Source organism: Epargyreus clarus, unplaced genomic scaffold, assembly GCF_041222505.1.
Source record: "Epargyreus clarus isolate Ecla_fem2 unplaced genomic scaffold, WU_Ecla_fem_2.2 ptg000033l, whole genome shotgun sequence".
Lineage (NCBI taxonomy): Eukaryota > Metazoa > Arthropoda > Insecta > Lepidoptera > Hesperiidae > Epargyreus > Epargyreus clarus.
The window spans coordinates 2,888,393-2,949,340 of record NW_027332238.1 but is presented as its reverse complement, the minus strand read 5'-3'; the positions used below and the strand labels follow the sequence as shown (position 1 = coordinate 2,949,340).

General features: G+C 37.6%; 3 protein-coding genes and 1 non-coding gene across 5 annotated transcripts in view; 3 read left to right on the top strand and 1 right to left on the bottom strand.

Annotated features, from left to right (window-relative positions):
- The first annotated feature begins 779 nt into the window (after positions 1–779).
- Positions 780–7,168, top strand: LOC140755672 (uncharacterized). 2 transcript variants are annotated; one of them, XM_073090986.1, is made up of 4 exons: positions 780–918; positions 1,182–1,225; positions 2,549–2,597; positions 5,273–7,168. In XM_073090986.1, the coding sequence occupies exon 4, from the start codon at positions 5,306–5,308 to the stop codon at positions 6,533–6,535; it is 1,230 nt and encodes a 409-aa protein (XP_072947087.1). In that variant the 5' UTR covers positions 780–918; positions 1,182–1,225; positions 2,549–2,597; positions 5,273–5,305; the 3' UTR covers positions 6,536–7,168. The 2 variants fall into 2 exon arrangements, with proteins under 2 accessions (XP_072947087.1, XP_072947088.1); XM_073090987.1 differs by lacking the exon at positions 2,549–2,597.
- Positions 7,169–13,500: 6,332 nt separating this feature from the next.
- Positions 13,501–30,973, top strand: Uba4 (Ubiquitin-like activating enzyme 4). Its single transcript, XM_073090979.1, has 11 exons — positions 13,501–13,831; positions 15,103–15,206; positions 16,576–16,709; positions 17,149–17,269; positions 17,931–18,081; positions 19,193–19,279; positions 19,659–19,773; positions 20,724–20,834; positions 21,805–21,911; positions 28,948–29,215; positions 30,669–30,973. Exons 1-11 carry the CDS (start codon positions 13,730–13,732, stop codon positions 30,821–30,823), a joined length of 1,455 nt encoding a protein of 484 aa, XP_072947080.1. The 5' UTR covers positions 13,501–13,729; the 3' UTR covers positions 30,824–30,973.
- On the bottom strand, positions 26,953–27,024 carry TRNAE-CUC (transfer RNA glutamic acid (anticodon CUC)). The gene has a single exon. It is a non-coding gene; the product is annotated as a tRNA-Glu (tRNA).
- Positions 30,974–48,044: 17,071 nt separating the features above from the next.
- The window catches only part of LOC140755675 (transmembrane protein 26), a 15,228-nt gene continuing 2,324 nt past the window's right edge, over positions 48,045–60,948 (top strand). Inside the window, exons 1-7 of the mRNA XM_073090990.1 lie at positions 48,045–48,337; positions 52,522–52,636; positions 53,573–53,732; positions 54,903–55,080; positions 57,435–57,594; positions 58,508–58,641; positions 59,753–59,860. Coding sequence (XP_072947091.1) covers positions 48,135–48,337; positions 52,522–52,636; positions 53,573–53,732; positions 54,903–55,080; positions 57,435–57,594; positions 58,508–58,641; positions 59,753–59,860 — 1,058 coding nt within the window. The 5' untranslated portion in view covers positions 48,045–48,134. The remainder of the gene's footprint in view (positions 48,338–52,521; positions 52,637–53,572; positions 53,733–54,902; positions 55,081–57,434; positions 57,595–58,507; positions 58,642–59,752; positions 59,861–60,948) is intronic.

Genomic DNA, 60,948 nt, shown 5'->3' with positions numbered 1-60,948 from the left:
ATCACTCAGCCAACCCTGTATCATGTATGTGCGTTTTACTGCTCGATTTTCTTACACTCTTTCGAGATGGCCGAGGTAATGTAGTCTGCAAGCTTACTTTGCTGATGATGTCCGGCTAAGCTATCAAGTCTTTAATTTCTTGGTTCATTCTCTACCACCACATTCCCTCCTCAGTCTGTATTGGTTCTAAAATATTTTAAATTTAATTTTAACAATATTTTTGAATTTAGTAACATTTATTAAAGAAGATTTACAGCCATTATTAATAACAGATCTATCCACTTTTTACCTACAAAAGATAGAAAATTGACATTGTCTAGTATGAAATCTGTCAAATTTCTATCTTAGTTGGCAAAACATTGGATAGATTGATTATTAATAACGAGCATTAAGGCATTATTTTATTAAAATCAGTAATCTAGACCCTTAAATCCTGCTAGACTTCTGAACCACGTAATCTCATACTTCAAATATGTATGCTTATTTCAAAAACCATTGAACAAATTTTAATTCAGTTTTTACTTATAGGATAGTTTGTATTTAAAACTATGATTTAAAGTTATTAAAAATGTAAAAAAATAGTTTTTAAATACATATAAATTAAGTGAAAAAAATATTATTCATGGGGCAAATACTTTAGCGAACCTGCTATAATAAATGTTTTATGTTTTGCTAATACCACAAAATATAGACTACAGATAGTAAGTCCATGCCATAAACTTTACCCATGTGTAATACGTGGTATTTAGGTAGGTACCTTGTCTTGTCTGTACTCTGTGTGTTTCTGTTGCTCTGTATGACTTGGTCGATTCTGATTTGTTGATTTCCAATTAGATTTTGGTAGCTATAAACAAATATTGTTTATTTTCATAACATTAGGCCTAATAGCATAGCACCTAATGTTTGAAACAGCAAATAGTGCGTAAACTTTACGTCTTATTCATACCGATAGTTCTCGAAATACCATTTCAAAAAGATAAGTTAAGGATTTTTTTTATTTGATTCCTCTAATGATGTGGGGCATACCCGAAGTATATCTTTAAAGCCCCTGCCGGGTTATTAAGTGAAGAAAGATAATTGGTCTCACCAGCTAGTCTTTCGCAGTTAGTGATGTGCATGTGACCGTATATAGACTAAATTTCGATACGCTATATATAAAGGAAAATCTGTGTTTATTGTAGTCGTATCACTGCTTCACAGCAGTGTAGTGTTACTGTCGAGACTGGTAAGGCATTTAATTCTTTATATAAGGTAGTGAATGAGCATGCAGTCCACCTGAAGGTAATTGGTCACTGCAGCCCGTGGATATTTTAAATCAATCTCAGATATACAGATCCGATAATTTTTCTGCGTGTCAGAGGTGCCACTGGCCATCATAATGTAGCTAGTTTGTCAAAACTACCTGGAAGTTATTTTTTTATGATTCTATACATTTATTTATCAATATTTAACATTTATTACAAATTCTAATAAGAATGTGTTGTTTTTTCGTTTTATTGACAAATAACATAAGTTCTAGTTTTTAAGATCGTAATTTTATTACATAGATAAAACTCCTTTGTTTTGGGAAAATTGAAAAATGACTCGTGTAGCTGACAACATATGACTGTTTCCAAAACATACCACACGCACAGAAAAGTTTGCCAAACTATAGTATGATTGTGCTAAAGTTGGCCATATGTGTTACTACCCCTGAGGCCTTAGTTGAGACACCTCATATAAGTGTCTCCCTTACCACACGTCAAACCAGAACACAGCAGCGCTACACTGTTGTTATAACAGAAATAGGTGACACTGGTGCCTTCAGAGTCGAAACACAATGAGGTATAGCACCTTTACTATATTAGGAACAAATTATTGTCCCACTGCTGAGCATAGCTCTCTGAATGTAGTAAAGGCACACGACATTGGCCAAATATTGGCAGACATACATACTTACATACATACATACTTTTGCATAGTTTTTTTTTCAAAAAACTCTTGCATTTCAGCCTTTTTATAATGTAATAAATTAAATTACTGAAATTCATTTTTATCAAACAACAATTTACCAGGATGAAGTTGTAACGAATAAAATTAAATCAAATTAATCAGGTTTTATTAAATAAAAAAATAATATTATTGGTGCCTAAAATAAATATAATATATTAGAACTCTTAATGGGAAAATATCATATTAGTTTCTACTACAATTTATTTGGATTTTTTTTATAATATAGGAGTTGCAGATGAGCATGCACTCCACCTGATGGTAAGTGGCTACTGCCGCCCATGGACATGTGTAATCAACCCCAGATAGGATTAGACATTCCTACCTGAGGGTGGCCACAGAGGCACAGCTACCCCTGAGGACTAAGCTGGAACGCCTCGAAAGAGTATGTCTCCCTTACCACACCCTTCAAACCAGAACACAGCAGCACTTAACACCACTGTTGTAGGCAGAAATAGATGTGGTGTTGATACCACTGGAGTTGAACCAGAAAGTGTTCTATCACCTTCAAGTGCTAGTTTCTACTATGATTTATATGGATATTTATTTTATTTTTCAGTGTCTGGGAAGGAAGTTTTCACACAGAAAAGCCTGGATTTCCATTAAAGGTAAGGTTGCACAACAAACATGATTTAGTCTTTTAATTTGTACTAGTCGTGAGAGCCTAGTGGTTAACAAACTCGGCCTCTCGATCGAGGGGTCCGAGGTTCAAATCCCAGGCATTCACCTCTAAGCTTTCAATAATTATGTACATATTAGAAATTAATTAGAATTAATTAGAACTCAAAGGTATGTGAAGTCTTCCAATATGCACTTGGAGCGCGGTGGACAATGGCCTAAATCTTCTCATTATGAGAGGAGACCCGTGCCCAGCAGTGGGACAATAATGTGTTGATGAACATGATGAATTTGTACTACAGATTAATTACAAGCTTTTTAACTTGTCTTGTTAGTTCATCAATATCATTGTTAACTGATTACTGTTCCACTGCTAGGCACGGGTATCCTCTTAAAGTGTAAGGGGCCGTTCAAGTATTACGTAACGCAATTTTTGAAGATTTTTGACCACCCCTCCCCCCCTTGTAACGCACCGTAACGTTTTTCTATACCCCCCCCCTCCCCCTCTAAACGTTACGTAACACTCAAATGTCAATTTTTACCCTAAACTCGCTAAAAAGTTATGTTAGTATGTTAGTTTTTATCCTTGGGCGTGTTCAGCCGAACTGGGTCTCCTGAGTATTCTAAGTTAGTTTAAGTATAGTCAAAGCATATATACTACTATACTGTACTATACTTAGTCTAACTCAGAATACTCAGGACTTAGTTCGGCTGAACCCACTCATTCAAGGGATTCCCCGTAAAACGTAAATGAAAAAGGTTGCCAATTAGGAGTTTTAATGGAGTAGGAGTTTTAATTCTCTATTTTTTTATTAAAAAATGTTACGTAACGTGTATTAAGAAAGACCCCCTCCCGCCCCTGTACCGCATCGTAACGTTTTACAAGACCCCCCCTCCCCCCAAATTGCGTTACGTAATACTTGAACGCCCTTGCTTGGTGTCGGAACGGGCTTGGGTGGTGTTTGGTCGAGTGTGATTTCCTAGACTTGAAATAGGTTTCCTCACAATATTTCCTTCAGTATACCAAGTGATTATTATTAATTGGTACGATGTATATACTTTTGAAAAATCAGAGGTGCATATCTCAGATTCTAACCTTGGAATCCCTCATCTCAGAGGCTCAGTTTCCACCATTAGATTGTCTTACTTGAAGGTGGTAGAACCCTTTGTGGCACGACTCCGGCGGCACCACCGCCACACCTATTTCTGTTATAACAGCAGTGTTAGCGCTGCTGTGTGCAGGGTGTGGTAAGGGAGACATACTTTTCTGAGGTGTTCCAGCTTAGTCCTCAGGGGTAGCGGCGCATCTGTGGCCGACCTCTGGTACGAATATCTAATCCTATCTGGAGTTGATTACATGTCTATGGCGGCAGTAGCCACTTACCATCAGGTGGACTGCATGCTCGTCTGCTACTCAATATTATAAAAAAAAGTTATTCTCTCTTTAATTTTAATAGAGAATATTTTTAATAAGAAAGAAATAATAAATATGCATGCACCTGATGGTAAGTCACTGTATGTACATCTGTACAACTCCATATAGAGCAGGTTCTACCTGAAGCCGATCACATGCTTTGCCACATAAGCACTAAGATGGTCGCCTTATAACTATGTAAGCTAATATAAATTTCTTACAATCCATTCAAACAATCTATATATAGAAGTAAAATTGGGGTGTTTGTTTTTAATATTGAAATAACCGCTTTTTACTACATGCATATGAATATACATAGGGTACATACACCAAAATAACAATTTTTGTCTGTCTGTCTGTTTGTTCTGGCTAATCTCTAAAATGGCTGGACCGATTTTGACGGGACTTTTATTGCCAGGTAGCTGATGTAATAAGGAGTAACTTAGGCTACTTATATTTTAGAACTAGCTGTGCCCCCGTTTCTTTTTAACGCGGGTGAAACCGCGGGGCACAGCTAGTATAAAATATGTATGTAGTGCTTTGAAATGAGTAATGGTGATAATGTTTAAGTGGTGTTGAAGTATATGAAGTGATAGGTTTATCAAAGTGAAACCTTATTCCTTATTATTGAATAGAGCTTGTTATTATGTTCATTATGTTGACTTTTTAAATAATATGGATTACCATACATAAACCAGTAATTAATAATTGTTAATTAAGTATTAATTAATTACTATTAATAATTAATTATTATTTATTATAAATTATTTATATATTTATAATAATAAATAAGAATTAATTAATTAATAGTTAATTAAATGGTGGGAACATTTAATTATTAATTAATTATTAATAATTATTAATTACTAGTTTATGTACATTAAAAAATCATTAACTGAAAAGGGAAGTAATGATTTATGTCACTCCCACAATTTACAAATCCAACGACACTTCATATGTTAATCCGTCAAGTCGTTTGTGCGGTAGCGTGACAAAGAATGACATACATTCGCTGCAAAAATATTACCCTCTGCTGTCAGATAAAAAAAACAAAATCAGTAGAAAACAGTATAGTCCGCGTAAAACTGCTAGTTCGCTATGAATATAGAAATTAATCGTGTCTCCATAGCAAATTGTATGACTACACCTGCTCGCAACAACTTCAGAGCAGATTAGCAGTTTGGCGCGGACTGTACTGTGTTTATTTTTTGCTCATTTATGTAATAAAAGAAGATTTTATTCTCTTTTCAGGTAAACTAATTCAAGAGTAACTTGAACAGCACCATGGCGAAAAGTCCGATAAATTTCAACATTTATGAGGTACTTGAACCTTTAAAATGTTGTCCCAATACCCCAAAAGACAAAAACGTGGGCATCTTAATCGATATAAGCGATGACAGTGGGTTAAGTCAAGATCTAAGTGGTTCCGATCTGGATAGTATAAAAAAATCTGAATTTGATTTAGTTGACCTCTTCCAGAATATATATGTGACACCCTCGCTCGTTAAGAAACCGAAAGATACTACTGTTGATATTGACTACAAAGATAGAAAAGACAAAAAGATAGATAGCACATACCAAAATGGTTTAAAACCGCTTAAGGAGGAAGATATAAATGAGTTACTTAACAAATTTGATAAAAATGAAACGGATTTAAAGAAATCTAACGATACTATGTTTCATGATTATTCTCTCTATAAATATGATATTCCAAAGGTTTTGGAAGTACCTACTTTTTATGACTTGGATGAAATTGATGAGAATAAATGTACAAGTGTTTTTGAAAAGAATATAACAGAAAAATTCAGTGAAATTACTACTGATTTTCATAATGATGTATTTGTAAAGGCAACTACAGATACTGTAGCTAACAAAAGATTAGAATCGGCTGTTATTCAAACGAATTGTCCTAATAATAATAATACATCAGTGACTGATTCTAAAGATCATACGGATATCCTTAAGAAAGTCGTTATGGAGTTTAAAAAAAACACAGAATTGTCACTTCAAAATCACACTACATTTCAAAGTATTGTATCTCCAACCTTAACTTTGAAGCTGCCAAAAATTGAAAATTTCGATTTACAAACAGCGAAACTAGATAAGAAACTTTACACAAAACAGCTTTTACAAAGGACCCAAAAAGATAAAGTTCTATACACAAAAGGGCCTGATCTTTACGAGAAGTCAGTTGTCCTGCCGCTGATTATGAAGCGACTGGCTTCGAGAAAGGATGAAGTACAACTGACACGACGACTTATACTCGATTCGGGTAAAAGCAAGATTGCGTTGAATTCTAAAGACATTACGTCGAGAGAAACTTTGAACAGCAAATCTAAAATTGTAAATAAAGATTTTAGAACTATTACTGAACAGAAGACAGCTAATCTATCTCCCGATGCAGTAAAGCTGAATCCAATCGTCGCTATGGAAGATTGTAACAAAGAAAGACTTCTCGCCCATCGAACGAGGAGTGCATTCGAGAGATTCGTACACACCGGTTCATATTTTTGAACTCAAATTGATGTCGCTGCTTTATATGAATAACCACAACTCCAAAAGGTAATTTTCCACGAGAACCGATTGAAAACTAAACACTTGTTTTTGTGTCGAGATCTTTTTTATAAATGAAGTTTAATAATGATAACATAATTATAGTTTAAAAACTAAAAACCACGCTAAAATCGCACAAGGAAATTCGTTAATTCAGACGATCCTGTGGAGAAAGGGACAAAATTATTAAAATCGTTTATAGTCATCGGTCCATGATAATTGTTCAAAATTTTAAATTAATTAGGCCATTCAAAGTGGGTAAAAATCGAGTTCAAAGATTCCGTTACATACATACATACATACAGGTCAAGCTAATAAAAGCGTGGTAAAATATGAAATATTTTGGGGTTAAGCTGTACTTTTAACAGAAAAATGAATTTTGAGTTGTACGGTTATTCATGCAAAGCAGGGATATGGTCGTGTATTCTTTATTATGTGGTAGAAGCCTCCGTGGTTAGTACCACCGCCACACCTATTTCTGGTAACAGTAATACTGCTGTGTGAATTTGAAAAGCACAGCAGTGGAGGACTGCAATATAGTCCTCAGGGGTAACAAGGCATCTATAGTCACCTTCAGGTAGATTCAATCGACAAAAAGTTTGAACTACCCGCGTGGCAGAGCGTCATACGGTCTGACGCGCAAAGGGTTCCGGGCTTGATCCCGGCCAGACAGACATCTGAAATAATTTGGATATCTGTTCTGTTTGCGTGTTTGTGTATTCGTCTTTTTGTGTGTTATGGCACCCATGAGACAGGGAATCCTAGTGGGGGTATGTGGAAAACGTTTTTAAGCTTATTTGCAACGAGTTGTGTCTGCTATTTTGTTCGCATCGGTTCACAATATAACGTAGATTTACAACGCCATCTATCAAACGAAAAGTTACTTCTGACTTTAAATTGTAATTACTTTTGATAGAGTGGATCGATTTGAATGTAATAAAGACTAAATGTTAAGTCAGGATACGGACTATGAATATTGAGTTAATCCATTTAATTTGATAAAGTTATATTGGTTTAAAACGCTTGGAAACACACAGACAAACAGGCAGACAAAAGTTCTGAAAATGATAGAAATTGCTATTATTTCTTTTTCTCAGTCCTTTTATCTACTTTTGTTGTAAATATATTCGATATACAGACACGCGAAGCCTACATTTTTATATATATGTGTATAGATTGATTCTTCCTGAATTATATTGACTGCATGCTTGTCTACTTCAAGTTTTTAACAAAAAAATATAATTATATTTTTTACTTTGAAAATCACTTTATTCGGGTGTTACTCATGTTATTTATGGCTATATATTAGCTTTTTGAGATATTATCTTGGTATAACTAGATATAGGCGCTAAATGGTGCTTGTTGCCTCTATCAACCCGTTATTTATAATCAATCTGTGCATTTTTGACCTAATTTGACAATATCTCGTATTGATTTGTCAAATGTCTGTTTTAGTCATTGGATAGATCGATTATTAATAACGTGTGTATGTGGTCTCCTGTTGTCTATATAGTTGAGAGACTACTTTTGCACAGATAAGGTCAGTAGGACTAAATATTTTTAATCCAGTTATATTTTGCCTTTTGAACGATATATTTACAAGATTCTTATTAACTTTGGAAGTATATCACTGGTTTTTAGGGCATGGATTGCCAAATAAATGTGCTTTAAGTAGTTACAGGCCTGATTTTGAAAAAAACTTTAAAATAATTTTTTTCACGTCATCAGATATTGTTGCTTATAAGCATCAAATTCTGGAAAATAATGATAAATGACAAACTAAAGGACAGGGCTCATTTTGAAGAAAATATGATTTCTTTATATTCTCTTATATTAAGCCTTAAGTAACAAATTTTTCGTAGCTTTTATTGGTTTAAATTATATATTTACAGTATATTGTACTATGTAACCTTTATAAAGAAACTTTGTTATATTGGTGTACGCAATGATATTATGTAATTACTAGCTGACCCGGCAAACGTTATTTTGCCATATAAATAAAAAAATGTTAAGGGTGAACAACCCTTATCACTTAGGGGTATGAAAAATAGATAGTAGCCGATTCTCAGACCTACTGAATATGCATATACAATTTGGGGAAAATCGGTAAAGCCGTTTCGAAGGAGTACGGTAACTAACATTGTGACACGAGAATTTTATATTACAATATTATATTGTACTATGTAACTTTTATAAAGAAACTTTGTAATATTGGTGAAGTCAATGATAGTATACATATCATTGGTTAATCAAAGAAAATCTTATATATGTTAAAGATTTAAATAGTGTTTAAAAATTATAAATGCTTGCTACTTTAATATAAAGTAGCCATGAGGCCATTTTGATGTGAAATACACAGCATGATGACAGTGCAAAGACGTTTGAAGAACTAAGTTCTGCACCGATGTTTTCTTGCAGCATGAAGAATACTTTAGTTATCAATATATGATATGTCTCATGCTGCATTCACGTGGCACTTGCAGCAAACTCCAAACCTCTACAAATAAATATGTGGACGCGTCGCAAGCTTGCGGCAAATACCTTTATTTGCTGAAAAACCAACACACAATTGTATTGGCTATAAATGCTTGCAACACAAATCTTGTCAAACGATCTATCCACATATTTGAATTTGTAACGGTTTGTTGAAGTTTGGCAAGTGTGCAGTCGCATAAGTATGTATGTATAGTCCGCGCCAAACTGCTTGTCCGCTCTGAAGTTGTTGCGAGCAGTAGTCATATAATGTGCTATGGCGACGCGATTCATTTCTATATTCAGAGCGGACTAGCAGTTTTACGCGGACTAAACACTATATTTTTGGTTACTATAACTGAAATAATTTCGGCTCTCTATTGGGTACGGAAATATACATTACTGAAGTATATTTTTACATAAAATTATGTTGTATACAAAAATATTTTTATCGATTATAACAATGTTAAAATACAAAATGTATAAGTAAGTAATTTCAAGAAAAAAATGTTATGAAAATAAATGGAATAGTGGATTTAAAGTTTTAAAAAATAGCAAATAATTATATACTGCCTTAAATGATATATATTTTTTTTTATTATATAAAAGTAGCAAACGGGTATGCAGTCCACCTGATGGTAAGTGGCTTCTGCCGCCCATGGACATCTGTAATCAACCAGATAGGATTAGATATTCCTACCTGAGGTCGGCCACAGATGCGCCGCTACCCCTGAGGACTAAGTTGGAACGCCTCGGAAAAGTCTGTCTCCCTTACCACACCCTTCAAACCGGAACACAACAGCGCCTAACGCTGCTGTTATTAGGTAGAAATAGGTGTGGCGGTGGTGCCGCCAGAGTCGAACCACAAAGGGTTCTACCACCTTCCATTTGTTTTAGTATTTGAAATTATGATTCAATTTAAATATTTTGATGATTATTTTAAAATAACTTAAGTTAATCTTAAACTTAAGTAATAAGCTTATGTAAGTAATGTTTAAAAATTACTTTAGTAAATTTTATACTTAATTAATACATTACTTATACTCTTATTACTTAAGGATACGATAAAATGACTTAATTATATTACATTTTGTCATATAAAAAAACTGACATGTAATTATAATTCTGACAATGTTAATTATTGTATTGTTTGAAGATTTTGAGATATATACAGGGTGAATATTTCAAATGGGTCTTTAGGGCCAAATCCGAATCTATAAGGATTAGCGAAAAATGCTGAAAGGAGTTACGAGGCCGATTTTGATAAAAACTAAAAATGCATCATTAGATTTCTAAACATATAAAGTTTACACACACAGAAAGCTATTATAGGAAACAGTCTGTTAAAATTGTAATCTTAATTTTTGTTTTATTGGATGTTTTTAGGTAATATCGACGCTGGAGTAAAACTGAAATGCCTCGAAAGAAAAATGCATGCACAGTGTAAAAGAAAGTGTATCAAAGTGGGCAAAATAACCCGAAAATTGCAAATATATAGAATATTAGCTGACGGGGCAAACGTTGTGTTGCCATATAAATAAAAAAAATGTTAAGGATGAACAACCCTTATCACTTAGGGGTATGAAATATAGATAGTAGCCGATTCTCAGACCTACTGAATATGCATATAAAATTTGGTGAAAATCGGTAAAGCTGTTTCGGAGGAGTACGGTAACTAACATTGTGACATAGAATTGTATATATGAGATGTATGCACATGCATAGTTCCATGCAAATGCATAGTTTATTCCATGCTTCGATATTACCCCGAATAATCTTGTGAAGGTGGTAGAACCCGTTATGCTTCGACTCCGGCGGCACCACCGTCACACCTATTTCTATTATAACAGCAGTGTAGCGTTGCTGTGTGTTGTATTAGTTTGAAGCGTGGTAAGGGAGAAATACTTTTCTGAGGCGTTCCAGTTTGTCCTTAGGGGTATCGACCAATCTGTGGCCGACCTCAGGTAGGAACTATGAGGATCTTATCTGGGGTTGGTTACAGACTTCCATAAGCAGCAGTACCCACTTACCAACAGGTGGACTGCATGCTCGTTTGTTACATTTTTAATACAAAAAAATCCTGTTAAAATGTATCATTTTCAATAAATATTTTGTATATTATAGTGAGTAATACCTATGTAATCACGTAAATTTTTATTTAAATCTATAATTACATGTTGTGATTATTGCATTGTTTAATATAAACTTTGTTTTTTATTGTTTATTAATAAACGATTATAAAATGATGGTGTTTTTGATTGCTATAATAATAACTTAATAATAACTTTCTGTAATAAATAGACATTCTGATATTGTTTACTCCGATCATCAATTAGTATAGATATCTCACCGCCTTGTAATTGAAGGAAGTCACAAATGGCTGACTGTTCTCCCATTACGTCTCTGACTGTAATAGTGTAATTTATGCGGAATAATGCCGACCTGTGCAGTTAAGTGGTGCAAAAACAACACGAAATCGAAGAAAAAGTACGGAGAAATATCGTTCCATTCGTAAATGCTCTAAAAACTACATTTTGATAGTAATTACAGCTTTTTAGCACAAAATAAGTGTTTTTACTGACCTTAAAGAACGCCATTTGTCGACCTCAATGATATTTGTTGACCTCGTAGGAAAAATGACAAGTAAAATACGTTTTTATAAATGCTAATAATATTATAACACTTTCTTAAGGTAGCACAATATAATTTAAGAAAATTAAATACTAATCCGTTTTGGAAGGCGCATATTAGCATTAAATAAATAAATAATTAAAAATTTGGTCTCGATACACATTTTATTACACCGCTAAATTAATGTTATTAAAATATTATTTTTATTAATCTTGATCTCATTTATTACTTGCGACACATTTCATACCAAATTTTCACTTTATATATTAAGTTTTTTCTGTTAACTTACATAATAAATAGGTAGTTCATAGTTTACTTCACGATTGGAAAATATTAACTGTTTGTTCAATTACCACGCATTTGACGGGGGATCCCCCTGACATCAACAATTTTGAACATTTATTTCATGATAATGTGATTTTTGAAATAGTGCCAGATCTGAATGCGTGAACTATATTTATGAAAATGATGCGTGTTTTCTTTTTACTTTTTAACAGAAGATGTATCGAAACAGGAATCTGTGCTAGGATCGTAAAATTTAAAAGTGCAGTTCAGAAATAATTTTGTAAAGTATCTATTTTCAAAAGATTGTGTTACTTTGCAGATATCCACGTTATAAACATAGTATAAAACTACTTCGCTGCCAATATGTATGGCGGTTCATATATATATATTTTTATCTCTGTGGTTAGACTCTAGCGGCACTACCGTCACACCTATTTCTGCCTAACAACCGTAACAGCAGTGTTACGCGCTGCTGTGTTCTAGTTAGAATTCATTCATTTATTCAAAACATTCCAGCTTAGTTTTCAAGGGTAGCGGCGCATCTGTGACGTAACTCAGGTAGGAAATTAATCTCTGGGGTTGTATAGATGTCCATGGGCGGCAGTAGCCACTTACCATCAGGTGGACTGCATGATTGCCTGCAGAAGTAGTAGTATTTTAAATAATTATAGTTTAAAAACTAAAAACCACGCTAAAATCGTTAATCCTGACAAGGTAAATCGTTAATCCTGATTCCTGACGATCCTGATGAGGAGAATGGGATAAAATTATTAAAAACGTGTATTGTCATCGGTTCTTGATAATTGTTCAAAACTTTAAATTAAGCAGACCGTTTAAAGTGGGTAAAAATCGAGTTCAAAGATTCTGTTACATACATACAGGTCAAGCTAGTAAGAGCGTGGTAAAAAATGTTGGTTGACATACATTATGAGGCGACCATCTACAGGTACCGATCACAGATCCCGGACCCAGTGGGGCCTGGTACTATATCAAGTTGGTTACACGTGTTCGTGGGCGGCAGTGACCACTTACCAGCTGGTGGACTGAATGCTTGTGTGCTAAATCAGTCTTATAAAAAGACGAACATAAAAAAAACGAAATTATATAACATATATTCTAGCTCTTACCCGCAGGTTCGTTCGCGATGAGAGGTTTTTGTCAATCCCTCGAATACTCTTTTTCGGAATAACTGGTACCTACTCTATGTCCTTTTCTGAATTTCTTACAACGTATGTACAACTTGATAATCGGTTATGTAGTTTAGGCGTGCAAGTGTAGCAAATAAACAAACAAACTCGCATTAGTATTTATAATATTAATTCTAAAAAAAGTACCTTAACATTCGGTGTTGCTTACATATGTATGTATTCTTTAATTAAGTACCATAAAATATTTACTTTGTAACACGACATATATTTTAAAATAAATGCGGAATATTTAAACAATGAAAGGAAAAAAAATGATATTTTTTTATCGACATACAAATTATTTCTCTATCGATTATTTATAATCTGTGTCTATCATATGGCAATAATTTAATGATGTCAAAAAGCAGTATTGATCGACGGTGCCATGCGAGTGTTTGTGAAAATTCATAATAAAATAAAAACAAGTTTTATTCCGGGGTTTTTGGTACATTACGCGTAAAACACGTTCAATAATATTCTTACGTGGCTTTAAATAACTATTCGAGTTATTTGTAGTGGTTCTAATACATTTGCGTAAGTTCTACATACGTATATCAAATAAGTGATATTGGTGAGCGAAATGGAGCGAATAGATACTTTGGAGGAAGAAATAGCGGAATTGCGAAATACGTTGTTGGCTAAGGAGAAGGAGCTGATTCGTTTGAAGAAGAAATGGGCTGATGTAAGTATTATTTTTAGGATTCCGCACGTAAACGCAGAAATCGCAACCCTTATGGGGTCACTCGGGCGACAGTCTATTCGACTGTGACCACCACTTTGCTCCAAAACTACTAGACCAAATGAGAAATTTGGACATCTGTACTCCATATCGCGGTGTTAGAGTCAGATGAACGTATCTACAAAAAATCTAAAACCTTTTTTTTAGCTATTGCATAGCTTCTATCGCGGGCCTTGAGCGTGACCTAACACCAAACACCCCCCACTCCGACCGGCACATCGGTGATACTTTTTAGTAGCGATCTGTGCGCCCCAGGGCGCACACGCCAGTTGACGGGTTAATGACTTTTTGCATACTACACAAATAAAATAAATATATAATTGTAATTGCATAAGTTGATAAAAAATGCTATGCAATAGCTTTACCGCGGCAGTCTCCGAGTGCCACACGTATTTTTTTCACAAAACGGTTCACAATGTAGTCCTTTATGAAATAGCAAAATGACGTAACGCTATATTCAATATTTCACAAGAAAAGAAATAACAGAAGAACCACTTTCGGTTGAACCAGAATAACGTATTATGAGTACCGTTAAATTAGTTTTATCATGTTAACTGTTAGACCTAAAATAGCATATTTGCAAAAAATACGTTTTTAATCATAGAATATTGTTTGTTCACAATATCATCACTTAATCAATCTCAATTATGAACCATTTTAATGTAATGTTGCAAAAGTTGTTGGCAAAGTTTGGAGTGGTGAATTGTCAGACTATTTTTGCTGTCCTGTAAAATTGACAAAATGTAACCGTTACACCGCAATATATAAACAGGCTCTATCTGACGCCGATCACATGTGTTGCCACGAAAGGATTAAGATTGTCCCCTCATGTAAGTCGGTCAACACAAAACTTCACACTAAAAAGTGGTGGTGGCAGAACCTGCCCAATATAACCATACTTTTGGAGGTGGTAGAACCCTTTGTGGTTCGACTCCGGCGGCACCACCCCCACACCTATTTTTGCCTAATGACAGCAGTGTTAGGCTGTGTTCCGTTTTGAAGGGTGTGGTAAGGGAGACATACTTTTCTGAGGCATTCCAGCTTGATCCTCAGGGGTAGCGGCGCATCTGTGGCTGATCTCGGATAGGAATATCTAATCCTATCTGGGGTTGATTACAGATATCCATGGGCGGCAGTAGCCACTTACCATCAGGTGGACTGCATGCTTCAATATCATAAAAAAGATTGTAATAGTCATATTATTGAACTTTCAGTCGCAAAGAAAACATATTGATCCAGTAAATGATCTACCCTTTAAGATGAATTTCAACCACTCAACGAAGCTTCGAGGGAAACTGCCTAAATGGGCGATTGAGAGGTAAGTCAAGTGGCCTCCGTGCCGGTCATACTTCTACAGGGTTCAGGGTTCGATCCCCGGCTAGACAGATATTTAAATGAAGAATTTAGGTTTTTGTTTTAAGTCTGGGTGTTTATGTATTGTCTGTGTGTCCATGGCACCCACGACATAGGGTATCTTAGTGTGGGCCATGGGTCTCCTCTCAGAGTTAAAGAAGAGCAGGTCATAGTCCATGCTTGGCCAAGTGCAGATCAGTGGATTTCACACACCTTAGAGATTAGTTTTGTCAAGGGAGACATATTTACCTGAGGTGATTCAACTTAGTCGTCAGTGGTTACTATGCATATGTGGCTGACGTTAGGTAGGACTCTAATCCAAACTGGGGTTGATTACATATATCTATGAGTAGCAGTGGCACTTATCATCAGATGGACTGCATGCTCGTTTGCTAATTCTATAGTACTAAAAATACATTGGCTATGCTCGGTATTTCCCTACGCGACAGAGTTCGGAATGAGGAAATCCGGACATAGCTCTCAAAATAAGTAAGCTGAAGTGGCAATGGGCTGGCCACATAGTTCGTAGGACCGATAACCGGAGGGGTATGAAGGTCCTGGAATGGAGACCACGTCTCGGCAAAAGGAGTACAGGACGTCCCCCAACCAGGTGGACGTGATGACCTGAAGCATACGGCGGGTAACCGCAAGATGCAGACGGCTCAAGACCGGTCGGAGTGGCGCAGACTAGGGGAGGCTTATGTCCAGTAGTGGATTTTACAGGCTGATAGATAGATAGATAGAAAAATACATTATGTATAAACTGCTTCAAGATAGAAACGTATATGGCGGTGGTATAGTCCGCGCCAAACTTCTAGTCCGCTCTGAAGTTGTTGCGCGCAGGTATAGTCAGAGAGCCAAGAGGTCGAACACACCAAAAAGCATATACTCCATAGCATGTCTACGCGAGCGAGAGCGGAGAGCGGAGGATGCCGGGGTCTTGCGCTGTCTTCGTCCCGCTAATATCTAGAATTTGCAATTGTGACGCGACTCGTTTCTATATTCAGAGCGGACTAGCTGTTTGGCGTGTACTATATCTTCTTCCTAAATTGGCAGCGGGAGATCTCCCTGTGGGCTAAGTGATCGTGCCCGAGAAGCGCCTCTGACAGTCTCTATTCCCAGCTTGTATATGTACAAGATGTTTAGAAAACTTCGATAGCGTGATTCAGAATACTCGTGGTGCCATCTGTTGACGATTAGCGGGAGATCGACATCGTAAAACCACTTTAATTTTTATTGCACTACCATCCCTTCATTTATTATATCTTTTAGATGAAATTAATAATCCTCTTATTATTCTACCACTTTTTAACTGCTCCTTTGGACTATTACAGGTACAGCCGTCAGATCCTGCTGCCGGAGATCGGCATCCAGGGCCAGGAGAGGATCTGCGCTTCGAGGGTGGCGGTGGTGGGTGTGGGGGGGCTGGGGTGTCCGGCTGCGGCGTACCTCGCCGCAGCTGGTATTGGTAAGTAGGTACATTATTATTATTAATACACAACCTTTTTTTCTCTATTCTCGAGGGGAAAACCGTCGAAAGGTACCCAATGCCGTGGGAGCGACACAGAGTTATGTGGGATTCTTACCGCACTAAAACCCCCCTGGTGGCCGTCCTCGGCGCTGCGTAAAAGACTCCGGGATATCAAAAGCTCATGAAAATCTCTAATGAACCCCAGATAGGATTACATATTCCTACCTGCGGTCGGCCACAGATGCGCCGCTACTCCTGAGGACTAAGCTGGAACGCCTCAAAAAAGTATGTCTCCCTTACCCTTTAAGCCAGAACACAGCAGGGCTTAACACTGCTGTCATAACAGAAGTAGGTGTGGCGGTGGTGCCGCTGGAGTCGAACCACAATGGGTTCTACCGTCTTCCAAGCTCTCTTAGCTCTGATGTTTTATTTCCAGGTGACATAGTCCTCGTCGACCATGACAGGGTCGCTGTATCCAATCTACATCGACAGATTCTTCATACAGAGGAGGACTTGGACACCAATAAGTCTATGTCGGCTACGGAGAGTTTGAGGAAGTATGTATGAAAAATCATGTAAGAAAAAATTAACAAACAAATACAACCGACTTCTATGTCACTACAAATTAAAAATAATTGAAATAAATGTTGCTTTAGTACATATTTCTGAAGTCGGCGCTCAATATATTTCGTTGGATAAAGATGTAAGCAGCGTGTCTAATATGTGCGTAAAGGATACACACTGCTTTTTTTAACACGCTTTTATTAGCTTGGGTTGTATGTACATATGTATGTATGTACGTAACAGTAACGGAATCTTTGAGCCCGATTTCTATCCACTTTGAACGTTCAGTTTAATTTGAAATTTGAAAATTTTGAAGAATTATCAAAAACCGATGACAATACAAGATTTTAATAATTTTGTACCATTGTTCTTATCAACATCCTCAGCATTAACGATTTTCGAGATAGTTCAAGCGCCTTAGAGAAAGATCGCAAGTTACTAGATTGCAAATAATTATTGCTTTTTAGTTTCAATAAGGCGTGATTTTTAGTTTAGAAAATAATAATGTTATTTCCCTACTCAAATGTTCTGAAATACGAGTATATCTTTAAATCTATAAAAAATATTTTCTACTTTTTAGTTGATTTTATCATAAAAGCGTGTTTTTTAGTTTTTTGAACTTTAATTATTTAAATTTTTGTTTGTTCTTTCCAGAATTAACTCTAGAATCAATATAACGCCCTACCACCGTACGCTGACCACCGAAAACGTGATGGGTCTGGTGGCGCGGTGCAACGTGGTGCTGGACTGCAGCGACAACGTGGCCACGCGGTACCTGCTGGGCGACGCGTGCGCGCTCGCCAAGGTGAGGCTGGGGCAGCGTGGCCCAGGCTGGTGTAGGACGTGATGGTGCTGGACTGCAGCGACAACGTGGCCACGCGGTACCTGCTGGGCGACGCGTGCGCGCTCGCCAAGGTGAGGCTGGGGCAGCGTGGCCCAGGCTGGTGTAGGACGTGATGGTGCTGGACTGCAGCGACAACGTGGCCACGCGGTACCTGGGGTGGGGCTGAGGGTGGGGTGGTGGTGAGGAGGAAAAATGGTCGGCGATGGGCCAGCGTGGACGATAAATAGACAGTGTGGACTAGGCTGGACTAGTAAAGTTCATAATGATGATGATAAAGACAGATGGGGCAAGGTAGTTAGGGATGGGACAGCGTGGACGATACTGGAATAGCGTGGCTGATGATGAGATACTTACTGATCATAGGACGATGTGGTTGATGATGGTTCAGCGTGGTTAATAATTGGGTGCGGACTATGATAGGAATGATGGACCAGCATGGGCAACAATGGATCGACGTAACTAAATATAGTCCGCGTCAAACTGCTAGTCCACTTTGAATATAGAAATGAGTCGCGTCGTCATAACAGATTGTATGACTACACCTACTCGCAACAACTTCAGAGCGGACTAGCAGTTTGGCGCGGATTATAATAACAATAGCGATAAGATCAAGTAAAGTTTAACATACTTTAATGATTATGAAAACAATACTACAAAGATCACTCATTCTGTGCGTAGACCCGTGCCCAACAGTGGGACAATAATTAACAATTCATAATGATGACATACATTTTTTTTAATAATATAGGAATAGCAGACGAGCATGCAGTCCACCTGATGGTAAGTGGCTACTGCCGCCCATGGACATCTGTAATCAATCCCAGATAGGATTAGATATTCTTACCTGAGGTCGGCCACAGATGCGACGCTACCCCTGAGGACTAAGCTGGAACGCCTCGGAAAAGTCCGTCTCCCTTACCACACCCTTCAAACCGGAACACAGCAGCGCCTAACACTGCTGTTATTAGGTAGAAATAGGTGCGGCGGTGGTGCCGCCGGAGTCGAACCACAAAGGGTTCTACCACTTTCAAAATGTACATGTAGAAATAATGCAAATATTTTTATATTTCAGACTGTTTTGGTATCTGGGAGTGCGCTCAAGATGGAGGGGCAGCTGACGGTATACTCTTATAGAGCTGAAAACAATAAAAATGAAAAGGTAAGACATTACTTAATTATGTTATGGAAATAGGAAATGTCCAGTTCACCTGATGGTAAGTCACTGCCATATGGACATCTATAATCAACCTCAGATAGGATTAGATATTCCTACTAGAAGTTGGTCACATATGCGCCGCTACGACTGAGGACTGAGCTGGAACGCTGGGCACGGGTCTCCTCTCAGAATGAGAAGGATTAGGCCATAGTCCACCGCGCTGGACAAGTGCGTAAATCAGAGGTGCGTGCCTAGGATTTGAACCTCGGACCCCTCGATCGAGAGGCCGAGTTTCTTAACCACTAGGCTATAACTACCAGTAAATAAGTAATGAATGATCAATATTAAAAGGATCTAATATGCATGGTGTTGGTTCTCCCAGGACCTGTCGTACAGGGGTCCGTGCTACCGCTGTGTGTTCCCGACGCCCCCGCCGCTGGAGGCGGTGGGCTCCTGCTCCGCCAACGGGGTGGCTGGACCCGTCCCGGGGATGATCGGTAAGGGATTTTTTTATAATATAGGAGTAGCAGACGAGCATGCAGTCCACCTGATGGTAAGTGGCTACTGTCACCCATGGACAACTGTAATCAATCCTAGATAGGATTAGATATTCCTACCTGAGGTCGGCCACAGATGCGCCGCTACCCCTGAGGACTAAGCTGGAACGCCTCGGAAAAGTCTGTTTCTTTTACCACACCATTCAAAACGGAACACAGCAGCGCCTAACACTGCTGTTATTAGGTAGAAATAGGTGTGGCGGTGGTGCCGCCGGAGTCGAACCAGAAAGGGTTCTACCACCTTCTCCACACCTAATCTATGGATACGATATAATATTTAACATTGTGCCTCTTGCGACATTTAGTTTCATAAATGTTACAATTGGCATGGTGACAGTATTAAAAAATCAGAGAATAAATGATTTAAGTAAACACAATATATTGATAGGATTCTCAAAAATGGCTCAGTTTAAAAAAAAACTTTAAGATCTTTATGTATATATATATTTCTTATGTGCGTGTGTAACTGAACTCCTCCTAAACGACTGGACTGATTTTGATGAAATTTGTTGTGTGTGTTCAAGGGGACTTGAGAATGGTTTAGATTCACAATTTAGTCCAAAATCAACAACTACTTAGGAAGTAATTTTTAAATACTACTAATCCAACTAACTTACTAAACTACTTAGGAAGGAATTAATTTTTGGAATGTTTCACATTGGATTCGACAGACTTCGCTACCATCGCAGTTTCAAATATTCCATCTATTTTTCAAACCCGTAAGTGATAAGGGTTGTTCACCCTTAACATTTTTTTATTTATATGGCAACACAACGTTTGCCGGGTCAGCTAGTTTATTATATTTTCAATAAAATAAAAGTATAAAATACTGTAGTCGGCCATCTTGTCTGAAACGCTAAAATCAAAATTTGTCATCATGTCTATTTCAGGATGCCTGCAAGCTATGGAGGCGCTCAAGGTGGTCATGGGCTACCCATACGAGAAGCTGATGGTGGGCAGGATGCTGATCTTCGATGCAGAGGATATGAGCTTCAGGACCGGTGAGTTTTGGCCACTGCTGGGCAAGTCTGTCTACAACTGGGGTTTATTATTGTTATTGCTGGTGTGGTCTTCGTCATCAACCCATTACTGTCCCGCTGCTGGGCACGGGTCTCTCAGAGTGAGAAGGATTAGGCCATAGTCCACCGCGCTGGACAAGTGCGTATTGGTAGACTTCACATACCTTTGAGATTTTTTTTTATATAAATGTCTCAGGTATGCAGGTTACCTCGCTATGTTTTCCTTCACCGTTTTAAGCCGTTTAAGAAATTAATTATCACTTATAATTAATTTCTAATCGCACATAAATTTGAAAAATCAGAGGTTTTGGCATGTTTAAAAACTGCTGGCATTTGAACCTCGGACCCCCATGTGGACTTACGTTATTAAAAATCGATCTATGCCTACCAAAGATCGCAATTTTATAATTTCTAGTAGTAATTGTATTTGTCGGCCAATTGAGTTAAATAGTTTGAGTTATTTTGACTCCGGCACCACCGCCATACCTATTTCTATTATAACAGCAGTGTGGCGTTGCTGTGTTTTGAAGGGTGTGGTAAGGCGGAGATGTCCGAGGCATTCCAATTTGTTCTTTAAGGGTAGAAACGTATCTGTGGCCGATCTCAGGTAGGACTCTAAACCTATCTGAGGTTGATTGCAGATGTCCACGGGCGGCAGTAGCCACTTACCATCAAATTAGCTTTTGCTATTTCTATCTTATACAAAAAATACAACTTCAATTGCGTACATAACATATATTTAACTTATTTAAACCTTGATTTTGTCCAAAGAAGTCTAACTTCTTGTCAAAACATAATACATATAGTCCGCGTCAAACTGCTAGTCCGCTCTGAAGTTGCGAGCAGGTGTAGTCATACAATTTGCTATGGCGACGCGATTCATTTCTATATTCAGAGCGGACTAGCAGTTTTACGCGGACTATACCAACTTGTTGTTCATTTGCCATTGCAGTGAAACTCCGGCCGCGCAACCCCGAATGCCGGTCTTGTTCTACGACTGACAACTTCATGGAACTGATGGACTATGACAACTTCTGCAGCGAGCAGAAGCGGGAGGAGGTGAGCATCATCTTTTGTCAGAGTTGTTTTTTATATAGGAGTAGCAGACGAGCATACAGTCCACCTGATGGTAAGCTACTGCCGTAGGGACATCTGTTATCAACCTAAGATAAGATTAGATTCTTACCTGAGGTCGGCCATAGATGCGCGCAACCCCTGATGACTACCCTTCAAACCAGAACACAGCAGCGTTACACTGCTGTTACAACAAAAATAGGTGTGACGGTGGTGCCGCCGGGGTTGAACCACAGGGTTCTACCATCTTCAAAAGCTCTGCATCTAGCTTCTATCATATAGTTGTGAAACCACTGGTTCACACGCTTTTAAAAAGTGAAAATAAAAGTTTAAAAATTTGTTTTCAAGTTTTTAAAAGTACAAATACTCGTGAAATTTAATTGGTTTTATTTTTTGTGCGGAACCCTAATTGTTTTTCTAAAATAGAAGTAGCCTATGTTCCTCCTTATAATATTATCTAACTGCTCGTGAAAATTCCATTAAAAGCGGACCAGCCAGCCGTTTTTGAAATAAGTCGGAACAAACATACAGACAGACAGGCAGACGAAAAAATTGTTTGTTTTTTGTTATTAGTATCTTATACAGGGTGAATTTTTCAAATGGGCTTTCAGGACCAAATCCGAAGTTTAGCTTAAGTTATAGGGTATAAATTATAGTTATAATAAGTTATAAGTTATTTATTTATTTATTTATTTACATGCCAACAGCAACACACACAATACATTATATAGTACTTAGAAGTACACTATAGTAGTATTAATAATATAAGGTTCGTATGAGTGCCAATTATAGGCATGAACAACGTTTATATATTAGTCTGTATTTTTAATTTCTATGGAACAAATCGAACCATACGCAACCATTATAATGCTGACTGAGCATGGTAATAATGAAACAACCATGAAAACATGAACAATTAAGTTATGATATAGTTATAGTTAAAAGTTGTCCTTATAGTTATAAGGATTAGCAAAAACTGCTGAAAAGAGTTACGAGGCCGATTTTGATAAAAACTAAAACTGCGTCATTCGTTTTTAACTTTTTTTCTAGCCGGGAATCGAATGACGTGTTTTGAAAATAAAAACACACCCTGTATTATTCCACCATATTGTGGCGTATAAGGATTCAATTTTGCGAAGTAGTGATATATGACAAAGTTCTCGTAGGAACTTAATATTGAAATATATCGGATCCCACATAAACAGCGTGTCCAATGTGAGCGCCATTTTGAACTACTAAAACGTTTATTTAAAAATACTTTCTAGTCATTTGGCAAAGGGAGATCTTCCTGTGTGGATTAGGTTTTTTTTTTATAATATAGGAGTAGCAGACGAGCATGCAGTCCACCTGATGGTAAGTGGCTACTGCCGCCCATGGACATCTGTAATCAACCTCAGATAGGATTAGATATTCCTACCTGAGGTCGGCCACAGATGCGCTGCTACCCCTGAGGACTAAGCTGGAACGCCTCGGAAGAGTATGTCTCCCTTACCACACCCTTCAAACCGGAACACAGCAGCGCCTAACACTGCTGTTATTAGGCAGAAATAGGTGTGGCGGTGGTGCCGCCGGAGTCGAACCACAAAAGGTTCTACCAGCTTCAGGTGATCATGCCCGTGTAGTGGCCGTGCTCCGACAGTCAGTTCGGTACTTGTATATGTACAAGATGTTGAGAAAACTTCGATAGCGTGATTCAGAATACTCGTGGCGCCATCTCACGGGCAGCGGAGAGTCGCCACAGTTAAATAGAAAATATATCGGTTGTGTTAAAAATATATGTGTCTATAACGTATTTATCTTTAAAATATTGTTAAACGTCAAATTTGTTAATAAAAAACGTAAAATAAATCATTAAATTATTAATTTTTTGTACTTAATTATCAGTTATTGTTCTCATGTAAGTGACAAATGTATTCTATGAGAAATAAAGATCTTTAAACCTCAACCTAAATAAATCATAATATTTAAATAAATATAAAAAAATAATATTTTTAACAAATTTAGCAGAATAACATAAAATACATAAATTATATCGAAATTTGATCAAGTGAGTGAAGAGTGTATCTATTTCAAAACTGCGAATGTCGCAAAAAGTGAGGTAAGTCATGATTTTCTATATTATAATTGGAATAATTTTGTACATAATATTAATTAAATTTAGAAATTTTCATTATTTTTTATTTTTAATATTTTTGTAGTTTTTTCTTTCGTTCGTGTTATTGTGACATTCGCGGTGTTGGATATAATTTTTATAATTTATTATTATTTTTTTTAGTTATCTTAAGCGTTGTTTTAAAGTTTTTTGTTGAAAAATCATGTTTTAATGTAAATTTGTTTTTCTCTTTATGAACACACTGTATAGTTATTTTATAAGACAATAATTAGAAAAAAAAATCTAATTTTATTCCTTTTTTTTTCAGAAGAAAGAGGAAGCACGCTTAAAATCGCAGCGTAGAAAAGAAGAGAAGATGAAGCGTATGACGGGTCAGAGCTACTTCGGTTTCCGATCACACACAGAGGAACATAAGAAGAAATGGATACAGGATGTTCCAAAATCTGAACGGAAAATAGGACCACCCTGTACATCGGAGTTCTGTGCGAAGGGAACTTCTAGGTTCTGCTCGGAGATCACAGAAGAGAACAGAACAGAAGTGTTTTGTTACTTCTGGAATGAATTGGACTGGAGAGGGAAGAAAGATTATGTGAGAAGATTGGTCGATTCTAGGCCACCTAAGCGTAGAAGGTTAAGTCATAAAGGAGAAATTTCTAGAAAAGGCGATTCTAAAGTCTACCATCTGTATATAAAAGAAAATAGACTTCCTGTATGTCGTGTTATGTTCTTAAATACGTTAGGAATAAAAGAAGCAATGGTGAGGTGCTGGCTGGTAAGAGAAAATAAACCGAAAGCAACAAAAAAACCGATAAAAGCACTAAACGTCAACACGTACATAGATAATCTACCGAAACTCCCGCCAAAATGTGACATTTGTCGTGCCACAGACAACATAGAATACATAAACATAGATAATGTAAAGAATTTGTATCAATTATACAATAAATATGTTCTGGACATGAAATTAAGTAATATAGTGCCGGCTTCTAGAAAAACTTTCTCAAAAGTTGCCGCAGCGAAAAATATAAGGATCTTCAAACCGAAGAACGATAGTGATGTGTGCGATATAGCGACCCAGCATAATGTCAATAGTGATGGGAAACAGGACTGTGATAGGAATCTTAATGATTTTAACGTTACTAATGAGTGCTATTTTAGTCAATGGTGACGTCATAGTTTTTTAGGGTTCTGTAGTCAAAGGGTAATTCGCCAAGTACGAGTCTAACTCGCACGTGGAGGCTTTCGTACCACGTACCACGTTTTTTTTTTATAACACGAGTAGCAGACTAGCATGCAGTCCACCTGATGGTAAGTGGCTACTGCCGCCCATGGACATCTATAATCAACCCCAGATAGGATTAGATATTCCTACCTGAGGTCGGCCACAGATGCGCCGCTACCCTTGAGGACTAAGGAACGCCTCGGAAAAGTCTGTCTCCCTTACCACACCCTTCAAACCGGAACACAGCAGCGCCTAACACTGCTGTTATGAGGCAGAAATAGGACATGGAGGTTTTCGTACCACGTGACGTTACGTGACGTTATGTTTTAGTGTTCTTATTTGTATTTATTACTAGCTGACCCGGCAAACGTTGTGTTGTCATATAAACAAAAAAAATGTTAAGGATGAACAACCCTTATCACTTAGGGATATGAAAAATAGATAGTAGCCGATTCTCAGACCTACTGAATATGTATATAAAATTTGGTGAAAATCGGTAAAGCCGTTTCGGAGGAGTACGGTAACTAACATTGTGACACGAGGTTTTTATATATAAGATAATAGCAGTTATAGTAAATGGATTGTAAAAAAATCACTTCTCTTCCTAGAACGGATTAACAGTTAGATCGAAAAATGCGTAAAAATGCCGGTTTGTTGTATGAAGCCCCCCTTTTATATTCAACTTTATTTTATTTTTAGTATTTGTAGTTATAGCGGCCATCGGTATGCATCCTCTGTAAATATGTCATGTGTCTATCTATTACGGTTCCGGAGATATAGCCCTGTGACAGACGGACAGACAGCGAAGTCTTAATAATAGAGTCCCGTTTTTAGGGTTCTGTACGTAAAAGGTAAAAACCCTATTACTAAGCCTCCGCTGTCTGTCCATCTGTCACAGGGCTCTATCTCCTAAACCGTAATAGATAGACACTTGAAATTTTTACATAATATGTATAACGGTGGTCGTTATAACATCAAATACTAAAACCATAGATTAGTAAAGATACTTCGCCGCCTTGAAATTGAATGAAGCCACAAACGGCTTATTATCGTAAGTTCTTTTTTTGAATTTTTGACAAATAAACACATTTTTTTAAGAAAATTTACGAATAAATAACTAATACTGCGTAATTTACATGAATTTACATAATAAATAAATAATTATTTCAAATATTTTAGGGATATTTTAGCACGGAGACGTGGCAAAACTTTTTTACGCAGCTATTTTATTCTCAAAACTGGGTACATTTTCTTGTTAGGAGTGAGTAATCTTCACTAATCTATGACTAAAAATAAAAACTTAAAATTAAATGGGAGTCCTCATACAATAAACCACTATTTTTCGACGTTTTTCGATTTTTCTATTAACTACTATGAACCCTAATAGGTAGACAGTTAAAATTTTCACAATATATTTCTTTCTATGGCTGCTATAATAACAAATATTAAAATGAAAAAAAAATATATATTTTGAAAAATTTGATATTTTTAAAATATTGTAAGAAACAAAATTGAATAAAAATCCCAAAAAGAAAGAAGGGAATTGAAGGAATATTTTATACACAATTTATTTAAAAAACATAACTTTATAAATAAATGTATCAAACAATAATAAAAAACCTAAAATGACAAAAGAGTATATTATGAAAATATATTTTACGGAACATAAAACAAACGACGGCAATACCGAATTCCGATACCGGGAATCGAACCCGAGCCTCCTGGGTGAGAGCCAGGTATCCTAGCCACTAGACCATATCGGATAATGGTAACAGTATTCAATTTCATGTTCACTTCACACAAATGGGTACTTATAGTCCGCGCAAAACTGCTAGTCCGCTCTGAAGTTGTTGCGAACAGGTGTAGTCATACAATTTGCTATGACGACGCGATTCATTTCTATATTCAGAGCGGACTAGCAGTTTTCGTGGACCATACCAGAAGTGAATATATAAGTCAATTTACATTATATAAATATGTTTATATACATTTATACATATATATTGTAATTATAATAAGCATTAGAATTGTTCAATTTATAAAATAAATGGATAAATTAACGTGTCTTTATTACCGCACACACACAACTTGAAATTTTTTAAATAAATCTCACAAAAGAAAATAAAAATACATATGTCCATACGGATGTAACCACTTACCATCAGGTGGCCTGCATGCTCGTCTGCTACTCCTATATTATAAAAAATGTATGGAGCATACATCGACCACGATGTCCCATTGTATAAGATAATAATCTTAAATCAGTAAATGTACTGTGATTGTAGAATATAAAAAATGTTTTGTTTTTGTAGCGGCCCTACTTTAAAATGTAGTTGTTTAAAATAAAAGTATAATAAAAATAAATGTAAAAATTAAAATATAATAAAAATAAATGTAAAAATAAAATAAGAGTAAAAATAAATGTAAAAAATTAATTGGAATAAAAATATTTACAACAAAAATAATTATGTAAAATAATAACTAAAACAATAAATTAAAAGAGCAATGTTAAAATATTAAGAATAAAAATTAAAAATAAAAATGTCTTAAAAAATTTGTATGTAAAAGTTGGACAACCGATTCCAATTTTATATAGTGGCTTTATCGCTTACGGTATGGCCGACCGGCGCCGAGCGCAGGCGATCCCTCCCGATCGGCCGTCCGCGCGCGCGCCGCGTCGGAACGACCAGTCGGTCCCGCATCGATATACGGCTACACCGCGCCACTTATTTTTCGCGCCGCTTTGCAAATTATATTAGTGCCTCGCTTAATTTTTGGACTTTATGCTTGTGTGTATGTGTATGCCGAACTTTTTATCTTTCTGCATCTTTCTCGCTCTGCTTCCCCTTCTGTATTTTTGTATGGTGTACTGTGGTGTAATAAAAATTGTGCGTTCGTGAATTTGGACTTGAGTTATTTAAACACCTGATCATCCCACCACCACCTACACCAACACCTACATTTTAATTGTGTGATGTGATATTTATAATTATTAAACAAATAAATTATATTTTAATTGTTTTTTTGTTTTAATTAACGGATATTATATTTGTCCATCACTGTCCCACTGCTGGGCACGGGTCTCCTCTCAGAATGAGGATTAGGCCATAGTCCACCGCGCTGACCAAGTGCGTATTGGTTAGGGTTTCATGATCAAGCCAACAATATCCCACTGCTGGGCACGGGTCTCCTCTCAGAATGAGGATTAGGCCATAGTCCACCGCGCTGACCAAGTGCGTATTGGTTAGGGTTTCATGATCAACCCTACAATATCCCACTGCTGGGCACGGGTCTCCTCTCAGAATGAGAAGGATTCATTTTCCAAATGCATTTAATTAAATGGCTGCTATAATTACAAATACTGAAAATAAAAAAAATGAACATGGGTGACACGGAACCCTCCGAACACGAGTTCGACTTGCACTTGGCCAATTATATTTATTACTAGCTGACCCGGCAAACGTTGTGTTGCCATATGAATAAAAAAATGTTAACGGTGAACAACCCTTATCACTTAGGGGTATGAAAAATAGATAGTAGCCGATTCTCTAACCTACTGAATATGCATATAAAATTTTGTAAAAATCGGTAAAGCCGTTTCGGAGGAGTACGGTAACTAACATTGTGACTCGAGAATTTTATATATAAGATTATATAAAACCACATTTCTTTTTATATTTTTTCAGGAATTCGAACTGAAACTTCTGCCGGACGAGCAGAGGATCTCAGCCCAGGACCTGGCCATCTTCTTGAACCAACACCAGCGCCAAATGGGCTACGAGAAGAGGAAGAAGCGGAAGGACAAGAACACACACCCTCTGTTGGTGGATGTGCGAAGTGCGGAGGAATATAAGATGTGCTCCATTGATGGGTCTGTTAACTATCCCATTAATGAGCTCTCTGGGGAGAAGCTGGAGAGTCTGCTGGAGATGGTACGCGCGCGCAATAATGATGGTAAGTTAGTTCTGTGTAGTTTTGAAGTAGAGATGGGAAGATTGATTGTTGAATCGTATCGAAGTGAAAAAAGTCGAGGCCCAAAGAACCGATTCTCCCAAAATCAATTTCGGTTTTTTGCAGATAAATTGGGCGAAGATAGCTAAAATAATTATTAAAATCGTGTATTGTCATTGGTTTTTCATAACTTTTCAAAATTTTGAATTAAACTTAACGTTCAAAGTGGATAGAAATCGGGTTCAAAGATTCCGTTACTGTTACGTACATACATACATACATACAACCCAAGCTAATAAAAGCGTGTTAAAAAAGAAAAAGGTGATGCCAAACAAGCACTGAAATACGTATCCGTCAGCAAAAATATCTATTACACATTCAACCAACTTTGAAAAGATCGACTTTCGATTTTCTAGTAAGAAAGATCGATTCGCTGAATCGATCCATTACTGGAGATCGATTAAAATAATTGACCTTTTTGGCCCAAAAATTGGTTCTTTGTTAATCAAATTGATCTCAGCTCGCCGCTTTGAAGGTGGTAGAACCCTTAGTGTTTCGACTCCGTCGGCACCACCGCCACACCTATTTCTGTTATAACAGCAGTGTAGCGCTGCTGTGTTCCGGTTTAAAGTGTGGTAAGAGACATACTTATGTAGTGGTGTAAGCAGGCTCGTGTGTGTTCGAGGCGTTCCCGCTCAGACCTCATGGGTAGCCGCGCATCTGTAGTCGATCAGGTGGGGATCTGGTTTTGTCTAGGGTTGATTGTAGATGTCCAAGAGTGACAGTAGCTACTTTACACCAGGTGGACTGCATGCCGTCTGCATCGTCTGTCTTTCAGAATGGGAAGGATTAGGATAATTTTGTTGGTATGCAGGTTTCCTCACGCTGTTTTCCTTCACCGTTTAAGCAAGTTTCTATTATTATTATTATTTTATAATAATATAGGAGTAGCAGACGAGCATGCAGTCCACCTGATGGTAAGTGGCTACTGCCGCCCATGGACATCTGTAATCAACCCCAGATGGGATTAGATATTCCTACCTGAGGTCGGCCACAGATGCGCCGCTACCCCTGAGGACTAAACTGGAACGCCTCGGAAAAGTATCTCTCCCTTACCACACCCTTCAAACCGGAACACAGCAGCGCCTAACACTGCTGTTATTAGGCAGAAATAGGTGTGGCGGTGGTGCCGCCGGAGTCGAACAAAAAAGTGATAATTAATTTCTAATACGCACATAACTTTGAAAAATCAGAATTTCGTGCTTGAGTTTTGAACCTCGGACTCTTCAATCAAGTTTATGATGATGATGATGATTTTTTTACAGTAATATTCATGTGCCGTCGCGGATACGTACATAACTTTGAAAAATCAGAATTTCGTGCCTGACATTTGAACCTCGGACCCCTCAATCAAGTGGCCGAGTTTATGATGTTGATGATATATTTTTTTTTACAGTAATATTCATGTGCCGCCGCGGCAACGACTCCCAAATCGCGGCCACGACAGTGATAGACGCGGTGGGTGCGCAGCACATCGGCAAGGTAAAGGAGCTGCGCGGCGGCCTGCACGAGTGGGCGCGACACGTCGACCACTACTTCCCCGTGTACTGAGCGCTGGGCAGTGAGGCCCACGGTGCACCATGCTACAAACAACGTTGATTCTTTTGTTATTAAAAATCACTTTTATGAAACGTATTATTATGTATTTTGGATTTTTTTACAGCTGGGGCTGCGTGGCCCACGGTGCTCCATCTTGACAAAATTGATAGGTTTAATGATCTTGAAATTATATGTCGTTTATATAAATTGTTTTTGTGTTTTGTTTTGTTTTTTTTTTGTATGACTGGGACAGCGTGGCCCACGTTGCCCCAGTGTGTGTCGAAATATATTGTTTTCTATTGTTATTCCTAAATTTAGTCTTTTTTGTCATGGCTGGGGCAGTGTGGCCTAAGATTCCCCATCTTGTCAAAATTACTAGTTGGAACAGCGTGGCCCATGGTTCCCCGTAATATAAGAGTATGTTCTTTCTGTAACTGGGGCAGCGTGGCCCACGGTGCACCGCGGTGTATTAAATGCACTGTAGTGTGTCGGCTATTAAATGCGTTTCGATGTTTTTCGATGTATTTCGATGTTTTCTTGACTTTTTTTAAATAGCTGGGGCAGCGTGGCCCACGGTGCACCATGATGAAAAAATTGACCTTGAAATTATAATATATGACGTTTCGAAGACACGTTTTGGTGTTTTGTTTTTTTTTTGGTATAACTGGGCAGCGTGGCCCACGACTCCCAATTTTGTCAAAATATATAGTGTTTACGACGCGTTGCGATTTATTTTGATGTTTTCGTGTTTTTTTATATGGCTGGAGCAGCGTGGCCCACGACTCCCCAGTGTATAAACAACTATGTATATCTTTTTTAAACACATAACAATGAATTTCGGTACTTTGTTTTTGTCCTTTCCTTCCCTATGTCATAAAAATATGCTATTTCTTAAGCGCATATGAATAATCTTCACAATTTTTTTTAAAGTTGCGGCAATGTGGCCCATGCACCCCCATGTAGGATGCACAGTAATCGACTGACTATTTTGTTTTCTTGTAGTGTAGAGGTAACATTGGTTATCTTTGAAGTCCGAACATATCGTGGCCCTCGATTCCCCACGTTGTTAACTCCGTTGGGGCAGCGTGGGCCAAACCTTCCTATGCTGTAAGGCTCAATTTACATTGCCGCGGAATGGAATGGAAGCTAATTTTTGCAAACAAATTCTGCATAGCATAATTAGCTTTATGTCAATTGTGACAAAATCCACAGACGGCGCCGACAGTTGTTTAGGGAATTCTCGAGAATGCGCGAAGATTCTCCGGAAGACGCGCAACTTTTTTTGGCACGTATTTAGTTTGTACGTTCCACAATTGACATAAAGTTCATTATACTATGCAGAATTTGTTTGCAAAAATTAGCTTCCATTCCATTCCGCGGCAATGTAAATTGAGCCTAAGACGTGTCTGAGACACATTTTAATATATGTTTCTGTTTTTTTGTGTGTTTTTTTGTGACCGTGTGCTCTGCGGTGGCACAGCGTGGCCCACACTGCTCGATTCTATATGATTAGATTTCTAATCAGCCATTATCCCCAGTGGAGCAGTGTGGGCCACGTTTCCCCATCGCAATACTAGATTGTGTCTCAACTTTTCTAGTATAATATATAAGGTTAGGTAACTATTTATATTTTAACTATAATATGCCTACAGTACAGTATGGCCCCATGATATCTTAGGATGTAAGAATATATCGTTCCAATTTGAGGACATTACTTTAGATTTTTACTATAATAATCTCATACTTACGACATAGAAATATCGTGGCCCAGCTTGCTCCACTATCATACCTAACTTTTATTTTATAATTATAGTTAAAAAACTAAAAACCACGCGCTAATCATTGTCCTGACGATCCCGATGAGGACAACGGGACAAAATTATTAAAATCGTGTATTGTCATCGGTTCTTGATGAGTGTTCAAAATTTTAAATTAATCGGACCGCTCAAAGTGGGTAAAAATCGAGTTCAAAGATTCCGTTGCATACATACATACAGGTCAAGCTAATAAAAGCGTGGTAATAATAAAAACAATAACATGACAAAAAATATAGTCTACGTCCCACAATTTAGACGAATCCAACGACACCTCATACGTTAATCCGTCAAGCCGTTTGTGCTGCAGCGTGACAAAGAATGAGACATACATACATACGCTCAAAACATTACCCTCCGCAGTGGAGTCAAAAGGTATTTCGTCTAATTCAGTTTAGATTATTCGCAGATATTTTGAAAATACATGCATGTTAGGGAGTTAAGGGAAGCTGTGATCGTCACACGAAAACGACAGGGGGCCTACCACCATCTTTTAAAAACCATCATAGTTCAGGAAAGCTTTATTTCCTCCTTAAAACAGTAAAATATTCCGTCATACACAGTTGAACAAACTTAAACCCTTATCAAATTTTCGCTTATCCATTGTATAAAACCAACAGAAATTGTCATATTTTGCTTGAAAAGTTAAATTTCCTGCAAAAAAAGTAAAAATATGATTTTAAAATAATATTGTTTTAAGAGATGGTAGTAACCCCCCTGGTTCGATGATCGTATTTCGTAATAAGAAATATAAATTTGAAAATCTTTTTAAAAGTATAACAAGTAGTGATTATGTAATATTTTATTTTTATGAATAAAAACTAGTCGTTTTATATTAAGCGTATTTTTAATCTTAAAATATATATTTTGTGTCAAATATAATCGTCTATATATAAAAATATATAAATGTAAGGATGTATATCGAATGCTGCATCTACACGCTTGTCACTTGCCGCAAAGCTCTACAAATAAAAGGTGGTAGCACCCTCTGTGGTTCGACTCCGGCACCACCGCCACACCTATTTCTGTTATAACAGCAGTGTAGCGCCGCTGTGTTCTGGTTTAAAGTGTGGTAAGGAGTATTCCGAGGCGTTCCAGCATAGTCCTTAAAAGTAGCGGTGACCCCAGGTAGGAATTTAATCCTATCTGCAGTAGTTTACCATCAGGTAGATTGCATTCTCGTCTGCTACTCCTATATTATAAAAAAACACAAACGTGTGGACGCGTCTCGCTCGCGGCAAATACTCTTTGATTTGCTTAAAAAAACGGACTGACTCCATTGTATCGGCTGCAACACAAATCAAGTCAAATGCTCTATCCACACGTTTTGATTTGTGACTGTTTGTCGATGTTTGGCAAGTGTGTGGACGTGGTATTGTGTTTAGAATGTACTATGTATCAACTTTTATCATCTACAAACAATATTTATTCATTGATGTCTGTATATCTGAGATCCATAGATTCTAGTTTATAATAACGTAGACGTAAAATGTATGTGTTTAGTCCGCGCCAAACTGCTAGTCCGCTCTGAAGTTGTTGCGAGCAGGTGTAGTCATACAATTTGCTATGACGACGCGATTCATTTCTATATTCAGAGCGGACTAGCAGTTTTACGCGCACTATACTAAAGTACGCACTGAGAAGTTACACTTCTTTAGCGTAATTTTAATATATTATTTATGCATTCAAATTATTTTCAACTAAACAAAAATCAATAAACGAAAGCGAATATTATAAATAAATATTCAGTTTAATATGAATTAAGTTACATAAAACTAACAGTTAACTAATTTTAGTTTCCAAAAATGTTGAAATATATTAAAAAGTGTTGCACTACCGCCATCTATGTATATCGTTGATCATTCATGAAATATTATATTCTGACCATGGAACAGAAAAAACAAGTGGAAGTGCAAAGTAGGCGTGGCGCGGCTTCCACTACTAGGCGTTGTTACTCTCATTTGCCTTCAAACGAGTCTACTCATGTTTGAGCGTCGGTTCGAGACAGATGATTGTCAAATTTTATAAAATAAATTATTAAGACATATTATGCTATTTTGGAATGTAAAAATGATAGCAGAAAGAAGACAATTAAAAATGGAGGTGTTTCGTACCATCACTGAGTACAATTTTATTTTATATTTCCTAAAATCTTAAAAATATCAAATTTAAAAATAATTTCCACATAGTCACGCTAAAATCAATGCTCCTTAATGCTTTCAAATAAAGTTCATTTTTAATTTATTCCACCATACCAAAACGTCTAGAAGAATCCACGCTACTCAATAAGTGATGGGGGCAAGTATAATTTTCTTATCGATATTTTACAATATACATTATTATAAAGGTAAAATATTATATTTAGAAAATAAAATATATAAATCTAAAATTAGGTTCTTGCGGCAAAAAGTATCGTAATACCTACTACGTAATAGCTATAACTCACATAGCTGAGGTGTACTCACATATCATATCTCTCATGACATATCTCATTATTTTTCGATGGCTTGGATTTATGAGTGCTACTAGTAAGGAGAAATAGACCGATGCTATATAATTGTTAAGGATGCGAACAATTACTAAATGTTTAACATTTATATATTTACTTTATATCATTTACAAAATATATCTATGTACAAAAATACGTTAACTACGTAGTACGTAGTATTTAGAGTCTTGAACATTTTAACCTAACTATTTTTTATAATATATTTTTAAAACAAATTTAAAATCTGCGGCAGCTTAAATAGCTAAAAACTTCATCTGTTACTCTATATATGTAACAAAATCTTAAGCTTCCCTTTTCAACAGCATCGGTCTACTTTCGGGAACATTTTCGTTTCGTGCATTCATTTTTAGGACTTTTATTTACGTAACCTACGTTCATGACACATAACCTACCTATGTAATACTTATGTTTTTATTTTACTTTTTAATAATTAATCCTTGTTTAATTTTAATTCTATTCTACATTCATAGCTCACAGTAAATCGATGAGTATCGATAATTTTATCGTAAATAAACTCTTTTGTCACTATTCCATTAGGAGAAATATTACGCAAGTTTGGTCCGTAAGTTTAAGGTGCTTAGGGCTATAATTGCATTAAGCCCAATCACTGCCATCTATGGTCAAGTAGCGGAACTACATTTTCAAATACTAAATGACGTAAATGCTTTTATGTGTTGTAGCAAAATAAACCTTAATATTATATGCGCCTAAGTTGTTTTTACATATTCATTCTGTATATTTTAGAATACTTTCGAGTTAACTATAAATGACCAATAAAATGATATTTACTTTAGTAGTGTTATATGTAACAAGAAAAGCGCAAGTGTGAGTTTGGGGACAACGGTTCCGATACATTTGCTCGTACTTACCACTTCTACTTGATTTTCTTTTCTATGATTCTGACGATACCATCGCCGCGTGCAATCATTAATTTTTTAAACTAGATGGCGCTGATTACAATCGAATAAATTGTGTTACATGGATGAGCGCCATTTTCGTTTCGCCCTAAAATGAAATTTTATCTGATTTTTTACTCGCGCAAAAAGAAGTATAACTTCAATAAAAATGTAAGACAAGTGTCTGTTAGTTTATAACATGATAATCAATGTCATAATAAGTAAAAGTAGTGTAGTATTTTTAACGTTTCTATGTGTCTACCAAATATACAATAAAGCAAAATTGTGTTTTTTATTTACCTTACAACCTTCTTCTTCTTCTTCAACAACCCATTACTGTCCCACTGCTGGGCACGGGTCTCCTCTCATAATGAGAAGGATTAGGCCATAGTACACCGCGCTGGCCAAGTGCGTATTGGTAGACTTCACATACTTTAGAGATTTTTTATTTTTTTATTTTTTTTTTATTTTATAAATCTCTCAGGTATGCAGGTTTCCTCACGATGTTTTCCTTCACCGTTTAGCAAGTGATAATTAATTTCTTAATACAACTTACATCCTTATTGTTAGTAAATTGCCTACATACAATAACACCATATAAGTAAATTCACATTTTTCTAAATTTCATAGCAGATAAGTTTAGAAATCACAGAGGATATTTCGGCCGCTTTATTAATTAGTTATGATTTGTAATTACAACTTTGATTACTACTTTATCAAATTACAATATCAAAAAAGCTATTGATAGTTTTTGAGAAAATTCCGTAGACATTTCGTAAAAATAAAAATGAGAATTTAGGCTACCTTAGCAATATTGTTGATATATAAATGAATGTTTGTCTGTATGTCCTTTATAGAATCGTAAACTATGCATTTGATCATGTGATCTTTAGCAAAGTTGCGTGCATGAGCCCACGAAGGTTTCTGAGTTGGTATGACCAATTTTCGACAGATGGCGCCACTGTCATTCCAATGAAGGTACACATCTTCAGTTAATATATGTATGTCATGTTATTTTTTTTAAACGCGGGAGAAGCTGCGCTCACTATTAATGTTATGTTTATTTATGTACTAGGTGAGCCGGCAAAATTTGTACCGCCTCAAAATCTATTTAACAAATATATTTAATATAAAATATAGCCTATGTTACTCGTGGACAATGGAGCTTTCGAATGGTGAAGGAATTTTAAAAATCGGTTCAGTAGTTTTTGAGCGAATTACGTTAACGACAGCCGGAGGACTCAAAAAAAACCAAAGTTACTTTAAACTAATTTATTAAACTAATTAAATTACAATTTAAGATTATAGTGGTCGATGTGAGATCCAGCTATATAATGACAAATAATTCTAATTATAATTCAAATGAAAATTATTAAATGCTGATGTCGCGTCAGCTACATCTAAATTGAGGGCGCGCGTGGAGTTAACACGCGCTGCAGCGTCGGCGGTCTTCATCTAGGTCGCGCATGTAACACCTCCACCCCCAGAGCAGCAACTATTTGAGTACCTTGACCGAAAATGTTGCTGGTACGGCCTCCTGGGTTCTGGATCCTTCAGGAGTAGCATAGGTGTGAGCCTCGTCCTTTTTGGGTTCTGGTTTCTTTTCAGAGGTAGCGGTAGTGCGGTTCACATAGCGGCGAATTATTATAACTGCGGTGACTGTGAGTACCCCAAATATAATAGTGTAGAAGGGTAGCGTCGTATGGTATAGTGAAGAATTTGTGTTGTCCAAGGTGAGTGGCTTCTGAAGAAATATCCTGTCTTCTAATTTATGTAGACTTTTCAGGTTGACGGAGTTAAGAGTTATTTGGTTCATATTACTATCGTCTACGGAAATGTGATGATTGGGGATCTCCGTAATTTTCAGTGGCTGTCCTTTTACTTCATCGTTGATGTTAATGATTGTGATAGATTCTGTACGCAGGGAATATTCATATGGAATAGTGGCGAGATAACTTCCAGAAAGAGATAAGTATTCTTCACGGCCACACTTTAAATCCACTTTCGTAGGTTGTGGGAAGAAAAGAGTGTAGTGTTGTCCGTCCAACTGCTCCATGGCCTCCTTGGTGACTGTAATTTTTGTAGGACTGCAGGATTTATCTATCAGCTGGTGCGTAATGATGCTCTGGATACAATCAGTGTGCTCTCTTAAGGGATGGTTAATATTTTCTTCACAGAGAAGGTGGTGACCGAACTTCGGGCATTCAGCCTCCATGTACATGAATGCTTTTCCATCGGTTGCCATGAAAGGATACGGAGGTAAAAAGGTTTGTAAGAACTTGTTAGGAACGATGGAAAGGCGAAATAATTCGTAAGTGTCCGGGGATATAATCGGAAATTTAAATATTAATACTAATCGTTTATCAACGAAATAACTACCAGGTTTAATGACGTTATAATACTCTCTTAAATCAGCATCTAATATCTCATTACTACTATAAATTTTCCTAAGTTTAGTTAACATATGTTCTAAGTTATCTATACTTATCATACTATGATGAGTGCTCGATGCACGAATAAATGCTAAAATATTTTCTAGTTTAATTATTTCTAAATATAAATCCTCAGCGTTTTCACTGATAATAGCTAAGAGTTGTGCAAATTTGGCATACTTAACTTCGTAAATGTAATTTTTATCTAAAAGTAATTTAAATGTTTCATTTAACTTCTGTTGGTTCTCCACTAAGATGTCAATCAATTGTGAATGTTGAACCATCCAGGCTTTATTAAGGCTAACATGATTATTGAACTCAGATAACAATCTTTGCTCGTTATTCTCTAATATTTCTATTGCGCTGTTATATTTTTCGGCATCCGAATGATCCAAGTTACCAGTTACACTCTTAATTAATGATCCTAATCCATCGAAAATACCTCTTTTTGTGCGGTTAGGTTCTAAGCTTTTTAGTTGGGATCTTATCTTTATAAGTTTGGAGGTCAAATAGTCAATTTGAAGTTCATATATGGGTAGGGTGTTGTTGTCTAATTCAGTCTTAAAATAGTTCAATTGGTTGTCAATAGAGTTAAGTTGGTTTTCCAAGTCTGAGAGCTGTATATACTGTACAAAAGAATGGTAATGGGTAATAATTTTAGTTTGTCCAAGGTTAAAGGGTAGTAGTCCAGGTCCATTGTCAAGTGGTTCCAGTCTTATCTCGAGCGCCATCGTCAGGTGAGCTAACAGTACCAGTCGAAACCTGTAACAATTTTATTTGGGTTTCTTAGGCGCACGTTTAAGGCGGGATTTAGCGATGGGTCCTTTCTTTTTTGAGGTATATATGTGAATAGGGAGGTCGGCAAGGACGGTATCCTGTGTATATCGTGGTGCTAGTTTCTGTCTATTAGCTAATGGGTTTTTAATAAATACTTGTTGGTCAGGTGAGTATTCTATTTCGGGTTCGCGGTTCTTATTTCGGTTATTCATTAATTGGTTACGGTCAGCTGTGGTAGACTCGTTTATCAAGTCGTATACAGTCTTCATTTGTTCACGATGAGTTAAGATATACTGTTGCATTAAGTGCTCGGTAATGTCAATGTCCAGTGGGTCTCTAGGGTCAAAATGTCCTCTTATTATGTCGTGGGGTCTGCATTTAGTAAAGCTGTGTACTGAACTATTATATGCTAATATCGCATAAGGCATCTGATTAATTGTCGGTTCGTCCTTTTGTCTAAGTCGTAATATACGTAAATGCTCTAATAACGTCGAATGAAATCGTTCTATGATTCCATTATCATTAGGTGAATTAGGCAATGTTCGGTGGTGGTTAATTTTGTGAAGTCTTATAAATTCGGCGAAAAGTTGATTTGTGAATTCGGTTCCATTGTCGGTCACTATAGTCAGGGGTAGTCCGTGATGTGTACAGTAGGTCAATAATCCTTGTAAGATACTGAGGGCTGTACCGTCACGTAAATGATAGGCTTGTCCGTATTTTGAAAAGGAATCTACGAAGGTCAAATATTTCTCATTCTGTGCAGTGAATAAATCCATATGTACTATCTCAAAGGGTCTAGTTGCGGGTGGTACGATATTAAATTGTGGTTTGATAGGGTTTCTGTCATATTTAGTCTGTCCGCATATTGTACATTCGTTTATGTATTTGGTTATTTCTTCCTTCATTTTAGGCCAGTAATAACGACGGGAGAGGGACAAATAGCATTCATTAATGCCTCGATGGTTAGTCTTTCCCTCGTGATAGTGTTTTATTATCTCCTGTTGTCTTAGATATTCCTTTACGTCTTCTAGCTCAGTTTTAGCTAAAACTAAGTTCATAGACGAGTTTCTAAAGTTCCTCTGAAGGATTGGAATAACAGAATACATCCCTAGTGGTGGTGTGATTTTAAGGGCGGTCTTTATTTTGGGGTTAACGTATTCTTTAATTGCATTGACAACGTCTTGTTCTAAAGTCGACTCGGAGATTTGGATGTGGGTTCGTGTGTGCGTGTCAAAAGGTTTTGTAACTGTTGTCCGTCGTTTAATGTCACCTACGATTGTCAAGCAAATTTGTCTGTGGAATTTATTTAAGGGTTCGTCTGTGATGGGGATCTCTAAAATAGGGTCTTCATTGGATGTGTGTATGGTGGCTGTTGAAGATCCAGGGGGTTCAGGTCTCGTGGATAGATCGATTCCACATTCTCTAAGGAGGGATTCTATTTCCTCGTTATTAATCTGAACTCGGGATAGGGCGTCTGCGTTGGTGTTACATTTTCCTTTTTTGTAAATGATAGTGTAGTCGTATTCGCTCAGTTTAAGTCGCCATCGTGTCAGTCTAGAGTTCGGTTCTTTCAGGTTCATTATCCATTGGAGGGGTTTGTGGTCAGTCAAAATTTTAAATTTTCGTCCAAACAAATAGGGTCTGAAATACTTAGTCGCCCATACTATGGCTAAAAGTTCTTTCTCGATAGTGCTGTAGTTCATTTCACTATCGTTTAAGGTTCTAGAAGCATAGCAGATGGGTTTGTCTGAACCTATAGTACCTTGTGAAAGTACGGCTCCTATCGCTACGTTAGAAGCGTCTGTCGTTAAGATAAAGTCCTTTGTAAAGTCGGGATATTGGAGAATGGGGTCGTTAGTCAGTAAAGTCTTACATCTCTCAAAACAGTTAATGTATTCTGAGTCTAAAGTTATTTTATTTGATTTTTTTAAGCATTTAGTCATTGGTTTTGTCAGTCGTGCAAAGTCCGGTATAAATTTCCTATAATAGCCTAAAAGTCCTAAAAATTGTTTTATTTCTTTACTTGTCTTAGGTATTGGGTAATTTTGAATGGACTTAATTTTATCAGGGTTCGGTTTGATGCCTTCTCTAGTAATTACATGTCCAAGATAGGCTGTTTCTAATTTTAGAAATTCAGATTTATCCATCTGAATCTTAAAATTAGATTCTCGAAGTCTACTGAAAACCTTCTCGAGATTCAACATGTGTTCTTGTAGAGAAGTACTGAAAACTATGATGTCATCTAAATAAACCAAACATATTTCATTTTGAAGTCCTCTGAGTACATTGTCCATGACTCGTTGGAACGTCGATGGAGAATTTTTAAGTCCCATGGGCATGCGTAAGAACTCAAAGTGCCCATGTTCGACATTGAACGCGGTCTTAGGGATGTCGTCGGGGTTCATTTCGACCTGATAAAAACCTGAGGCTAAGTCCAAAGTTGTAAAATATTGACACCTACCAAGTTTGTCTAAGACGTCTGAAATATTAGGGATGGGGTATTTATCGTCAATAGTCTTGTCGTTAAGTTTTCGAAAGTCGACTACCAGTCTCCACTTTTGTTTGCCGGAAGCGTCCGCTTTCTTGGGTACTACCCAAATAGGCGAGCTCCAAGCAGAGTCCGAAGGTCGTATTATGCCTTGTTGTAACATTTTTTCTATCTGGTCTCTAACTTCTTGTCGGTGTACGAAAGGGTAGCGATAACTTTTGGTATATACTGGGATTTCGTCATGGGTCCTAATATTGTGTTTGATTTTGTTGGTAAATGTCAGGGGTTCTCCTTCTATATAAAATACGTCGGCATACTGTGCACACAAGGTCTTTAAGTTAGCTTGTTCTTCGGGGTTTAGGTGGTCAGTTCGAAGTCGGGCTAGTACGTCATTAACGCGACTTGGGTCTTGTTCCTTAAGGGTACACTCTGCGTTACAGAGTTCAATAGTCATTGGTCGGTCAAAGGTAAGTAATACGTCATTGTTTGTCGGGTTTCGGATCTCCACTATACCAGTATCGTCTGTCACTGTCGTAATGCATTCGTGTATAACACAATTGCATAAAAACTGTTCAGGGATGTATACGTCGCCATTAGGGTGATGAATAGGGATGGTCACTAGGCGAGAGGAGTTGGCCGGAATAATTTCTTCTGACTTAGGTTTTCTACACTGATAACGTAATAACGGTATACTTGCAAATTCAGTTAACAAAAGGTTATGTTTTAAATCTATTTTACAATTTTCTAACAAATCTAAGCCAATTAATCCGTCGAAATAGTTATGAAATTTATATATGAATAATTTAATATTTTTCTGGCTATTGAATTCCGGAAAACTAGGTATAGTAATTGAATGTTCATGCGTACTTGTCACACGCGAATTAGTGACTTCAAAAGGATCAAAGTTTCTTTGTATGTGTGAGAAAAAAGTATTTACGGCTTCAGGGCTTATAAAGGACTGGTTTGCACCGGTATCTACAAGGAATTTAAGAGGTGGATTGTGGAACTGAATATATGGTAATTCTTTTTTTGATTGCAAATTAAGTTCTATTCTGGTGTGGTTTCGCAGTGGTCCTTGGGAAAATCCTTCTCGGGTTTTCTGTTAGAGGGTTGCGGCGGTTCTTTAGAGTGCATGGGACGTGAGCCCTGACTCTCACAGTACTGAGGGTAATTTTCGTAGTGGTAGTCTGGTACAGTGTGGTAGTCATAATAATTATTATAGTCAGGTTCTGTATAGTCGGTCTGATAGTTATAATAATAGTCATAATAATCATAATTATAGTCATCGTAGTCATAACTCTCATTAAAGTTCATTTCTCTTGTCTTAAAGTAGTTAGATGGAGGGGGATTGCCAAATCTTTGCCAATCGTGACCAGAGATTCGCGGGGGTAACGGCTTAGGTGTAAAATGACTAACTCCGCTCATAGGTTTTGGTCCTGTAGCCTGAGGGGCGTTCCTGGGAGGAAGTCTAAATCCACTATTATTATAGTTTGGAGGGGGAGCTCTGAACATTTGCTGCGTACGAGTGGGCTGCATAAACATACGCTGCGGGGGTTGGTTAGATTGAGGAGGGGGACGCCAATGCTGGGGTGCATTAACAGGCGTGGGGGCAGGCCTCTGCCAGCTTGGTCCGGGAGAATTTAAATTAGGCACAGAATAATTGTTAAAATACGGTACTTTTGGTGTTGGTTGTGGTGTGATAGGTGGACGCCGGTCCGAGGAAGAGCTATTGCGATTCTGAAGATACATCACGTTAAGTTCCTCTTGGACAAATTCCAGAGCCTTCTCTATAGTTTCGGGTCTCATACACCGTATACGGGACCCGAGAGGTTCTTTCAAACCTCTGACATACGCCTGCTTGGTTAATTTACGATAAAGGTTTCGCTTGGCCTCAATGGTTGTAGCCACAGACTCATGCAAAGAAACGTATGTCATAATTGTACTAAAAAGGGTCTGGCATCTGTCATAAAACTCTTGAGGGGTGTCGTTACCTTGAGTCGCTAGAGATAGATCATTGTAGAGGGCAGTTTCATCCCTCTGGTCGGCAAAGTTATTAATTAAGGCCTCTCTAATACCTAGCCAACTATCGGGAATGCCGTTGGAATTAATTGTACGAGCTGCGGCGCCCGTAATTTTATTTAAGATGCCATTTATTAAACATAAATTCGTCAACTCGTAGCCTGGATCATTTTTAATATATTGTAGTACTAATTGGTCACAAAATCTTATAAATCGTGTGAGAATATTAGGATTGCCGTCAAAATCTGGGACTGAGCGTAAAGCCTTAAAAATCGTATCTGGGTCCATATTTAAATTAATTATCGTACTATCTAAATATAAGCTAGAACAATTTAAATCTACGCTACAGTTTAATGAATCTGAATTATTAGAATCCGAATCTAATGTATCCAAATTTCTATTATAATTTAAAGCACTATTTCTATGAATCTGTCTTGAAGAGACAGATTCTTCCCCGAGTTTTCTTAGATGGAAAATGGTGGGAAGGGATAGACAACACGAAAAGAAAATGCAATTCAAAGCACTTACATGTGTCTTCTCTGGTCTTTTTCGGCGCTGATTTCTGAGTGCGGCCTCGGCTGAACGTACGATGTTCGGGATACCTCGACGAAACACTTGATAGTGTACGCAGCTGGTCCTCTTCTGTCCGATTTCTTGGTCTTCTAGAGCCTAACCACTGCTTCGAAGTATCCTACCGACTGCGCCAATTACGTTAACGACAGCCGGAGGACTCAAAAAAAACCAAAGTTACTTTAAACTAATTTATTAAACTAATTAAATTACAATTTAAGATTATAGTGGTCGATGTGAGATCCAGCTATATAATGACAAATAATTCTAATTATAATTCAAATGAAAATTATTAAATGCTGATGTCGCGTCAGCTACATCTAAATTGAGGGCGCGCGTGGAGTTAACACGCGCTGCAGCGTCGGCGGTCTTCATCTAGGTCGCGCATGTAACAAGCGTATTCATTACAATCAAACAAACAAACAAAGTTTTCCTCTTTATAATATTAGTATAGAAGTATAGATAAAACCTGCATTGTGTTGTGTTTATGGCTGTATAGCGCCATCTATTGACGATTAGCAGGAAGCTTCCAAAATAATAAAGAGAATATTTTAAACAAATAAAACACAAAGTTACTGGTATTCCAGATCCATTCTTAAATTTACATCATCTAAATCATATAAAAGTTCTTCTTCGTTTTTGTTATCACGCCTTCTTGTGTTTAATTTTGATATTTCCAACATTGGGTTTGAGTCTTTGGCTGGTTGGGACAAATGAATATAGTTTGGCGGTACTAAAATAACTATTGTTTTTGATTTCGTTTCGTGGAAATGTAGCAATACTGAAAATAAAGTCATACGTTGTAGTACCCTTTGTGGTTCAACGACGGTGATATTATCATCACACATTTATCTTTTAGAACAGTGTTAAGGAAACAGAAGCCGTTTCTAATGCCAATTGATTTGAACCAATTTTTGTCTTTTTTGTTGACGAGGGAGATCCTTCGAAAGGTACCCAGTGCCGTGGGAACGACACAGTGTTATGTGGGATTCTTACCGCACTAAAACCCCCGGGTGACCGACCGTGCTGCGAGGACTCCGGGATCTCCAAAGGAACGTCACCGGAGTCCTCTAAGCGTGTTGCCCCGTCAGCCTCCTGGTGAGCATAAAACTCGCCACATCATCTGGTGTGTACAACGATATGCGGCCACACATACCGCCGTCCTACTCGGGGTAGCTTTCCGGGTTGCTCGAGCTCCCACTCTTACCACCCGCGATCCCGAAAGCCCCCTTTTAGTCACCTCTTACGACAGGCGGACGATACTGTAGTATTGCAAAACTATAGTCACAGTATAAGGATATATTATACTGTGCTATAGTATAGTAACTCGCCCGCGGGTACATAGCTGCGTTAGTGTGCCCTTACGTTGCTACGGAGTATATTCTTGTAGTTGTCTTCGACCGCATTCGCTCTCTGACTACACCTGCGCACAACTTCAGAGCGGACTATAAGTTTAGCGCGGACTATACATTTTTATTAACACACAGCACTTCCGAACTAAAAACTAGAAGAAATATATTAAATAAGTACTTACAAAAAATAACACAAAATAAGTAGTATATTTTCATAACTAAATTTTATTTTTATTTATTGCTACTATAATTTCGTGTTATGAGTTAAATATTTATTCCTTCCGTCAAATTTTCTGTACAAAAATGTCTTAAAAAACGTTAACCATATTTCATCGTTCTGCTCACAAAAGCCAGTAATTAATTTAAAGATAAGAAAATCATTGAAAAGTTAATAGTACGGGTATAAGTTTGCTGCTTTATCGATTAATTTTTTATTCGTAATACGAATGGCTATAAGATTGTATTTTTAAGGAAGGTGGTAGAACCCTTTGTGGTTCGACTCCGGCGGCACCACCGTCACACCTATTTCTACCTAATAACAGCAGTGTTAGGCGCTGCTGTGTTCCGGTTTGAAGGGTGTGGTAAGGGAGACAGACTTTTCCGAGGCGTTCCAGCTTAGTCCTCAGGGGTAGCGGCGCATCTGTGGCCGACCTTAGGTAGGAATATCTAATCCTATCTGGGGTTGATTACAGATGTCCATGAGCGGCAGTAGTCACTTACCATCAGGTGGACTGCATGCTCGTCTGCTACTCTCATATTATAAAAAATAAAAAAATAAAAAGAAAACTAAGAGCGGTTTTCCTGCCGCGCGATTTTTATAATAAAGGAATAGCAGATGAGCATGTGACTTTGTTGGCGATTTTTTTTATAATATAGGAGTAGTAGACGAGCATGCAGTCCACCTGATGGTAAGTGGCTACTATCGCCCATGGACATCTGTAATCAAACCCAGATAGGATTACATATTCCTATCTGAGGTCGGCAACAGATGCGCCACTGAGGACTAAGCTGAACCGCCTCGGAAAAGTCTGTCTCCCTTACCACACCTTTCAAACCGGAACACAGCAGCGGCTAACACTGCTGTTATTAGGCAGAAATAGGTGTGGCGGTGGTGCCGCCGGAATCGAAACACAATGGGTTCTACCACCTATTAAAATAATATACAAATATTTAAACAATGTTTAGGGCACTTTTCTCGCGCGTGCGGGAGAAGCACGCTTCTTCGCAGTTTCTTCGCGAGCTGTGTGTGTGCTATGACACGAGAGGAGTTTGAAAGTGTTAGAATAGAACGCTCTGTGGTTCGACTCCGGCGGCACCACCGCCACACCTCTTTCTGTTATAACAGCAGTGTAGCGCTGCTGTGTTGGTTTGAAGGGTGTGGTAAAGGAGACATACTTTTCCAAAGTGTTCCAGTTTAACCATCAGGGGTAGCGGCACATCTGTGGCCGACCTCAGGTTAGAATCTTATCTGGGGTTGATTACAGATGTCCATGACTGTATCCACTTACCATCAGATGGACTGCATGCTCGTCTGCTACTTCTATATTATAAAAAAACTTAAAAAAAAATCGTTTCTTTAATATAAAATATCCAAATAATCCGTTGACTCGGACAAGCGATGACTCAGGCTTGTGTGATTAAGTACAAATCACCTTTACAACCGCCCTAACAAAGTGTTTTACTACATTCAACCAATTTACCAAAGAACTTTCAACCGAATTACCTTAACAATAGGGATCGTTTAGGATTCTCTTTCTGTAAGGCAATTTCGTTCAACCCCAGCCCTCTGTACTACGATTGGCTAAATTAGGTAATGCGCGCGCATATAGAACTACTTACGTCTTTTTGTTTCTAAACGATGTCCATCGCTAGTTTTGTATGATATAATGTTGGCTTATACGAACAAAACTAGCAATGGATTGGGTTTAAGTAGAAATTAAGATAGTTATCTTGTCAGGTGTGACGCTTCTTCATTTGAAAAGATGGTCAGAGCAGGTGCGGTCATTGCGAAAGGATTTACGTTTAAAAATAAATCTATTTTTTTTTAAATCAGAACAAATTATATAAGTTAAAGTTTTAGAGGTGCTTTACAAGTGAAAAAAGTTTTGAAGTCAGTTATTTTTAAAATCAGTGCTTTTAAAATGTAATTTAATATATTGAGAAAGTATTACAAATCGTATTAAACTTTATAAGTAGGTACATAAGGGAACAAATATATCTAGTGCCTTACATAAATAAAATTTTCAAGATTTAATATAAATAAAAGAAAAAAATAATAAAACACGTGTTCAATTTTATAAAATTATAAAATAAATAAAATTATTAAAACCAAGTAAAATCGGAACATAAGTTAAAATCGGAAATTAAAAATGACAGGGCGGAAACGCGCCATTTAGAGATACATAAGGCGAAAGTCATGCCAGCATTCAGCCAATTCGAAGGTTAACTCGATCAATCATTTAAAAAATGGCGAATATTGGTAAAGTATTGGCTACAATAAAAGCCGTTATTACCAGATTGGTTTTCGCTTGTCATGGCATTATCGCTATCTGGCAAGTGACCGTTTTTAAGGATAGCATAGAATATTGGTACTTAGCCTCACCCATACTATTATTAATAGTAGAAGGTGTGTTTACGCTAACGATAAAAGAAAATCAGGAATGGAAATGGTAAGTTGTATCATTCATTTACATATTTATAATTAGATCATACACACAGAATAGTCAGCAGTCCCATCTTGCTTTCTGCTTGCTGCTACAGAATAGTCCGATGACCACAGATAATATACGAGGCTTAAAAAAATATATTATTTGACAGCTTTGACGTAACAAACAAAAATACAGATAAAAAAGTAATAAAATAAAAATAAGTAAACCTGATAAAATAAAAAAAGAGTATTATTAAAATAGAAATTAATTATTTGTATTATATCTGATATGTTTTTATTAAATTTCCCTTTACATATGAGCGAAAGTTTGTTCTAAATCTGTCCAGTAGTTATTAAAAAAATACATACTAGTTGAGATGTGTTTTGGAAATATAAATAAATCAAAATGAATGTAAAAAAAACATTTTTTATTATAGGTCACAGAATTAAACTAATTCATAGGATCCACATTACGTCGCAAGTGAGGACTAAATTGGAATGCCTCGTATCTACTCATACCCTTCAAAGCAGAACAACATTTTTCTATATATTAAAAAAAAAAGTGAGCCGTCACGGGACGCCTGGCAGATGTGAAACATCGACATTATTTTGTAAAAGTAATATGCAGAAAAGAACATATTGTGATAGGAACTAAATATGTCATAATGATAAAATAAAATATTACGAATGCGCATGGCGACGCGTCGCCACACCGTACACACTACTGCATATAGACTGTATATATATACCATCGTATAGCGTGGCCACGGCATGCGTCGCCACGCCAGAAATCGGTTTTACGTGCGGCTATAGATGTTTCACATCAAAAAAATGATCTTAGGTCGTAGTTAGCGTTTGCCTTATTGGCAGGTGGTAGAAACCTCTATGGTTCGACTCCGGCGGCACCACCGCCACACCTATTTCTGTTATAACAGCAGTGTAGCGCTGCTGTGTTCTGGTTTGAAGTGTGTGATAATGGAGACATACTTTTTCGAGGCGTTTCAGCTTAATCTTTAGGGGTATCGGGGCATCTGTAGCCAACCTTAGGTAGTAATACAATCCAATCTAGGGTTGATCACACATGTCCATGGGTGGCAATAGCCATACCATCAGGTGGACTGCATGCTCGTCTGCTACTCTTATATTATAAAAAAAACATCTTTGAGAACTTTTTAAAACACTCAAGGTTTCCTGAGGATGTTTTCCTTCACCGTTAAATCAATTGATAATTAATTTCTAATATACCAATATTGTTAAATATAGAATATAACCCTTTCCCAACGTAACTTTGACATGAAGGTTGCTGTGGCATTGACCTAAGGGCGCGGCTGACCTTTTACTCTTTGTAAAGGACCACCCAAGTGGAACATCATCACTATTAACTAATCTTTAATATAGTATCAAGGTCTTGGGTTTTTATAGAAGTAGCAAACGTTGCAGCCCACCTGATGGTGGCTACTGTCGCCCATGGACATCTGTAATCAACCCCAGATAGGATTAAACCTCAGGTCGGCCACAGATGCGCCGCTACCCCTGAGGACTAAGCTGGAACGCCTCGGAAAAGTCTGTCTCCCTTACCACACCCTTCAAAACGGAACACAGCAGCGCCTAACACTGCTGTTATTAGGTAGAAATAGGTGTGGCGGTGGTGCCGCCGGAGTCGAACCACAAAGGGTTCTACCATCTTTGAAACACATAGTTCCTGCACAGAGTTCAGCTCGTAACTCGGAGTTTGGTGTGGTAAGACAAACGAATCCTAGGCGTTTCAACTTTGTCCTCGAGGTAGCAACGCTAGCAGCTGACGTTGGGTAGGACTCTTTATCGGGGTTTGATTTGGGTTAGAATCCCCTGACCCCCAAGGGGAGTCCGTCAACCCAATCAGGGTAGTGCGAAGACTCCCCTATCTTATTTTGAAACTCTGCCAAACGGCGGAACATAGCACCTGGGGCAGTTGACCCCTTGAGAATTGCCCGGGTCCGGGCACACCTCAAGGCCTGTACACCCCACTCCTGGAGGCCGGCTTTGTTCGTTCGGCTTTGATTAATATACCCCCGAGCGGTAGTACCTTACTTAGGTGGACTGCATGCTCGAAAATAGTAACCCTCCGTGGTTCTTCTCTGGTGACACCACCGCCTATCTATTTTGTCTAATAACGGTAATGTTAACCGCTGCTATATCTATATGCTAGTTTGTAAATCAATCATTAAAACTTTAGCTCCCTACTTAGTCACTATTTTTAATGTGTGTTGATCAGGGCTGTTTCCCTGATTTAATGAAACATAGCAAAATAATTCCATTGTTTAAGGCGATACTAAAGATCCCAGCAATTATAGACCTATCTCAGTACTGCCTGTTCTATTCTGGTTTGAAGATTATGAAAAAACAAAACAAAAAACAAAACAAACGCTTTCTACACTCACAGCCCCACACTAGGATTCCCTGTATCGTGGGTGCCATGGACACACACATAGACAAATACACAAACACCCAGACCCAGAAACAGAAATCTAAATTCATCATGTAGATATCCGTCTGGCCGGGGATCGAACCCGGGACCCTCTGCGTGTCAGACCGGTATGGTGACCGCTCCGCCACGCGGGTCGTCGCCAAAAGGGAGACATGCTTTTCCGAGGCGTTTCAGCTTAGTCCTCAGAGTAGCAGCGTATCTGTGGCCGACTTCAGCTAGGAATGTCATCTTATCTGGGTTTGATTACACATGTTCATACGGCAACAGTCACTTACTCAGGTGGACTGCATGCTAGTCTGCTACTCCTATATTATAAAAAAAACCTGGCTTGCTACTTCTAGAATTACTAGAATTACTCACTAGTCCTTATATTAGGCTAGATTTAAATAATTATAATGTACCTTATTCCATTCGGTACTTTATACATACAAACTTAGATGATTAAAATACATAGATTGATCACTCCTAACAAGAAAGTGTAACCAGTTTTGAGAATTGAAATTGTTGCGTTGATAAAGTTTTGCCACATCTCCCTTCTAAAATGCCCCTAAAGTGTTTGAAATATTTATTTATTATTACGTAAATAACGAAGTATTAGTTATTTATATGTGAATTTTCCCTAAAAATGATTTTCATTTGTCAAGACTTCATAAATGATATAATTATCATTTTGTGGCTTCATTCAATTTCAAGGCGGTGAAGTATCTTTCTATTTTACTTATCAAATTATACAAAAAAACATTTCCTTTTTCTATATTAGGTACTAGCTGACCCGGCAAACTTCGTACCGCCTCAAAATCTATTTATCAAATATATTTCATATAAAATATAGCCTATGCTACTCGTGGATAACGTAGCTTTCGAATCGTGAAAGAATTTTTAAAATCGGTCCAGTAGTTTTTGAGCCTATTCATTGCAACCAAACAAACAAAGTTTTCCTCTTTATAATATCAGTGTAGATAAAAAGTGTCGAAAAGATGACCTCACTTCGGGTCGTGAAAATAACAAAATTCCCGGAATTTTACGTAAAAGGATAATGAAGAGGGTGGGTGTCATCGTTAATGGCTCATCCGGTCACACACCCTTATTTAGGGGAGGGTATGTTGCTACAAATTAACGTGGAAAAATGTTGAACAAAAAAATACATTTATACGAAAAGTGTAAAATGAAACATATTTTTTGAAGCAGTGATAGCTTAGTGGTTCCCTGTCGAGGGTTCCTAGGTTCGAATCCCAGACCTCTGATTTTTCAATTATGTGCTTATTAGAAATTAATGATCACTTGCTTAAACGGTGAAAGAAAATGTCGTGAGGAAACCTGCATACCTGAGAAATCTTAAAAAAAGAAATAGATTTCAAAGTTATAGTCCGCACCAAACTGCTGGTCCGCTCTGAATATAGAAACGAGTCGCGTCGAATAGCGAATTGTAGATGTTAACGGGACGAAGACAGCGCGGGACCCCCCGGCACCCTCCGCTGCTCTCGCCCGCGGGTACATAGCTGCGTTAGTATGTCCTTACGTTGCTACGCAATATATGCTTGTAGCTGTGCGCAACACCTTCAGAGCGGACTAGTAATTTGGCGCGGAATATACTCGTATATGAAGTCTACCAATACACACTTGGCCAGCGCGGTGGACTATGACCTAATCCTCATTCTGAGAGGAGACCCGTGCCAAGCAGTGGGACAGTAATGGGTTGATGATGAAGAGGTGTGGTAAAAGCTATGCGTTGTCCACAGGTTCTGCCCGTCAGTCTTCATTTACCTAGGTCTGGTGGTGCCAGCAATATGGTTATTGGAGCTCCATAAAGTAGATTTACGGTTGCAGAAGAAATCTAATATGTCAATGATAGAGGTAAGAGTAGAGAAATCTAGATAGACCGTAGGTTGAGGCACAGAGGGTTCTGGATTCGACCCCGGCCAGACAGATATCTAAATGATGTCTGTTTCTGGGTCTGGGTGTTTGGGTGATTGTCTACCTATGTGTGCAAGACAGGGATTCCTAGTGAGTGTAGAAAGCACCTCCTTTTTTGGACTAAGGTAGTTAGAATGTGCTAGAATCCTTTGTGGTCGACTCCGGCGGCACCACCGCCACACCTGTTTCCTTTATAACAACAGTGTAGCGCTGCTGTGTTCTGGTTTGAAGGGTGGTAAGGAAAACTTTATTTTCCGAGACGTTGAACTTAGTCCACTTGATGGTAAGTGGCTACTGCTGCCCATGGACATCTGTAATCAACCCCAGATAAGATTAGATTTCTACCTGAGGTCGACCACATTTGCGCAGCTACCCTTGAAAACTAAGCTGAAATGACTCGGAAAAGTGTGATTCTCTTATCCCAGAAACCAAAACACAGCAGCGCTTAAAACTGTCATTAAGTAGCAATAAATATATTTATATCACGGCGTGCGTAAATGGACGTTTTACGCACGCTTCGCGTGCGCAAAACCCCCATTTCCGACCCCGTAATATAAAATTTTATACAACACGCGGACGAAAAATGTTTTTCTGACTCGTGTGATTGCAGTCCTCGCCTGCGGCTCGGCCTGCAAACTCACACTTGTCAGAAAAAAATTTTTCGTCCTCGTATTGTAATGTACTATTATTTACATTTTTGCCTAATAACAACAGTGTTACGACAACCTTCAAATCAACACAGCAGCGCTTAACACTGCTGTTATAACAGAAGTAGGTGTGGCGGTGGTGCCGCCGGAGTCGAACCACAGAGGTACCTTCAAAAGTTAATTCTGAATACTTATAACATAAAAATAATGCTTGATTTGATTTCACCAGACAGAAATACCTATTCCGGGAGCGACCAAAATACCCACGGATATGTGGGTGACTCTGATTGAGCAGTTCTTGATGCTGACCCTCATTGTCGGAAGGTGGCTCCTGCCCAAGGGAGACTTGACCAGGGATCAGCTCAGCCAACTACTCTTGGTTTATATTGGTAAGAAAGTTTTGTGAGAAAGAGAAAGAGTGAGAAAGAGATGAAGCTAGCTAAAATTGGAGATGTTGAAAAGCCATTGTTTTTACGTGAATCTACCAATTTGAAATTTAAAAAGTTGTGTTGTAGTACTTACTTATAAGCTAAATAAGGCCGTTGTTCATACAATACACAGGGTGCATTTTTAAAATTTGCCTTCTGGGACAAATCCGAAACTATAAGGATTAGTGAAATGCTGAAAGGAGTTACGAGGCCTATTTTGATAAAAACAAAAATTGCATCATTAGCTTTTTAAAAATCTATTTCCCTATCCAAGAATCGAACGAGTTCATTTCGAAAAAAAAAACACATCCTGTATCCATTATAAGTATTAAATTTTGGGAAGTAATGATAAATGACAAACTAAAGGAAAAGGCTAATTTTATTGTTTATTGGCAAGCCCCTGTAAACTGTCTATTTCAAATAAACTAGTATCATCAACCCATTATTTTCCCACTGCTGGGCACGGGTCTCCTCTTAGAATTATAAGGTTTAGGCCATAGTCCACCGCGCTGGCCAAGTGCGTATTGGTAGACTTCACATACATTCAAGTTTTTTTTTTTTTATAAATCTCTCAGGTATGCAGGTTTCCTCACAATGTTTTCCTTCACCGTTTAAACAAGTGATAATTAATTTCTAATACGCACATAACTTTGAAAAATCAGAGGTGCGTGCCTGGGATTTGAACCCCGGACCCCTCGATCGAGAGGCGGAGTTTCTTAACCACTAGGCTATCACTGCTTCACTCTTAACCACTAGGCTATCACTGCTTCACAAATCTTTCACTTTCAAATAAACTATTTTTGTTTAATTTTTTATATTACTTTATATCACGGCGTGCGTAAATTGACGTTTTACGCACGCTTCGCGTGCGCAAAACCCCCATTTCCGACCCCGTAATATAAAATTTTATACAACACGCGGACGAAAAATGTTTTTCTGACTCGTGTGATTGCAGTCCTCGCCTGCGGCTCGGCCTGCAAACTCACACTTGTCAGAAAAAAATTTTTCGTCCTCGTATTGTAATGTACTATTCTTCATCTTTCTCACTTGACACTAAAATGTGATAAATTCTCGGATAGATGGCATTATTTACCATAACCTAATCCTAACTTCAACCACCCTTACCCTCAGGTACAGCAGCAGATATAATCGAATTCTTCGATTCCTTCAAAGACGAGAAGGTCGCGACGGAGAAGGTCCTGGTGCTACTGACCCTGGCGATCTGGTCGTGGTCGCTGATGCAGTTCACCGTGGTCCTGACTGCTACCAAGTCGAGGAAGTCCCGCGGCACGGCACATAGGTCTGACATGTACGTACGTTGCACGCTTTGGAGTTGCCAGGTTAGGTTAGGTTAGGTTAGGATTTTTTGTTATTTTAATGTCGGTTAGGTTAGGTTAGGTTAGGTTCACACGCGGTACCAGAGGGGGAGAGTCACAGGAGTTATAACGCCCCCCCCCCCCAAGCCGTCGAGGCTGACTCGCTCTTGGTCAGATTTTTTTCGTGGGGAAGTCCTGGGATTTCTCTGCCGTGGGGGTAGCGGTGAGAATACCGGCATATTCTTTACAATAAATACTAAAATATACATTAGATGGTCTAATGTACATTTTAACGTCGAACCGCCCGGCCAACGGCCCCGGGAAGGACGGCGGTATGTGTGGTCGCATACCGTCGTACGCACCAGACAGTGTGGCGAGCGTTAAACTTACCTGGGCGGATCCCGACGGAGCAATGCGCTACGAGTACTCCGGTTGCGTTCCGTTGGACATCCCGGAGTCCTCTACGCAACGCCGAGGACGGCCATGGGGGGTTTTAGTGCGGTAAGAGTCCCACATAACCCTGTGTCGCTCCCACGGCATCTTACATTTGGCGGATGTTTTTGCCTTACCGGCACGGTACCTTTTGAAGGTTTCCCCCCTCGTGAACAAAAAAAAAAATAAAGGTCTAATTAAACTAATTTAACCAAATTTATCCTGTGACCCCCTAAAATTTTAAGCTGCGTGGGTAGTATTCCTACGCCTAGTAAATACCAGTTAAGAAACTTTGTACATTTCGTCGTGCTCTACCCGTGGTTTCAAATGTTACCGCATTATTAGTCTTGTAGTTATTAGTGTTTCAAATCTTATAGTATTTTGTGAGACAAGAAATTTTGACTCTACTTTACTTAAGGAGAAACATTTTCGCGACAAAAAATGTTAGGTTATCTGAAAACAGATTATATTAATTTTATATACGGTATATAGAACAAGGTGTAATTACTTCTAACCTTACAACTCCATTTATATCTTCTGCTAACACTTTTATTACCGCACTACACGAAACTAACACTGCTTTTGTGTATATTTTGTAAATTTGTATATAAATTTGTTTGTGTAATGATTATTTTATTTAATTCACGCCAAAGAAATAACTTACACGTAAATATTATTTAAATATGTAATATACTTAAAATATCTTTTAGATTTACGTTTTTTAAATATTTTGTCTGTGCACTATTTGCTTCATTTACATATACTTAATTATAATAATTTTACCCGACTGCGGAGGGTAATGTAAAATGTTTTTCAAAAGTATGTCTCATTGTTTAATAGTACGCTCTACAACCTAAATGGCTTGAAATATTTTATGATATGTGGTGTCATCATAGATTAGTAAAGATTACTCACTCCTAACAAGAAAATGTACCCAGTTTTGAGAATTGAAATAGTTGCGTAAAAAAGTTTTGCCACGTCTCCGTGCTAAAATGTCCCTATTTTATTTGAAATTTTAATTATAATTATTTATTTATTAGGTAAATTACGCAGTAGTAGTTATTTATTCGTAAATTTTCTCTAAAAATGTTTTTATTTGTCAAGAATTCAAAAAAAGAACTTACTAAAATAAGCCGTTTGTGGCTTCATTCAATTTCAAGGCGGCGAAGTATCTTTACTAATCTATGGGTGTCATTTGATATGTCCAAATTGTATTATGTTTTGAGCAGTCGGGTTTCTAGGGTTCCGTACCCAAAGGGTAAAAATGGAAACCTATTACTAAGCCCCCGCTGTCTGTCCGTCTGTCACAGGATCTGTACATATAAAAGATAGATACTTACAGAGTATGTAAGTATATCGCTATAATAACATATTACATAATATAAAAAAAAAACTTGAAAAAATGGAGTCGCCATACAAGAAGCCGCCATTTTTCGAAATTTTTCTCGTTTTCTATTAAACCGTAAGGTAGACAGTTCAATTTTCACAACGCATTTACTTCTATGGCTGCTATGATAACAAATCCAAAAAAAAACATACAGCCGTACATGGAACCTTTTCGAAGTCCGTTAGAAAAAAATGAAAATTCGGTTGCACGGAACCCTCCATAGCGAGTCTCACTTGGTCAATTCTTTATAACAATTTATTTATCCTGTGGGACAATGCCGGTCTAAGGTCGTCGGAGGCCCCGGAAAGTGAAATGGAATGTAAAAAGTTGATTTTATTTTACAAAATTACATATAGTCTTATTCACCCAAAATATGATAACCCGGTAACCGGTTTTGTTTCTGACGACCTTTTTTTTTTAGCAACTGACTTTTAGGGGGCCCCTAGGGATCGGAGGCCTGAAGTGGGTCGCTTCTTCCCTCCCTAATCCGTTAGAGCTGTGGGATATTGCAACCTTAATCTTCTACAGGAACACCAGCCGTGCCTGCTGCTGCTCCATCGAAGTGTGTGCTATCATCATGAACATCGCCCTCCAAGATGCCCCATTCCTGGCCTTCAGGCTTCTCATCATCGCGCATTACAAGATCATCAATTATATGAACATTTTCTTCACGTGCAAGAATACTTTGGTAAGTTTTTTGTGTAATAATTATAGTTTAAAAACTAAAAACCACGCTTAGTCGCACAAGGTCGTTAATCCTGATTCCTGACGATCCTGATGAGGAGAATGGGATAAAATTATTAAAATCGTGTATTGTCATCGGTTCTTGATAATTGTTCAAAATTTTAAAATAATCGGACCGTTCAAAGTGGGTAAAAATCGAGTTCAAAGATTCCCTTACATACATACGTACATAGACACAACCAAAGCTAATAAAAGCGTGGTAAAAATCCTACCAATTGTCTTGTAGAGTTCTGTACGCAAAGGGAAAACAGAACTCTATCACTAAGCTCTCTGTCCGTCTGTCATAGGACTTTATCTCTGGAACCATATTATAATATGTATAATGGCTGCTATGACAATAAATACTTAAATAAAAAATGTCTTGAAAATAAACTGTTATTTTTAGGCGTTAAACCGTAACAAATAGACAGTTAAAATTTTCAAAATAATGAAAATTTCGTTGTACGGAACCCTCCTTGTGCTAGTTCAATCCGCACTTGGCCAACTAATCTTATATCGAGGTAACAGAGGAGAAAGCACTCCACCTAATTTTTGTTTTTATAAAACCCGACATAGCATAAACATTTGAACACATGTTTGAACACAGTGAAGCACGGGTATTTGAGTGTTTGTTCAAAGCTTGCTACAAATATTTGCACTTTGCCATTTGGTGTCGGTTTTTCGAGCGTACATCAAAGCGATCAAACTTCAACTGTGCGGAGCTACACAGCGCAAAGTCCAGTTGCTAGGAGGCCATGACATGAGTGACAGGTTAAAAAATTTAAACAAATAAGTGTTCAAATGTGTGAGCAAAGTGTTTGTTCAAATATTTGTTTATGTCAGGCCTAATAATTCCTAGTACATTTATTCTTTAACAGGTTATCCTACTTCAAATATATCGTCTGTATGTTCTTCATTTGGAGACAGTTGAAGAGGGCAACAGTGGCTCCGTCTACAGAAAGAGACGGAAGCATAAGTGTAGCGAGAAGAAAGAGCAGGACAGGAAACATAAGTGAGTATACAACCGACTGCTTAAAATGCGTGGTTAAATCTATAGATTAGTAAAGATTACTCACTCCTAACAAGAAAATGTAATCAGTTTTGACAATTGAAATTGTCACTATTTTCTTGTTTCAAAAATATTAAAAAAATGTAGATTTTAGATCATTTACGAATGAAACGATATTACTAAATTTTTTCTTCGATTTCGTGTTTTTGCACCACTTAACTGCACATGTTGGCATTGTTCCGCGTAAATTACACCATGACAGTCATTCAGTGGCTGACACAATATCAGCCGTTTAAGCCATTTAATGGCTTCCTTCAATTACCAGGCGGTGAGATATCTATACTTATCTATCATATTATAATAATCAAAACCTATGAAACTATCTTTTAACCGGAGCTTCGGTTGCGATCAGAGATTTTTATCTATCCCTCTGGAACGGTACTTTTTTCGGGATAAAAGCTACCCTATATCCTTTTCTGAACCCCTGACAACGTGTGTACAAAATTTCATGACAATCAGTTATGTAGTTAAGGCGTGAAAGTGTGACAAACAAACTCAAATTCGCATTAATAATATTAGTTAGGATAGCAAGTAATGCTGACAGGAGTTACGAGGCCGATTTTGATAAAAAATAAAACTTCATCATGCTCTGCCACTAATCCGCACGTCTTTCCACGAATCCGTATAGCAAAGTAGCGTAGTATAATACGGTCCAGACCTCCCCCAGTTGCAAGAAGTGGGCAATGCCCAGAAATAAGAGAAAGGTTTTTTGGTTGGACATAGAATTCAAATTGTTTTGAAAATTTCTCGAGTTCCCGGGAATTCCCGGGAAAATGTGGTCGGGAAATCCCGTGGGACGTGGAAAAAAATATGCCGGGAAATCAGAAACCCTAATTCGTAACTTTGAAACGCTTTGCTGTAAAGTTGTTATTTTGCAGTTACGATATTATACGTAGAAGGGGTAGTTTTGAAAATATGTTTCCGTTAAAAAAAAACCTTGAAGATGACTTGCGGAGCATCTCCACGTAAGCCTTAATTAATAAGGGAATGAAGAAATGAATGAGTAAATGCATAATTTTTAGGAAAACTTAAAAAAAAAATGTTTTTTACACAGAAGCCATAAGCCAAGGAAGCATAAAAGAAGAGCCGACACCGGCGAAACTTCCATTGCAATGATCAGCGACCCCAGAAAACAGGAGAGGGTGGACGGGGGTAGGATTCGGTAAGTGATTCATCATCATCATCAACCCATCACTGTCTTACTGCTGGGCACAGGTCTTCTCTCAGAACAATCATTGTGCATTTTGGTAGACTTCACATACCTTTGTGTTTTTTTTTATAAGTCTCTCAGGTATGCAAGTTTCCTCACGATGTTTTCCTACACCATTTAAGCAGGTCACAATTAATAACTGATACGCATATAACTTTGAAAAATCAGAGTCGCGTGCCTGCGCCTAACATTTCTCTTAATAGGAAGAGCGGTATAAGCTGGTAGAACCCTTCGTGGTTCGACTCCGGCGGCACCACCGTCACACCTATTTCTGTTATAACAGCAGTGTAGCGCTGCTGTGTTCTGGTTTGTAGTGTGGTAAGAGAGACTTACTTATCCGAGGCATTTCATTTAGTTCTTATGGGTCCTAGCGACCTAGCGACGCTGTGAGCAACCTCAGCTAGGAATCTAATCATATCTCGGGTTGATTACAGACATCCATGAGCAGTAGCCACTAAAGTAGTGGACTTCAATATTATAAAACGCCCAATAAAGGTGGAAAACGAACGTTAACCCCACAAAAGAAATCCAATTACGTTACTATCTATGTAAAGTTGTACAATAGGTCATCTGTTTGTTGGCCGGGCGATTGGCACACCCTACTAGGGATGGGACTGTCGATATTTTTATTTAATAAACATACCTAGTTAAAAAAAAATAAGTACACGGTTTTATAGATACACTCTCGGTAGTTATAAATATTTTACTGACAGACATGAGCAGAAGGACCAACAATTTGATATTTTCAAAAGCACCCCACGCTTTTTTTACAATTAAATATATCTTTTTTGTTGTTAATACAAGTTTTTTTTTTATATTTTTTAGTTTGATTTCTATAAAAGCGTGCACTTTAGTTTTTTTAAACTATATTTATTTTTTATTTTTTAGTTAAATTTCTTATAAAAGCGAGTTCTTTAGTTTCTTTAATTATTATTTATTGTTTTATTTATACTGCTATTCACATTAAGCATCCACAAAGCGTCATAATTATAAGGATGTATGTTGATCTCTTTCTACTGAATAAGGGAGTACTGAATACT

Coding starts and splice junctions, on each gene's coding strand:
- Uba4 (XM_073090979.1), top strand. CDS start 13,730: ATGGAGCGAATAGATACTTTGGAGGAAGAAATAGCGGAATTGCGAAAT. Junction 17,270..17,930: donor GCTACGGAGAGTTTGAGGAA/GTATGTATGAAA, acceptor TGTTCTTTCCAG/AATTAACTCTAGAATCAATA. Junction 19,280..19,658: donor AAAACAATAAAAATGAAAAG/GTAAGACATTAC, acceptor TGGTTCTCCCAG/GACCTGTCGTACAGGGGTCC.
- LOC140755672 (XM_073090987.1), top strand. CDS start 5,306: ATGGCGAAAAGTCCGATAAATTTCAACATTTATGAGGTACTTGAACCT.